Source organism: Heptranchias perlo, chromosome X, assembly GCF_035084215.1.
Source record: "Heptranchias perlo isolate sHepPer1 chromosome X, sHepPer1.hap1, whole genome shotgun sequence".
NCBI lineage: Eukaryota > Metazoa > Chordata > Chondrichthyes > Hexanchiformes > Hexanchidae > Heptranchias > Heptranchias perlo.
In genome coordinates, this window is record NC_090370.1 from 6,191,150 (window position 1) to 6,263,238 (window position 72,089).

The 72,089-nt window shown below is 40.9% G+C and overlaps 3 protein-coding genes across 4 annotated transcripts; 1 reads left to right on the forward strand and 2 right to left on the reverse strand.

Moving 5' to 3' along the window:
* Positions 1-404: 404 nt before the first annotated feature.
* On the reverse strand, positions 405-10,838 carry wnt10b (wingless-type MMTV integration site family, member 10b). Its single transcript, XM_067976324.1, has 4 exons — positions 10,769-10,838; positions 10,293-10,555; positions 5,952-6,316; positions 405-863 (listed from the first exon to the last, which is right to left on the reverse strand). The coding sequence occupies exons 1-4, from the start codon at positions 10,831-10,833 to the stop codon at positions 405-407; spliced, it is 1,152 nt and encodes a 383-aa protein (XP_067832425.1). The 5' UTR covers positions 10,834-10,838.
* Positions 10,839-20,401: 9,563 nt separating this feature from the next.
* LOC137307219 (protein Wnt-6-like) lies at positions 20,402-31,419 on the reverse strand. Its single transcript, XM_067976629.1, has 4 exons — positions 31,342-31,419; positions 30,397-30,617; positions 28,010-28,311; positions 20,402-21,534 (listed from the first exon to the last, which is right to left on the reverse strand). Exons 1-4 carry the CDS (start codon positions 31,416-31,418, stop codon positions 21,073-21,075), a joined length of 1,062 nt encoding a protein of 353 aa, XP_067832730.1. The 5' UTR covers position 31,419; the 3' UTR covers positions 20,402-21,072.
* Positions 31,420-37,815: 6,396 nt separating this feature from the next.
* On the forward strand, positions 37,816-59,324 carry wnt1 (wingless-type MMTV integration site family, member 1). Of its 2 annotated transcripts, XM_067976632.1 has the most exons (5): positions 37,816-37,834; positions 40,938-41,019; positions 41,264-41,517; positions 43,196-43,461; positions 58,836-59,324. In XM_067976632.1, the coding sequence occupies exons 1-5, from the start codon at positions 37,816-37,818 to the stop codon at positions 59,322-59,324; spliced, it is 1,110 nt and encodes a 369-aa protein (XP_067832733.1). The 2 variants fall into 2 exon arrangements, with proteins under 2 accessions (XP_067832733.1, XP_067832731.1); XM_067976630.1 differs by lacking the exon at positions 37,816-37,834 and having other exon boundaries at positions 40,928-41,019.
* The last annotated feature ends 12,765 nt before the right edge of the window (positions 59,325-72,089 follow it).

The window sequence follows — 72,089 nt, forward strand, 5'->3', positions numbered from 1 at the left end:
GTTTAGAAGTGTGACAAGACAGCTTTCAAAGGATTTAGAAACTTTGTGTTCTCTATCTCCCCCCTCCCTCCTCCCAAGCTAAGCTAATAAGGTAAAACCCCATTTGAGATGAGCTCTGAAGACCAATTCCTCCTGATAGTTTCCTATTCTCAACCGGTTGCTGCAAGGATTGGGTGATGTCGTTTGAAGTGGAAGGGACCATTCTCAAATGTGCGGTTGCTTTTTTTCTGAAACGTCAAACTGATTCGTGTGAATCAATCAGATGAGAGTCTCTGTTACAACAAACACAGCCCAATTCGTGTTACCCTTAAGTATCCTGTCCATCAAAATATGTAGTAAAAATCGACACAAAAAATCTACATTGCATAAGAATGAAACGTGTCCCATTTGCGGTTTCTCGGTGATTACTTGCACACGTTGACCCACTCACTGACCCTGCATTCGTCGCACAACACGTAGCAACACCAATGGAAACGGCAGTGGCACCGCTCGCTTCGGCTCTGCTTGAGGATGTTGTGTCCTCTCCCGCAGCACAGGCTGTCACAGTTATCCATCCCTTGGCTCGTTTTATTGCAGACCCTTCCCCGTGTCCCGGGTGAGTCCGTGCCGAGATCCTTTTCGCAGAAATCGGGAGATTTCTCGAAGTACACCATGTCCTTGTAAATCCTCCTCCTGTTTTGTTTCAGGCTGAACTGGCCTGTATTTTTATTGTGAGTTTTGATGAGAACCGCGTTCTGGAATCGTTCCTTTAATACAGCCCCGACCCGTCGGAAATCAGGGGTCACCTGCCAGCAGGTTTTAAACTGGCAACTGCCGGAAGTGCCGTGACATTTACACTTGCGTTTCATGTTGTCAATCACTGCCTGAAATTTAGAAGAAAAGCAATCAAACAGAAATACCAAAGGAAACACTGGAGCAATGAATGGATCTGCTAACCCCTCTCCAGTAGCCTCTTAACACACAACAGTCAAATCAAAATGAATCATATTTATGCTCTGATAAGTCCTGTTATCAGGTTAAAAACTATCCCTTCCAGTACTGAATGTCTCTTGGGAGCTGTCAGATCTATGATGGAAATCTCTGGTGGCTCTGCTGATGGTTAGCTGGGGGGAAATTATATATCTTTTAACTGGAAAATAAAAAGGGAAAACTGCAAAAATGCTGGAAATATGCAGCAGGTTAGTCCGCATCTGTAAAGGGAAAAGTCAGGATATGGTCTGGTTTTTGTCTTTGAGCTGAGTTTGTTGTAACAGGCTCAGAGTGGTTACAGCACCACTTCTGGAGCAACTAAGAACAACATGCATTATACTTACAGCCTTAGGCATTGATTTCAAAGGACTGGGGGCATTACTCAAGGATTTTAATATATTACTAGCAGATCTGTGATGTTGCTCACAGTGGGTCGTCTCATCTTGTGATTTTTGTCACTTTCTCATTCTGTGATTGTGAATTTGCTGTGCTTCTTCACCTTGTGTCACAATCTGTGTGTTTCACTTTCAGCTGGTGTGTGTTTTTGTTATGATATTTATATCTTGTGATAATTTCTTTGTGCCTGTGTATTTATCTGCAGTAATTTGTGTGGACTTGCAGGTTTGTGTGTATGATGTTTGTGGGGATGTTTTATATTCGTTGAATGATATTTGTTATTATTGATAATTTCAAAATTTGCAGAGGCCACAAAACTTGGAAGGGTAGTGAACAGTGAGGAGGATAGTGATAGACTTCAAGAGGATACATGGGCGGACACGTGGCAGGTGAAGTTTAATGCGGAAAAATGCGAGGTGATGCATTTCGGTCGGAAAAACGAGGAGAGGCAATATGAACTAGAGGGCACAATTCTAAAAGGGGTACAGGAACAGAGAGATCTGGGGGTATATGTGCACAAACCGTTGAAGGTGGCAGGGCAGGTTGAGAAAGTGGTTAAAAAAGCATACGGGGTCCTGGGCTTTATAAATGGATGCATAGAGTACAAAAGCAAGGAAGTCATGATGAACCTTTATAAAACACTGGCTCGGCCACAACTGGAGTATTGTGTCCAGTTCTCGGCACCGCACTTTAGGAAAGATGTGAAGGCCTTAGAGAGGGTGCAAAGGAGATTTACTAGAATGATTTCAGGGATGAGGGACTTAAATTACGTGGATAGAATGGAGAAGTGGGATTGTTCTCCTTGGAACAGAGAAGGTTGCGAGGAGATTTGATAGAGGTATTCAAAATGACGAAGGGTCTACACAGAGTAGATAGAGAGAAACTGTTCCCATTGGCAGAAGGGTCAAGAACCAGAGGGCATAGATTTAAGGTGATTGGCAAAAGAACCAAAGGTGACATGAGGAAAAGCTTTTTTACACAGCGAGTGGTTAGGATCTGGAATGCACTGCCCAAGGGAGTGGTGGAGGCAGATTCAATCATGGCCTTCAAAAGGGAACTGGATAAGTACTTGAAACGAAAAAATGTGCAGGGCTACGGGGATAGGGCGGGGGAGTGGGACTAGCTGGATTGCTCATGCATAGAGCCGGCGCGGACTCGATGGGCCGAATGGCTTCCTTCCGTGCTGTAACCTTTCTATGATTCTAAGATTGATGTTTGTCTGCATCTATGCTACTGATCTTTTTGAGTGTCTCTTGCTTTTTTTTGTTGATTTTTTTTGTCTGTATATGCACATCTGATTTATGTCATTGGTGATAATATATAAGTGTATCATAGCGAACTGATGGCTTTCTTTTCCCAAGTGAGTTTGTTTCTCTAGTGGTTGCTGATTGATCTCTATGTATTTGTTTGCAATAAATGTGTTTACGTATGATGATTTGTTTTTGTGTATTGCGTGTCTGTATCTCCTGATGTTTTTATCTGCACTGTGTTTTTGTCGTCTTCTTGGCTGAAAAAAGGTATTGGGGAAAGAGAGGGAGAAATAGAGGTGGAGGCTAAGGTGAATGGGTGGGAAAAAAACTAAGTAGGGGGGGGGATAGACTGCAAAAAAAATAGGGGGGGGGGGGAAGGAGAGGGAGAGATGAAGCAAGTGAAAAAAATTAAATAGGGCGCGAAGAGGCAAAGATCAAGTGGAAGAGAAATGGTGACATAGGATAGGCCACGAAAGGCTAAGAGAAATGCTGGCCTGGGGTAGGCTGCAAGTGGCAGAGAAGAAAGGATCACAGCTCAATCACAGTGAGTAGCTGCGAAGGGGCAGGGATTACGGTGGAGTCACGGGTAGATATGAAAGGCTGCGAAGAAGTGGGGATTGCAGATTAGAGGGGACATGCTGGCACGGGAAGAGAGATAGAAGCTGGGCAGATGGTGAAGGTGGCGAGCAATGTTGGGATAAAGCACGAACATCAGAAAAGAGTCGGTTAATGATGGAAAGGTCGGTCTGGAGCTGGAGCGGAGACAAAGACACAGGTGGGCTAAAGTTCATGGAGAGTGGGGTGCAATGGAAAAATGAAATGGTATTAATGAAGATGAAATTAATGGCAAAATATACAATGAAATAGATAAAATTAAAAATAAGACTAAAATTATAACTTACTGGGAGCAAAGAGGAGGAAAATATAAAATGTTTTAAAAGCTAGCAAAATATTAAAATTTAAATTGGTTTTTACTTCTTCAACAAAAAATTAACACAGCCACAGTAGATGGAGTTCTACAGAAGCTGTGGGAACAGATCAGCTGGCTCCAGGGCACTGAGTGTGACGTGACAGACAATTCAGAACTAACATTGAAGCTCCTATTATAGTGCCATCTACCCAGCGTCACAGGCAAACGGGTAAGTGTGGGCATCTTAACATGAGAATCTTCATAGGAAATGGTTACATAGCAGTTTTCAATGGAATGTGCAACCCATGTACTGATTTTGACATAAGATACAATGAATGAATTGAGGCCAATTATCAGGTGTGGTGAGCAAAATGGCTTCATGTGCTGTGATTTCTATGATCCTATATTATTGACTATTATGCGCTAAAATTACAGAAATGGATAAACAACTCTCAATTCATACTACTCTTTGAATGATCTATAAATGACGTGAAAAACCTTGCATAATTAAAGAGAGGCCTGTTACCAGATGAATAATAGCTATTTATTTGTGCTCCCTGAAAGATTTAACAGAAGAACTCATGAATGGAAATCTTTTCTGAAGTAAAAGAAAGCTGGATGTGATTTTCTGTTAGATGGCGGGACATTTCTTATTGAGATCGTTAAAGCATTTGCAGCATATGTGTTCACCGAGGTCCTGTTGCAAAAATGTGGAATCATGTCTCTGAGGCACCAGTTTAAGTGAGTGTGGTAAGCTTGTTGTTCCATGGATCCATTATTTCATTTTTTTCCTCATACGATGACGTTACAATCTGTTCAGTTAAGAAAATAATGGCACAACGGACAAGCAAGCTGATGTCAGAGAGTTCGAGTAGTTTCTTTGCAGTTTACTGATCAACTCCCAGTATACATTGAAAATGAGTAATTAATTGGATTGTTTCAGTAGAAAATAATTGTATGCTACATACAGACAATAAAGGAAACCTCTAAATAAGTAATGCTGCAGTATGGTTTCCAGCCAGACATTATTCCATTTGTAGTACCCACCAGTCATAGAAGGCTTCAAGTGAATCAGTGGACACTGCATGGTCATAGTCCATGGCCATCCAGGTGTGTAGTGAAGGCATGTACCCTGTGCCCTCTTTCAGAGGCCCAATGCCACCAGGACAACTACAAGGAGGGCACCACAAGTAAAAATCAGACAGCCTCTTCAAACTAAAAATGTATGGCAGTAAATGTAACCAACAATTTGGAAATTTGAGTCAATGAAGTAAATACCATGCAGTTCCCACTGGTTGTGGAAGGCTTCAAGCAAACCAATGGACACCACGGTGGGCAAACTCCATGGTCACCCGGGCATGACTAGAATCCTGTGTCAAAATGTGAATATGCCAGGTTTTCACTTTATTGGTAAGGTATGCCCATGTTTTCATTTTATTGGCATTATTTGAATGTGCTTTCACTATAAGGCTGATGTATAAATTGCTAAAGGTTAATATTGAACATTTTGCCATATTAAATCTATGCAGGTAGTCCTGGTATAGAATTTATATTCTAAAGTTCTATCCACCTCCATTATATAGATCGTAATACTTCTGGTAAATGCGTTTTTTGTGGGAATTAGAAAATGTTGTTTATTTGCTACAAAATGGTTCGGTTGGGATCATCAATGTGTATATTTCCAGAAGTAAATGTGCGTGTTAAGTGACCAGAAATCAAAGTCCCAAAACATGTTTTACCTATACTCATCCTATTCATTCGGGTTACATAAATCATTTTTTGCCGTTTACTCTTGTGAATAGGATACCTTGCTACCTGGATTACAGCCCAAGTATAATTACGGACATTAACTCAATGAAGATTCAACTACATCAGGATTGCACTGGGAAACTCACAGCTGGAACAAGTCAAGACTCACCTACACCTGGCGTTCAACGCCTAACGCCCAGCTAGAGTAACTGAATTGCTGATGCTACAACTTTCTGGTTTCTTTGTTTCTGACTTTTAAAAAAATCCTCACATCATAAATACAGCGAGAACAAGAACGATCTCCCCATTAATAGACACTTTAGCGCCGCTAACGTACAATTTAGCGCCCGTGACATACAATTTAGCGCCGCTAACGTACACTTTAGCGCCGCTAAGCCATACAGTTAGCTACAGGCGCGCAGTATAGACAGGCTCATTGCTCTGTTGAGGGCGAGTGCAATATTGGTTCCTGTAGAATTGGAGATGCTCCAAAACGCTCAGATCTTTCTACGAGAGTAAAGAAAGTACATTGCTCTTTCGCACATACCTTCCTCTCCCAAAATGTAATGTACAAAGTACTGAGAATCCATTTCATATGCACGTGTTTGTATTCTTGCGAAAATGATAAGCATCAAGCTTACAATGGCCAACACACGTGTTCACGATGGGTTGCTTACCTGCCTTCCCAACTTGTTGTTATGGAGTCTCATTCTCCCGTGGATGTCCCTCGATGTCTCTCGGGAATCCAGAAAGTCCCTGGAAAATTTCTCACCGAATTCGATGTCATGGTTGCAGTCTCCCCATTCCCAGGAGTCCTGGATTCCTGGGAAACGCTCCTCGGGCTCGGGGATTGAGACAGGAAGTCCCTGAGTCAGGGCCTGAATTCGGAGCTGGTGGAGTTTGAGCCGCAGGTTCTGGTCGTCTTCTCTCCGCTTCTGGTCGCAACCGCAGCCGTTCAGCTTTCCCAAGCTGCAGGCAGTAGCCACGGAGTGGGTGACCCCCGCGGCCAGCAGGGAGAACATGAACGCGCTTTCCCGGAACCCTGCGCGGGCACAATGAGATTGGGGTTACCAGCTGGCAATTCAAGGGTGGACTACATTCTGTCTGAAAAAAAAACATACTGCACAGAGCAGGTTCTTACAGAATGGTAAACACACAGATTGCAATAAAGGGGAATCGGACTGGATCAACCTGCTTTGGAACAGACAGTTCCATAATTGTTAGTCTCTCAGTGAGACTATTGCCTAAAAAGTATCTTAGACGCAGACACTCTGCTCCTCGTTGTTCATCCCACAAAACTAGGCCGCATCTTGCTGGAACGGGCCATCTCACTGTGTACACCGTTAGTTAGACTTTTTCATTGTTTATTCAGTGAGTTCTGAAGTGTTAACTTCAGAATCGCGTCCATTTCTTTAAACACAGTAACAAAAGACTCCAAACAAAATCAAATAACACAGAAACAGGAGTAGGCCATTCAGCCCCTCCAGCCTGTTCTGCCATTCAATTACATCGTGGCTAATCTATATCTTAACTCCATTTACCCGCCTTGATTCCATATTTGTTGATACCCGGACCTAAATCTATCAACCTTAGTACTGAAATTTTCAATTAACCCCCAGCCTCAACAACCTTTTTGGGGAGAGAGTTCCAGATTCCCACCACCCTTTGTGTGAAGAGGTGCTTCCTGACATCACCCCTGGCTCTAATTTTAAGGTTATGCCCCTTTGTTCTGGACTCTCCCACCAGAGGAAATAGTTTCTCTCTATCTACTGCATCAATTCCTTTAATCATCTTAAACACCTCAATTAGATCACCCCTTAATCTTCTCTACTCGAGGGAATACAAGCCTAGTCTATGCAACCTGTCCTCACAATTTATTCTTTTCAGCCCCGGTATCATTCTGGTGAATCTGCACTGCACCCCCTCCAAGGCCAACATATCCTTCCTGTGGTGCAGTGCCCAGAACTGAATGCAGTACACCAGATATGGCCTAACCAGAGCTTTACATGACTGTAGCATAACTTCCGCCCTTTTGTATTCCAGCACCCTTGGGATAAAGGCTAACATTCCATTAGCCTTTTAAATTATGTTTTGTACCTGTCCACTAGTTTTTAGTGATTTCTGTACATGGACCTCTAAATCCCTCTGCTCCTCCACAGTTCCTAGCTTCTCACCGTTTAGAAAATACTCTGATCGATCTTCCTTAGGTCCAAAGTGAATGACCTCACACTTCCCCACATTGAACTCCATCTGCCACAACTCACTTAATCTATCAATGTCCCTTTGCAAAATAACATTTTGAAAAAAAACCTAGAGAAATCTAATTAGAAAACATTGCCTGAACTGGCTACAATTATTCATAACATCCCTGATTGACATTATGGAGATTGTATCATGCATGGAATAATGAATATTCACTTGGTCTGAGTTAATTGCAGATGTTTCTGTGGTGCTGAACTGGTTTGGGGTCATTACGTGCAGGAGTGATTCAGCCACAGTACACATTCAAGCCCCAAACTAACCAGGAGCCCCACGCACATCTGCAATTCATCCAGAACATCTGTTATTTTGTATATTTGTATTATGCAAGGACCGTTCCCCTATCTTCGTTCCAATGTCCAGCATAGAATCAGAGCGGATTGACTGCACAGACCAGGGCACGGTCTTGGTATCTGAGGTCGGGGCGCGAAATTACAGGAACATAATCTACAGATTCTGAAGTATACCCATCATGTTTTCTGAAAATGCAGGAGAATAACGCACCGTGTATACTTCATAACCCATTTAAAGATACCGCTTAGAGGAGCTAGCTCCCATTAAACGGTTGATACCAGCTACACTATACCATAATTTGTTTAAATGCACCGCACATTGATTTGAATTGATGTTCTTAACCGGAGGCATATTACGAAATCAACTCTTCAGTGTTTACGGGAACACTAAACCATGAGATATCACGATATTTAAAAAAATCTGGGATAATTATGGAGTTATTCACACAGAAGAATGCAGTCAATACATGAAGTCTTTATATTACATAACAAAATACAACACCCGAGGTACACCTCACTGTGACACTGCAGCGTATTGTATAAAAGAAATAATTTACATTTATATAGCGACTTTCACGACCTCAGGACGACCCATTAAGCTAATTAAGTACTTTTTGAAGTGTAGTCACTGTTGTAATGTAGGAAACAGGACAGTCAATATGCGCACAGCAAGATCCCACAAACAGCAATGTGATAATGACCAGATAATCTGTTTTAGTTATATTGGTTGAGGGTTAAATATTGGCCAGGACACCGGGGAGAACTCCCCAGCTCTTCTTCAAAATAGTGCCATGGGATCTTTTACATTTACCCGAGAGGGCAGACGGGGTCTCGGTTGAACGTCCCACTCTGATTATCACATGGCGAAGCATTTATTGTATATCGTGTGTGTAAATACACAATTCTGCATATATCCAGTGTAACAAATTGTCTATCGGTTTGGTCGCTATAATTGGATGCAGCATATCTCATTAGTTCTTTACCCCCATCATTCAATGCAGCACGTTTAAATCAAAACGTGCAACACGGCTCTCACATAATACATGTGTACACCCCATCATACATTTCAGTGTATTTTTCTGCCTATATACTGCACCAACTATCCTCCATTGTAGCTCATTAACTTCTAATGTGTGCACCCTAACTATCAAACAGCACGCCGTTTATTCAGTTACTGAGATCAAGGATGTCAGAAAATCTATATACCCCAGGCCATTGAATTAAAGCGTCCGACTCCTTTAAATCCCAGAGTTAAGACGTACTTATACTATGTACGGTTTCCTAGGTAACTAGTACCGAAAGATCTTTGCATGTTTCTATCTGGCATCGAACGGAGATCAGCGCATTGTTGATGCTGAACTCGTGGAACGAGGTGTGCAGGAGCGTCAGGGAAAAAAACTCTTAAATTCAAATTAGCGCACAAATATTTTGGGTTTTTCAAAAAAAAATCTACGCACGTTATGTTTTGCATTTTGGTGCAGGAATGCTCATTCGGTCTGCCAAGAAAAACAAACACTGACTGTCGTAATTAAGCGGTAGGGAGACGACCCTGAAATACGCCAGCTGCTACTGGGACATCTGTGCGTCTTACTGCGTGTGTGTACAAGTGGCGAGTGAGTGAGTGAATTCTCGCTCACATCCCAGTGCAAAAAGATACTGGTTACTAGTAAAGTCTAATTAATACTCGGGCGGGGGGGAGAAAACACCATAATTCCGGTGACACTGCCTCATTAACAACGTGACGGTGTCAGAGTCCCATCAGCTCCAAATAGTGAGAACTTCACTTTGATCTCAGATGCTCTGTATGGGCTTTGACTCTGGAGTCGGATGGCAGCAGTCTGAGATCAAGTCACCTCTGAGCGAAAAACTCAGATCAAACAGGAATAGAAATGTCACCGTGGTTCTTTTTTTATTCAATAGCGAGTGTTGCGTCAAAACTCGCTAAAGTAGGTCAGTTAAAGCTCCTGCAGCGATGGGCTGGCTCTCAGGCTGCTTCAGTCTCTCACCTGTGATCGTCAGCATTAATCCCAGGCGGGTGGGACTCGCTGCCTGTCACAGGCGCATTAACTACACTCGGGGATACCTTCCAAGAATTTAAGCAAAGTGCCATAGCTTTTAAATGGAAAACTTAAAACTCTCGATGATCTTGTTTATCTCTCTCAGATCTTTACCTCGCTCCTATTTATATCGTGACTATCCGTTTCCCATTTCTAGCCTGAAATCCATCCACTCTCTCTCTCTCTCTGCGTCTCCCTGTTTATGTGGGGGATTTCCTGTCTTTCTATTCATTTTGTCTCCTCTATTTTTCTCTCCCTGTGCTGTATCCACCTTTCCCTTGCACCTGCACATCAACTGCCTAAACACGTTTCTGGGAAAATCCCTCGGGATCAAACACGCGCCTCCCTTTTAACCCTCCAAGGCCCCAGTGGCGTGTCCCGAATGGCAGGGAGTCTCTTAATCCTATACCTCTGCTCAGGATGACGGTGTCTTGCAGGATTTTTCCACCGTTCTCCAGGGTCGAACAGTTCCACCTCTGGTCCCAGAGCTGGTGTTGACATTCGTGAATGGCGATCTGAATCCCCTGAACAGCAGCGGCGGTGACATCAGGGCTCCTCACGCACAGACCCAGCTGTCGTCTGCTCAGACCCGGTAGGGTCAGACAGACCGTGTTGGCAGTCAGGATCGGGTCTGCTGGTATCTTCAGTCCCAAGATCTCATTCCCAGCAACACTAAACCAGAGAAAAATAATGGACAATAGAATAAGCAGTATTGTTAATAATATAAATATTAAAATGAATGTACACAAAAAATGCAAACATATCGTTTTATAAAAGAGACTTTTTTTCAATGTTTCAATAATAAAACACAATTTCAAGCAAGACTCGAGTGTGACACAACAGGCGAGATGACTGTGCGAGACTCCACTCAGAATCGTTTCTTACCGGTAGATCGTGAGTGAGATGGTGAGAAACAGAGAGACATGTCCGGAGTTTGAGGAAACTGCCATTGCAGGAAATTAAATCGGCGCAAACAGATCGGTGCAAGGGACTATTGGGAACCACACGGGAATGATCTCCCAAACCAGGTCTGGCAGCGAGTGTATCAGGATCATTACAATCTCGTCCTCAGTGTCATGTTTCATTTCCTCGCTCAGCTGCTCCTTATAGCCGCTAGATTGAGTCAGTCAGGATTTAAAAAGTCACAGAAGAAAAAAATCCCCACTCAGTTCAAAGACAGATTGAACGTAGATAGATCAGTCAGTCTTATTTTGCCAGATCACTGACGCTTTCTATCTCTTGTCACTCTCTATCTCCCTCTATCTTTGTACTGTATTTCAAGCTTTCCCTCTCTCTCACTCTTTACTATCCCCCTCTGCCTTTCCCTCTCTCCCACCCACACACTCCCTCTGTCTTTTCTCTCTCTCCACTCTCTCTCCCTCACTCACTCCATATCTGTTTCTATCGCTCTCTCTCTTCCCCCCCCCCCACCTTTCCTCGCTCTCTCTCTCTCTCTTCTAGCTCCCTTCTCCTCCCCCTTTCATTCCCTTCTCTCTCTCCTTGCGCAGGTGGATCAGACAAATGCACAATTTTAAACGGAATACTTTGATCATTATCGAACCATAAATGCTCAAGTAACCTTTGAAAATGAAAGTTAATTGAAGTGCATCTGTTGAAAGGAAGCTGGCAGGTTCGCCAAGTGATGCTAGTTGTTTGCAGTGCATGGAGTGTGCGCGCCTGTGTATTCCTGCCCCGTTTTTAATGCACCTTTCTCCGCCTGTCCCTCAATCCCTGGATACATCATGTTCTCTATCTCTTTCTCTCTCCATACACGTTAGCATATTCGCGAATTTCTGCTGCTTACTGTCTTGGAGCAGCCTTTGCTAAATGAGGACATCGACAGAAGCGGGCGGACAAGAGTGGAACCAATCAAAACGCACCGAAGACTTAAGGTTCCACTTGGAACTTATCGACCGCCGAGATCAGGCGTAGTGGCCGCCGTTAACGGGACGCCCTCCTTTCTCAACTTTTAATCATATTTACATACAAAATCCAATGCACCTATTACAATATATCTTGAAATACATCAATTGACATTCAAACCATTTAATAGTAATACAGCGTTTAACTTAAATTATGTATTAGGTAGTTAAATATATATCATTCATAAACGAATCCAAGCGTAATTCGTTTGAAGTGTGAAATCAAAGCTATACACATGAAAAGAAAATTCAAAAATATAAGCAGAGTTTGTGTCTCGTACAGCTAGAATTCAAATTACCCCCATTCCGTTCTCTTTGTACAGTTTCCATTATTTGCGTTATTTAAGAAGCGGCATGATTCAAAACACATTAAAAAAAATAATACAGGACACCCATTGTTTTATTGACAGGCACCGCAAATCAAAGCAATTCATTATACGTGAAGCTCTTGGAGACCTTTCTGAGAGACGTGACAAGGCGCCGCACAAATGCGAGTCTTTTTTATGTCAACGCAGAGAAGTTGAGAGAAAACAATCGAGAAGCTAGCCAAGGCCAGTCGACACAAGAATGGGAAGGTGGAGGTGGTTTAAATAATGATATGTAACGACAGAAGCATTTCCAGAGCAACGAAGTGCTACCAACACCTGCTGCTGGGGACGGGAACTTTAGAATGGCGTAACCGCTAAAGTAGAACAAAAGCTTCGCTCCTGTCTGACATCTCCGCTCTCCAATAAACAGTTATTGCAAACATCGCTCCAATCTTTAGCTAAATTGTCTACATACGCTCAAGGTACTGTATTTGTAAGAGTACTGCTGACTCCAGTGAGACTGATTGTATCTGTGTGTGTATTGTATAAAAGTTAGGGGTGCCAGTGTTGGGGGGAATTCAGCTTTTTTATCCAGTCAGATACAGCCATTCTATTAGTGCCTTCATGTGACCCGTTGTGAGGCAGTTTTGTGCTGTGGACTCTCATGGTCCTAATTGAAATTACTCTTGACTCATTTCACACAGAACCCGTAACCATCAGAGACCTTCGTGAATTTGAGTGTATCTTAATAGATGTGACACAGGCAGTATTCAAAGCCACTGTGCTATCTAGTCGTATCATAAGTGCATTTAACCGGGACGGCTGGTACTGCAGTCGGCTCGGAAACTGCCCTTTCGTCTCTGCGACCTGGGTGTGAAACAAGCCCAGACTGATCGGATGATAATCTCTTTTTGCTAGCTGGGAGGAGTATATGTGAAATGACGGTGGGTCACTTCGACACCAGGAAAAAATATTCACAATTTAGAGCAACTTGACATTAAATTGGTAAATGCACCTATGCAGTGGCGGTGTGAGATCCCTCTGAAGATGGAGTTGACATCTTGTTGGACTGAGTAGAAGGAGCTTTCCTCTTGTTTGTTCCTAGGACTGCTTGATCCCGAGATTGAGTGCAAAACACAGGACGCTATCAACATTCCCAGAATGCAAGAACTCGTGAAGGGTCAGAACTTTGGGAGTCGTCATTCGGATCATCAGTTGTGATCACAAATAATATTAAAATATCTATTTGGCAAACGGTTTATTCTGAAGTGGATTGAGTATTTGTTTATTTTTAATTTGACTTGATATTTATATTAATAAAACTACTCAATTGTATTTATTGATTTCTGGGCATTTTGGGGGAAACAAAGTCTTTTTTTCCCATTGTTGTCACCGAGGGTCAGCTCCAGTGTCCCGGGTTAGGCGAACACATATCACGTACTGAATAAGGTTTATTTTGCTCTGCCCAACAACGTGGCTTCGTCCCAGTTTTGAGAGAGAGGGGAGGGGTGATTATTACCACACGTGAGAGATATTTTACCCATTTCCCCAGACTTAGCTAAGGTTCAGAAATGAGGAAAAGGGCGCCCAGTCAGAGTTTACAGTCTAGGTAGGATGGATCTTAAGCTGGATGACGACTTTCTCCCGTATGGTCTTTCACCCAATATCGAATACCTTCTGTTTAAAATGGTCTGACTCTGTGAGCCTGAATGGCGTGTCAGAACAAAGCAAACTTTGCCGGTCAAGGGGACAAAAAAAGTAGGGGGTCCTCCTGCAGACGCCAAAGCAGATAGGCGGGGAATGGTGTGTGGCTTGTGATTTTATCATTGGAGAGGTAAACAGGCGCCCAGAAACGGGTCATTTTGAGATTGCGTCAATGAAGATATACAGATAGGGCCATTAAACCTCCGACACTGAATATTGTACAGTGATAACAAAGTATAGAAGGAATGGAACCCACTTTGATGTATAGTGGACTGAATAAACAATAGATTGTTGCATTATTTTGGCAATGGTAAACGAGCAAGTCCGTGGTCCCTTTAAGGTTTGTTTTAATGCTTTGTAGATCCGCGTTGGGTGCTAGATCTATCCAATAGTTCACAGATGTTTCATGCCTCATTAACATGCGAGCCGTCTCACTAATTTTATGGCAGGCCTTGGTATTTGGGAGATGTTCTCGGAATTCTCCCCTAAACATTCAAAATCAACGGGATTCAAAAAAGTATAAACGGTTCGCCCGTTTATGTTGCAATATGTAGCTTTGTGTTGTGGCGTAAATACTCAAATTCGGAAATTTTAGTCTTAAATTAGTCTTAAACTCCCAAGCATATGAATGGTAAACAGTGGTATCTAAAAGTATTATGGGGCCAATTAAATCAGAGTTGGTTCATCTTGACCAAAAATTGATTTGTAAAACCTGTCAATTCCAATCTGTGCATATGAAGAAGCCAATTAAAAAAAAACCAAGCCCTACTTACACCAACTCACTGCTCCCCTCCCCACCTCACGTTAATTTCTGGGATTTGGATTGGAGTCCATCCCAGACTGATGGGACGGACATTTCCTGTCTGTCGGTTGTAAGAATCTTGTGTAGAACGAGTAGTCTGAAGCAGGTTGGGTGTGGGCCTACAAAGTAACACTACCCACAGACAGTCTCATCCATAGAGACCATGAGCATGGCTCGTGGGGAGAATTGGGAAAGTTCACTAGTTCAAAGCGAAGGACTCTTCCGACGGCTGGGTTAAAGCGTATAGTTGGGATAGAGCAAGAGGAGTTTATTCTACATCTGGCTACGTTACACTTCACCTGAGCGGGCTTGATGCTGATACATTGGTGCCCATTCAGAAAAAAACATTCCACTCCCGGGCACTGACACCCTTTCCCTTAACACAAATCATCTGTTCCATACTCCCGATGAAAATCTATTTCAGCAATTAACATTGAGCTATTTTCGTTTCTAAAAATGGAACAATTTAAGAACACAGCCAGTGCAACATATAAACGCATGAATCATGGTCATTGGTTGTAATGGAAAGGGAAGGCTGACTTCGGTGAATACGGTCGACAAATGCCACTGCCCTTGTGTGGTGGTTATGGGGGAATTATTATATACACCCTGTTTCCTGTTACTGCCTGAGCTGTCCCCGGGTGAGGTATACACAACAGCTTGCATTTATATAGCACCTCTCAAGGATAACATGTCTCAAAGTGAGTTACAAGAGGGGGAGAAGAGTGTGAAGCAGGAGACAAATGCGTTAAGGGGGTGCTTGGGAGCGGTAGGTTTTTAGGAGGCTTTTAATGAGAGGTAGCAAGGTGAATTCAGGGCAAGTGTTCCAAAGAGGAAGGGCATAGTGACTAAGGAGGGGTTACCGACGGCAGAAGAGGACTGAATAGTCCAGAGGGTCGAAGGGTGCAGCGGGACATTACTCAGATTGGGGACGTGAGACCTCGCAGGGATTTGAAGGCAAGGTGGAGGATTTTGAGAGCCAGTGGGGTTTGGCAAGCACCTGGGTGGTGGAATCGTAGGGTTCAATAAAGAGTCGACATGAACCTCAGACCACGAAAGAGGATGTAAATGTGCACTGTTAATAGATTTAACAATGTGCTAAAGGTGTTGACGAGAGAAAAAAAGCTTCGACCATATGCCGAATGGAAATCTTGGCAAATAATGTCCAGAATCGGTGGTGATAGAGTTGAGATTTGTCATTGCTCTCAGTTATACGACACCGAAATGCTTAACCATATACAAGACAAAGGAGGGACAACTCCTGATCATTGCATTATCGAGTGTCAATGAAACAGACAGCATTTAATTCCTGGTGCTCCAGCCCCGTTATAATCCTTGTCACAGAAATAAATGGGAAATTCCGAATGACGTCACTAGATTGGTCACAACAAGTTAACATTGTTCAAATTCTGTTAACGCTTTGATAACTCTGGAATTTTTTATGCTGTGCAGAAATATACCTGTCACGTTAATATCTGAAATTACAATATGAAAACATCAGTAATAATAATTGCTGCCTTGTACACAATGAGAGGAAGTGCAGGTCACACATAACATGCTGCCGTATAGAACACACTTTGGGAAAAGTGAGCGGTTTCATCACATTGTGTCTCGCAATCTATCCAAGTGTTCTCATACATTAGGAAAGGGTTAATCTTTTGGTCGGCGCCATGAAGCATTCACTCAGATGGACTGGATACTGCGAGGACCTTCACGTTACTGACCTTTGTTCAACCCTTAAACGCTCTTAAATCCAAGTACCGAACTAAAGTGACGAAACCCAAGCTTTAGATTCCAGCACTGAGATCTACAAATCGCGGCTAATTTGTGGACCAAAAGATAAAATGTGTCGGATCGATTACAGTACAAACCCAACGGGATACCTACTATTTGCATAGGCGACATGAAGCCCGAGACAGTTAATACGAATCATAGACAAAGTGATAAATGTCTTTCTAAGAAAGTGTGTCTCTGTCATTTCGATACATGGAAAAGTATCTCTGATCACATTTATTGCTTGTCCTCCTTGCGACTATAGAACAACGAAGTTATCAAGGCCTCTGGTAGAAAGGGGCATGAAACTGATTGGAAACCGTCCAACGCCGAGGAACCAGAGTCGCACCGGACGAATGGTTAAATTCAGAACTTACTTCCCCTCCTATTCGAACTCGACCGTGGACTGGGTAGCCAGCTGGACGAGCATTTCCCACCCTCAGAACGACTCCTCAATGCAAAGCATTCGCCGCCCAGAGAGTGCCCTGGATTCACGCATTGTACAACACACGAGGGCAATTCGAACTTTTGGCGGTAGTGTAAAACGGGCGATATCGCATCAGGCGGCCCGTTATACACCTTTCCCGATATCTTTTCCATTGACTGGAAAATCGGGAGAAGTGTATAACGGGCTGCCATCTATCGCCAAAAATAAAAGGACCCTATTGTGTTTTGAACTGGGAATGTAAGTGTGTTCTTGCAGATAAACACATATATGCATGTACACACCTATGCACATGCACAGACATCCTTACACAAATCCACACACATCCCCCCCCCCCACACACCCAAATACAAGTGCAGAACTTAGCTCACACACACCCCATATGCACACACACCCATTAACATGCCATATAAATACAAGCGCACAACCCCACACAGACACCCGTACAATACACCCCCCATACACGTGTACAATTCCTACACAACCCCACACACGTACACAACCCCACACCCCTTTACAACCGCCATTCACATACAGTACACACACTCCAAACACATGCACACCTCCATACACATACGCGAGCACACCCCCCATATTCACCACATACACATGCCCCCTACACGCACACATCTCATACACTTGCACATCCCCCATACACATTCACCAATATACACACTCCACACACACATCCCCTATACACATACACCAATACACACACCCCATACACATACCAATAAACACGCTCCACACCTCCATGCACACACACACTATATATATGCATAAGCACTTCACACACACCCATGCACATAGATATACATGTAACCCACCCAATATATCACACACATGTACGTTTATGGTGAGAATTGTGTGTCTTAGAGCCGAAGAGATCAAAACTTCCACGCCTAAAATCGAAATGCTATTTCAAACCTACATTATTTTGTACATTCACTGCACGCACCGTGTTTTCCCCAGGTGCAGGTAGTGGAAATTCCCCAGCACTGACAGCCCTCAGCTGGCTGAACTCAAAGCAGAGTTCAAAAGGAGTTATTAAGGTAGCATACTTTAAAATCATTTCAATTATGTACAATGGTGTAATTGCCTAGCATTTATGGCGTTGTCGGAGACGCTTTAGAATCCCAATGTTGAGTTATATAAATAGTAACACATCTACGGTCCATTGACATATTGGTGGCGTTTAACACACACAAAAACAAACAAAGGGATAAGAATTCCTCTGTTCACTATAGAATAAAATTACTGTTAGGGTTTTAATGATACAAAGGCTTAACACGCGCAGGTTACTCTCTCCACTATTTTAATGGAGGCATATTATTTAAACAGATTAATGTCGCCATTAAAAGATTGGAGGGGAACTTGGTAGGAGCCATGAAGCATTTGTCCCATAAACAGAGCTCACAGTAATAGCTACTCATGTGTCCCCTTTTGCACAGATGATGGGATTGAGCATCAGCAAGTGATTCTCTTCTTCCCCATTACACACAAGCAAGAGGCCAGTACAAACAAGCATAGTTTGTCCAAATTAAAATTCCCATGTAAATAAACCATAACGAATTATTTATTTTCATATTTGCTTTAATGAAGCAATCAATCCCGCGCTGCACTAACTGCTCCCGGTCGCTAGGGTAGCAACATGGGAAATGCAGTCATGAAAATTTATGTTTAGTATTTCTAGCCAAATCCTAAACGGGTTGGGTTTTTCCCCGCTGGAAATGCCCAACAGAATTTGCATTTATATAGCGCCTTAAATGTCCTCAAGGCACCCCAAAGGATGTCACAGTCAATAGATTACTTTTGAAGAGCAGCCTCTGCTGTTGTGTAAGTACCCATGGCAGCGAATTTGGTCTCCACAAGGTCTCACATACTTGGTGGTGTTGGTTGGTATATGTTATCCAGGACACAGGAAGTGGTTCCCTATTTCTGCTCTTTTTCAAATTGTACCGTGGAATCCTTTACGCCCAACTCAGTGGGCAGACTGGGCCTTTGTTCAATGTCTCATTGGAAAGATGGCCTCTCCGATAATGTTGCATTCCCTCAGCACGGCACTGATGTGCCAGCCTAGATTATGTGCTCAAGTCCCACCGCCTGACTCTGAAGCGAGAGCCAACTGAGTCAAGCTGACACTCAATGTGCACCACCGAACTTAGAGTGGCGAAAAGCAGCAATCAGAGCAATTCTTACCCCAAGATAGTTAAAAATAGAAGACCAACGTGAAAATCTAATGAAGGAGCTGTGGGCAGTATAGAGAGAAAAATACAATGTTTCAAACCAATCACCACTCAGAGCCTTGTGTCCTTGATACTATTTGTTGGTTAGTTCAGTGCGCCGCCTGCAGAAGAGGCAGTGAAACCTAAAACTCCTGCTGTTTTGAATAAAGGTTCAGTTGCTCAGGGCCCTTTATCGGAGTGGTCGCAGATACCAGAAGACCTTACCATTACGCTCTTTCCCCCTTGCAAACGTTGTCTTGCACACAGTCCCACTATTTCAGCTTTGGGTCTCGGGTTGTTTTGTTCCCAGCTGACACTCATTCCGAATTAAATTCTTGACCACGTGTAAACCGGTCTAAACAGGAGACTCTAGTAACCGGGGAAATGTCTGCTCTTGCACGGGACTGGCTTCATTTTAGCCGTGACGTCTCAATGTTTTAGCCAAATGCAGCAAATAAAGTGAGAATGTGAACTTTCGGGAATGTCCTTTAAACAGGTGACAGCTCTCATCCGTTGCATTTAAAACACATATCTAGAGCCTTCTAGCCCGCTAACCGCAGAAAACACAGAGACCTGTAGATCGGTGCAGACACACAGACATATACAACCAGAGAGCTGCATCCACACGTATACTCAACAAGCAAGAACTGTACTCATTCTCACAAAGCCGAGAGAGCTGTGTACACATATATAAACTCCATCTCAGATAACCGGGCATGCACAAGCACACACATTAAACCCAGGTGGAAATGCACACCTATTTATATACATGTATGCACACAATCCTTATACAAATACTGAAACCCAGAGAGCTACAGACTTAGGGACGGTAGCGCGCACACATAGAATGTCAGAGCCCTGAAAGGCGCTCATACTTAATCCTAAAGAGCTGTACGTACTTGTTAAGTCTGAAATACCTGCTGAGGACCACCATACCAAAGTAATGAGCTATCCATCATCATTGAAAACCGATCTCTAACCTTAATACTCCCAAGTACGCCTAGGGTTCCCTGTCAGCCTTCATTCTAAACGCTGAAGACCAGCCCCAGAATCAACCGCCTTCCGATCGTAAGGTGTCACCAGGTTACCGACCCGTCACCACTTTGAACTTTTCTTTTTGTGGTTTTAACAAAGTGGGGTCTCTAGATTTTACTGTGCAATGTAAACAGGCACATACACACGTGCACACACACGCACATACATACACGTACACACACTCAAACACACACATATTCACGCGTGCACGCGTTCATTCTCGTACCGACTCAGGGCTCGGACACGCAGACACAGAAACTGCACTGACACACCCAAGGTGGGAAACACTGAAATCTTATCCATTCCATTTATTATGCAGTATTTTCTATATTTCCTGTACAAATACCCGATAAATGAAAAATGAACCAGTTGATCTAAAAAATAGTAAACATTTTTTTAAATAACCCATTTCCACACCTAATGCTATTTACTCTGCGAACATTAGAAAGCCATGCGCCATCGATCTCCTCCTGACACATTGACCTGGGCAGCGCTTTCTAATGACACGCAGAGGCGGGTTGACAAAACCTTTGGACATTTTGCAATAATACAAAAATAGTTCTATATGTCTTCAGTCAGAAATTATATATGATTTCCTTTAATCGTTTATAGTTCTTCTATGCTATAAGGAATATGCACCTCCTTCCCCCTCCCACAATGGTTTGTACTCTGCAAAATTGATGAATTATCTCGGTATTGATCTTAAGAGCGGACCCAACCGTTATAAAATTGTTCCTTTTCAGACTCTTTGTAATCCTTCAAACTCGTAGGGTCGCGCCAGAGAATTCTCTCCCACTGGTCCGAGTCCATATTCCTGCCTGGGATTTTTGCACTGGAGCGAGAAGTTCCAGCAGATACGAGTTGTAACTTCCTCCTCCTCCCATTCAAAACTTTTGCTCTTTGGATAATATTTTTTAATTAAGTTTTACGTAAGTTCCAGGGATATCTTATTGTGTTGTTGTGGTTGCATTTTGGCTACACGCAGACGCTGAGTTCCTTTCTGATAGTACATTTTTTGCACTGCACCACACAACACCAATGGAACCGACACTGGCAGTTCTCCTGGAAGCTCATCGTCTTGTCCCGGTGCCCTCGGTCACAGCAAAGCAGGTCACAGCCGCTGACGTCCATCGCTGTGCCGTTACACACCCTGCCCCGGGTCCCTGGCGAACCGGTTCGCCTGTTGGGCAGACAGAAATCGGGAGACTCTGCGGAGTAAATCAAGTCCTGTTTATCCGGCTGTTTGATGTTCTGCCCCACCGGGATCAGCGTTTTCCCATCGTTGCCACCCATCACCTTGAAGGCGCCGTTGAAACGGTCCAAGAGGCGGTCACCGACCTCGCGGAAATGGGGCATTTTCTTCCAGCAAGTTTTGACCGCACAGGAGCCGGACAACCCGTGGCATTTACATTCGGTCCTCCTGTAATTGTTAACCGTCTGAAATTAAATAGGAAAGCGAAGAAAAAAAACTTTAAAAGGTATCTCTTAATACAGGGTTACTGTCATTAAGATAACAACTGCATTTAACTAATTGACTGGAAGAAATGGAAGATTAATCCGTGCACGAAATTGATCTTATACATCAGTTACAGACTGGGACATTGTAATTGTTGTCAAGAATGACATTCCATTAAAATAAGGGACGTTTCAAAAAGTTATCTTAAGAGGAAGGTAATCGTGAAAGAGATAGGAAGAAAGAACGTGCATTTATATAGCGCCTTTCACGACCTCAGGATGCCCCAAAACGCTTTACAGCCAATGAAGTACTTTTGAAGTGTAGTCACTGTTGTAATATAGGAAACGCGGTAGACAATCTGCGCACAGCAAGGTCCCACAAAAAGCAATGTGATAAATGACCAGTTAATCTGTTTTTAGTGATGTTGGTTGAGGGATAAATATTGGCCAGGACACCAGGGAGAACTCCCCTGCTCTTCTTCAAACAGTGTAATGGGATATTTTACCTCCACCTGAGAGGGCAGACCAGGCCTCCACTTAACTTCTCATCTGAAAGAAAGCGCTGTCTGACAATGCAGCACTCCCTCAGTACTGCACTGAAGTGCCAGTCTAGATTGTGTGCTCAAGTCTCTGGAGTGGGGCTTGAACACATAACCTTCTGACGCAGAGTCAAGAATGTTACCCACTGAGCCATAGCTGACACCTTGCTGAATGTTACTTATGGAGGTGATGGGTGAATAGGACATTGTTAGAGTAGGTAGATTTCTAAGGTTGTGAGGAGAGGCTGAAAGCAATAATAGGGCAACTGTACATTTTATCAGATCTTTTGCAAAATATTACATAATCATGGGGGGACGTGCTCTGGTTGCTATGTGTTGGCATTATTGCTAGCATAGAGAAGATTTCCTCTGATCGCTATTGATAGTGAAATTATAAATGCATTCTTTTTGAAGACATATAATGGATGTACAAAATCCTGTCCCTATGCTCTGCTGTCACTAACACATAGTGACCAGATCAAATTTGCCCCTTCCCCAGTGGACCCTCTTTGCCATGAGATCCTCTGGATACTATGTGCAACAACATTGTAAATGCATGTTGGAGATTCCCTCTGGCATTTATTGCAAACTCAAATATGTGTGCTAAAAGATATGTTCCTGTACTGTCTAAAAGAACAAGTTCTAAAACACCATGCTTGACTGTTCTTAAAGAATGTGTTTATATATGCTATAATATGATTGTGTACTAAAGGAATGACATGTGCTTAAAGAATGATTACATGTTCCAAAAGTGCATTCTAAAAGAACGTGTTCTAAAATAACATGCTCATGTGCTGTAAAAGAATGTTTACAGTTCTAGAAAATGTGTTCTAAAAGATCATGTTTACATGTTCTAAAAGATTGTGTTTGCGTTTTAAGAGAATGTTTACATGTACAAAGTGAATTTGAAGGAATGTGTTCTAAAAGATTGTGTTTATGATTGTGTTTATGTGGTCTAAAAGAACATGTTTATAAGTCCTAAAAGAATATTTATATGTTCTAAACATGTGTTTGTGTTCTAAAATAATGTGTTCTAAAAATATGTTTCTGATTTCACTAAAAGTACCAAACAAAGGAAATCTTCACCACCACATTTAGAATGTTGCTACACATTTCGCCCACGGGAATTCTTACCCCCACACGAGCTGACTACCTTAACAACCACACACTCACAGTTGACAGCAAAAGATTGCTCTAGATAAACACATATTTTTAGCACAGTGCAGGCAATCGGCTCTTTTTAAAGTCCAACATTGCAAATAATCGTATCGAATTACTTTACCTGTATTTAGTAATCTAGAGAATCATAAATTTTCTATGCTGGCTCATTCTGTAGACATGGGCACTGACCTGAGACAATGAATTTTCTGTGTCCCAATCTACATGTCAGGTCCATCAGTAACTTCAATCTATCCTTCAATTGTTTCTATTCAGGTCTGTTATGCATTTTGCAATGAGATTACCTAGATTTGCTATACATGTAATTGGATTTTGTTTCATTGAAAGTTTACTTGATTAAAATATTTCAGCAGGAATTGAATATGTAAACAGCTTAACTATTAAGCATGTTACAGGTAGTCAAGGGATTATTTGTGAACATGTATGCACCAGAATTCTGAAAACTCTACAGCTCTGTAAATATTCTCAAAAATAGAAGTATAATTGCATATTGCACATTAAAAGTCCCAAACCTTAAGTCACTTACGAAGTGTGCTTTTTTACTGCAACTTTAGCATTTCACATCAGTAGCTACAGTATAAATGCGCCTCAAATCTCTGTTTATCTGTCATGAAGCTGGATTTTTACATGAATTTTAATAAACAAAATGACTACCGGTTATGTGATCATTTGTTATTCTGTCATCTCCTCTATAAAACTGAAATTAGCAGAACTCTTCCATGGTCAGTAGTTATATTACTAATGGCACCTGAGCCTAGAAATTACTTTTGCTGATATCAGCAGACCAACACTTAATACATTGGTATGATATCCTCTGCCATTTTATAGCTGTTTATTTTATTCTAAAATCACAGAGGAATGTCATATGAAGGCAGTAAGAATAATATCTCTAACACTAATTTCCAGGCTTTATTTAATTTTAGTTCATTTTTGCCTCTTTAGTTTTTAGGTTTAGAGGAATTTGACAATGTGAAGGTGTTTTCATGCAACCCTAAAATCAAGTTAGAAATAAGATGTAGAAGTTTAAGTATTATGTGTGGTCAACAGCATTGTACTGATGTGAAAATTGGATCTTGAAGGCTGAAGTAAGAATGTGGAAGTATTTAAGTTATGGTGCCACAGACCTATGTTGAAAAATAGATTGACTAATGAGAAGGTCCCTATGCTAGTAAAAGAGAGAAGTGATGAGGATTAACTGTGGGGTAGTGTTTCATGTTTATTGCCTGGGCGTTAAGCATTGCCTGGGCAGAGCATAGAAAGGGAAATCTGGTGGGGAGGATCGCACACTGGTAACAGACCACTTGATTTTCCTTCCATTGAAATTAATTGAGGAGAGAAGCGTAAAAATCTACAATTAGCAGTTTACCAATTGAAAGGCTAACAAACAAATATCATTTGAAAACCGTCATATCACAACCTCTGACCTGAAACGAATAATAAACACATTTATTCACTCACATATTTCAATTATAGAACAGTGTGAATGGGGCTGAACTGATATATCTTTTTGCACCGTGCGTAAGCACAGTGTCCTTTCACCTCTGTGACTTGGATTGGAATCCAGCTCAGACAGATGTGGGTTATCTGGTTTCTGAGAAGGGTCTGAGTAGTACAGATGCTGGGATCATTGTCCTTTCACCTCTGGGACGTGGATTCAAATCTAGCCCAGACAGAGGTGCTAGAGGTATTGTGCCCGTCTCTCTCTCTCTGGGTCTGGACTGTGTAATTAGAACACCATTCTTGACCTCTGGATTTGAAGCCAACCCAGACAGTTGAGATGAAAGTTTCCTGTTTCTAATATCTGTAAGTGTCCAAAACGAAATTAGTTCCTGGCAGTTTCAGATCAGTTCCCTATAAATCAGATTGCCCCGAACGTCATCACATTATAGAATGATTTATTATTTTAACTTTTTGTTGGGTTCTACCACAAATACACAGTATACAATGATGATTTCGCAAAGTGGTGTTTCTAGAGTGGTAAGGTAAACGACCTTGCATGAGAAACAGTTTGAATTAACACTGATCTTTCACATCATTTCTAGAACAATGTTTAAATGAGCATTTAATAAAAGTGCAAGATTGAGTTTAAAGCAATATTACATTGCAGCCCGACTGAAAATGAATGGATACACCAGTTACTGAAAACTGACCATAAGCAGGTATTAAAATGAGTGTACGGTCATTGTCCCTGCTAAACGTTGAAAGATTGTATGTTTGTTATTTACTCGGGTATTAGTGTTGGGAAATGTACTGACTAAATAACCAGATATTGTCCAATGAACTGGCCTGATCGTCTCGATGATGGAGGAAGAATGAACAATATGCGTAATCAACATCTAATAAACGTTTCTATATATTTTATCCAGCGATAACTCTTCGTTCATTACCAATACACCCCTGTATTGAAAAGAAGTCCTGCAATTTTCTGGAGATGGAACACAGACGACAATCAGCAAAGGGGTATGTAGTTCGGGAGATGATCATTGGACCATGCACGCGTTGAGAGTGGATACTGAGTTTCCCCATTATTGGCTGCCATGCCCTGTGTGTTATAACTAAGCAGACATGGCAAGTCTCTAGTTTTTGTCCATCTTTTGTTGGACAAATGTAATATTACTCGTCTCCATGTTAAAATTATTATATCTACACATATTCAAAGGGTTACCATTTGGTTTTCTGGTTTTAAAAACTCTTCCTCTTTAGAACATGCTGAGATTGCTAAGTATTCGTACATCACAATTTACTCTACATTTATTTAACTTTTTCATTTCCTATCGGGCTTCACATCATACTTTGAACAGAATTATCTTCATACCTTACGTTTGGGCTCAACACAGAAAAGCATGTGGATCTATACAAGCAATATTTTTGAAGAAAAAAGATTCATGTTTTAAAAGAAATCAAAATTAGCCAGGAAACTTGGAGCGACACAATTACAACACTGCGTTTCCACCAGTGGGACCCCTTGTTCCAGTGCAAAGCAGGTGATGGGATTAAACGCCTCCTCTGTGTGGTAGCTACTTTGAGTTCTAAGTGGAATTGGTCAATAACTGGCATTAAGTTAACAACCTCGACCAGAAAGGATATAACGATGGCTTCTGTAAGAAATGGCAATGTTGCCCATGCGCAGTCCCGACCTAGTCCTGAGTGGGGGGGGGGTGGTGATATTGATGAATGGTGCAAAAAGGAGGTGGGAGAGAAGAGATGCGTAATCCGCAACAATGATATCCTTCAGTTTGACAAGTACATTTATCAAAGGATATTCTTTTCATATAGGAAACTAACAACTGTTATCTGGTTATCTCTCATCTAAATTGGTTTTGTACCATAACAATCCACTGGAACTGGACTCTCCCAATGCTTTATCTCTGGGCTATTACTTAATGCATCACAACAAATTACTTCAATGCCATTAATTCACTCTTACTGTCCTGTTTAGTATAATTATCCCGCACCATGCGAGTTCCAATTTGTGTTTTAGACCGATAGTACTAATTAATTCTTGCAGAGTTCAAATTGTGCACTCGATATTTATCATGCAATCACCAAACGCAGCTTATATGAATTTCCAACGCTGCCTAGTAATATAAAATTATATATAAATGCAGCTCACAGTATTTTTAATAAGATACTTATTTTTAAAGTAAATATGTTTCTCACAAGCCTTTGGGATTAAACAAGTCACTTTGTCAGATGAGAAATTATTTTGTGAAGAGAGACGAGATATTGGGACTGTTTCCGCTGGAGCAGAGGGGTTTTAATAGAAGTTTTTAAAATGAGGCGGGTTTTTGATAGAGTGAATAAAGAAAGACAATTTCGTCTGGTTGGGGAGTCAGTGACTAATTAATTTAGGGTCATTAACTAAGGGAGTGAGGAGAAAGGTTAGGAGATATTTCTTTGCACGGAGTGAGAGCATTAAATGCTTTGCCATAGAGACTAGTCGAGGCACAGATCATTACACCTTTTAGGGGAAAATTAGATCAATATTTGAAGCAAAGAAAGGTACGGAGCTATGGGAGAGCTCAGGGCGGTGAGATTTGTTTTGGATTGTTCTAGCAAAGAGCCGGTATAGATACGATGGGCAGAACGGTCTCCTTGTGTGCTGTAAAGTTCTACGGTTCTATGAGAAACAAACAACAAGATACAGTGCAGTCCTAAAAATAATGCCCTTCTCATTTCCCCTTGCGGCAAAGGGAGCTATCGAGAACCTAAAGGTTTGGGAGGAGATCTGACATTTATTAGTCAGATAAAGGATACAGATAAAGTATCACCGTCACTACAACAAACATCAGTATGTAACCACCGAGTAAATGTCACAAACTAAACCTGGATATGAAAATGGTGCAAATGTCCCCAAATGTTTAACTAAATTAATAAAAATCTAAAATTCTTACGGCAATAAGAATTCTACACTGGAGGTGCTACCGTTGGATAATGACACCAGCCGACAAAGTTCATTGACCCCGGACAATAACTTATGAACCGCACTGACTGGGTGTGATGAGACTGTACCGAACGATGGGAGATGATTTCCTTTGGGCGCTCGGTACTTCGCCAGACCAAGGGAATCTTCCTCCAATTTAACAATTTTTCATCTACTAAGCGAGATTTCTCCTTCGGGTTTGCGATTTCGTTACATATTGCACATGGAGGAAATCTTCCCCCGCGTGTTTTCGTTAAATAACTTCCACACGCATATGCATAGGATTCTGTGGTATGAATATTACCCCTGAACCTACCAGCCGCCCTGCCTCGTTATTGTGCAGGTCGATCAGGGATTTGATATCACTTTGTCCCTTCTTCCTTTCGGCGTCCATGAACTGTTTGGACTTGTCGTAGCCGAATTCCACGTCGTCTCCACATCCTCCCCATTCCCAGGCGGTTGCATCCGTCCCAGAGCCGGGAGATGGAGGGACCGCCGCCCTGCTCAGGGTGTTCTCACAGCCGCACTGCAGCAGCTTGCCCATGCTGCAGGCCTGGGTCACAGCGTACGCCACTCCTGCGGAGGTGATGGCGTAAACGAAGGCAGTCTCCCTAATATCTACAAACAAGAAAGGAGATAACATATGACACAGTGTTTGGCAATCGGACACTTCAATAACAAATGCGAAACATTGTATGTGAATGCATGCTAACACATTATATAATGTATGGATTATATCGGAATGTGTGTGTGGGTATGCATAGAATTTACAGCATAGAAACAGGCCAATCGGCCCAACAGCTCTATGCCAGCGTTTGTGCTCCACGCGAGCCTCCCCCACCCCTCTTCATCTAACCCTATCAGCACGTCCTTATACCTTTCTCCCTCATGTATTTATCAAGCTTCCCCATAAATGCATTTATGTTATTCGCCTCAACTACTCCTTGTGGTAGCGAGTTCCACATTCTCATCACTCTCTGGGTAAAGAAGTTTCTCCTGAATGCCCTATGCAGGTATAAATGTGTTTATGTAAATGCATATAGGTCTATGTATATACATCGACTGTCTATCTGCATGCAGCTTATATGTATAGACCAAGGCTAGGGCTCCAGATTTTGCCGACTTCCGCTGTGTTTTTGCTGTGCTCGCAATCCCACCAAAATACTTCCACTTTTCTATTGATAGGTTGACTCAAACCATTCGCTGTTCAGATTCACTTTTCTGCAAAGTATCTGTTCCCTTGTAGTGTAGGAATGGATGTGTGTCGTTAAAAAAAAATCAGGTCTGGAATTGGTAAATGTTTTCTGAGCAATTTATTAAGCGTAAAGAAAGTGTAAATAGCGGAGCACGGCCATTAAGAAAAGTGAAATGCCGAGAGCTTCTTACCATTACTAAATGCGCATGAGTTCACACAGAAAGTATCTCGACCTAAAAAAACAGTGAAACGGGATGGTGTGATGGGGACTGGGGATACACGGGGATAGAATATTGGAGGCATGTGGAATACTGGAGTCGAAAATCACAGTACAAGTAACTGAATAGCCCACGAAGCTATTTATGGGCGCACAGCAGACTGGGGGAAAGATGCGACAAAAATCTAACAATATTTAACAGTATTGTGTAATTGTTGATTCGCGAAAAAATAGTCGTGTCACATTTCTTATAACAGCTGCAACATTACATATCCCTTCTATTGAGGTTCTACACTCTAGGAAATGATATTTTATTCAGTCTCCTAAACGGTCGGTGCTTATCGAAAGCTAAGAATATGATACATTGAGAATAAATATAAAAAAAGAATCCAATGTGTTATCTTCACTTCCCCTGTGTGTATCTTCTGTCCACATCCCCATCTCTTTCAGCTTTTGTCTCTTCCTCTCGCTCATGCAGTTGTTTCTCACCTCTGTCTGTCTGTCTACCTGCCTGTCTGCCGATCGGTCTGGGTTGTTTTCTGTTTATTTCTGTCTGTCTGTGTTGCTTTCTGTTTATTTCGGTTGTCTGTCTGTCTGGGTTATATTCTGTTTATTTCTGTCTGTCTGTGTTGCTTTCTGTTTATTTCGGTTGTCTGTCTGTCTGGGTTGTTTTCTGTTTATTTCTGTCTGTCTGTGTTGCTTTCTATTTATTTCGGTTGTCTGTCTGTCTGGGTTGTTTTCTGTTTATTTCTGTCTGTCTGTGTTGCTTTCTGTTTATTTCTGTGTCTGTCTGTCTGGGTTGTTTTCTGTTTATTTCTGTCTGTCTGTGTTGCTTTCTGTTTATTTCTGTGTCTGTCTGTCTGGGTTGCTTTCTGTTTATTTCTGTCTGTCTGGGTTGCTTTCTGTTTATTTCGGTTGTCTGTCTGTCTGTCTGGGTTGTTTTCTGTTTATTTCTCTCTCTCTCTGGCCCCGACGGTTTGGCTCTCTGTCGATTTGCCTCGGATTTTCTCTCTGTGATTTTGTCTGTCTGCCCGTTTGTCTCTAGTAACACTCACATACAAGGTGACCTGCAACAGAATTCAACTCCTTCCTTCAGGTCAGAAATTCCGATCGCTTTTCTCCTGCGGCCCAGAGACAAACTGCCAGAATTCCCCCCCTGGCTACGCACATCTAAGTTTTAAATACTCCAAAATCGTCTTCAAATACCTGGTTTGAATAACACTAGACTAAGAGAGTGAAACCCCCCACCCCATGAGGATCAGAGCAGACAGGCCATATCCAGAGTCTCTACCTTGTTGGAGGATTTTGCCAAAGTATTTATTGTGGATGGTGCAGTTCCATCTGCGGAATCGGAACTGGTACTGACACTCCCGGATCCCGAGCCGGGCTCCCTTCGCCACCTCGCTCACGATCTCCGGTTCGGTTTGACACAGCTCGGCCTGTTTCCCAGCCAGACGCTTTGTTTTCCTACAGATACTATTGGGATCCATTACCAGCGGGCTCCCCACAGCCCTACAGCACGAAATAAAACACAGCAATAAAATGTTACTTCAGAACATGGTGTTTCTTCGATACACGAAATCACCCCCTCCAACAGCAAAAAAACAACACGCCAGGTTCTCTCGGCTTTATGAGACGTCTCCCAGTGTCCTCCTCGCAGACCAGCAGCTCAACATAACCAGAAACACACACATTTAAACAGATTTCCACCTTGGGCTCGTGTTACCGCTGCACAGCCGCGGTTCACAAGAACTGCATCGGGAAACTGAAAGGCGATTGGATCCAGAACTATTAGGCAAATTGTACTGAAATGATATTAAAGTCTTATTTGAAACGCGGGGTTCGCACAGACGCGACGCAGCGGCGAATGAATAAACGGGCAAGAGGTTATAAATCCGATTAAAGAAGGAATTGCGATGTTAGCGGATCATTTGTGCGCAGTGGGTTTGAGTAAGCCTCGCCTGAGTCAGTTAAAGGTAGCACTTTCTCTCTCTCTCTCTCTGGGATATCTCAGCTACAGGTGCTGAGATCAAGGAAAGGTTGTCAGTACAATGATCTCTCTCTCTTTCTCAGGCACTGTCTCATTCTCTCTCTCTCTGATGTTTCTCCAACTCAGACGTCTCACTCTCTCTCAAAAAACTCCTCCCGCGTTCTCTTTTACAAATCCCCGTGGTCAGATCGCTTTTTCTAACGTGGAGACAACACAAATATCACAGGGAGCTAGTCCGGGACTTACCACCACAGGCTGATGATGTTTGCCGGACATAAAAGAAAGAAGAAAAGTCCGAGCTGAGCTCCGGCGAAAAGCACCATCTCCACGCTCTCCCAGCTCACAGTGCAGTGGGAATCCAGAAATCAGACCCACTCCAACTCACTCCCTCCCTCTCTCTCTCTCTCTATTTCCCAACTCACGGCCTCTTTCTCTCTCACAGCCCTCTCCCGTTCCGCTCAGTTCACCCGTGGACTCCCATCTCCGGCAAAGCTTGGGGAGGTGGGTTTTATTCTCTCTCTCGTTCTGTGTCCAGGAGAAATGGGGGGTCACACAGCCTCTCCGAGAACGTTCAGCCTCAGCCTCTCTCGGCTCTTAAACAGAAATGGACGGGTTTAATTGGGGAAGCATCTCCAGTTGGTCACTTGAACTGAGTGAAGTGAGAATGAAATAGAGACAATGAAGATTAGAGGCAATAAAATCAAGGCTCGGATCCCATCTCCGTAGAGCTGGAAGTGGGGCATTTACTGGCAAATACTGGCTCTGCGGGGAGTCTGGCCTGGAACAAGGGGCTCGGTGCCAGGGAACGGCAATCAGGAGTGGGAAAGGGCATTCGGAGCTGGGAATAAGTGGAGGAGGGTCAGAGTTATGAAATGGGCATTGGAAATAAAATAACGAGATCAGATTTAGTGAGGTGTGGGGGGTGGGTTGGGTGGGAGGAGGGTCGGAGCCGGATCGCAGAATAACTCCAGGTAGGAAAAGGCAAACAGATAATCCAGGACTGGACTGAGGTTTGAGCCGAGTCTGATCTACATCTCCCCAGATCAGCATTCGGAGTTAAGCAGAAACGTTTAGATTGAGATTAAGTGAATTCGCACATGATGTGAAGGTAACCGGGGTTGAAAATAGGGATCAGCGGCAAATCTCCCCCCCCCCCACCATGTTATATTAATGGCATCTAAAATCATGACAGAGGAAGACAGACGTTTAGACAAATAGACCAGACAAAGATAGATTGATATATATAGACACAGACCGACGGACCAGACCGACAAACAGACATAGATACAAGGCACAGACTAACAGATACATATATAAATACATGTGCAGACATAAAAGCACTTAAATATATATATTTGATATACATACATAACTTGTATATACTAATGTATATATTTAATATACATATACTTGTATATGCTGATGCGTATATTTGATATACATACACTTGTATATACGAATGTATATATTTGATATACATACATAACTTGTATATACTAACGTATATATTTGATATGCACACAATTTGTATATACCAATATATATATTTGATACATATACACTTGTATATGCTAATGTGTATATTTGATATACATACACTTGTATATACTCAAGTATATATTTGATATACATACATAACTCGTATATACTAACGTATATATTTTTATACATACATAACTTGTATATACTCATGTATATATTTGATATGTGCACACAGCAGATACAATTGTCAATCTACATCCAATATATTTTCTCTATTCTTTCAATTATAGTTTTCCGAATGAACGACGATAACTGGAAGATTATTAATATCGAAGTCGGGCGCTTCTTTCTCTACCTTCGTTTCTACACTGAAATCCTCACAATATAAGAGTAGCAAAAAACAAAAATAATATTTGAAATTCCACCCTAATTTTATGAGTTCTAAATTTTCACATCTGAATTGCATTTAATTCCACTCATATTTAAGACTGTTTTGAAACTAATTTGAGCCCGGATCTTTAAAAGCTGACGCATTACAAAGGGGTCCCTAAATGGATTGAATAGTAATCCGTTTATTTGCATGATTGAGCCGAGGGAAACGGCCGAGTCCTTTCAGATTGCACTTGATAAAAAAAAACCTGAGAAAGAGCTTCAGAAACAAACCGAAAGCAATAAGCGTTTCCAAAATCCGGCTTGGCGGTGGCCTCTTTCCCTGCAACAATCTGAAATTCCTCATTTCAATTTAATTCCACCCTTGCAACCACGAACACAACACAATGGCACAATCTTTTAACAGGGATGAAGAAAAGGTCGCGCTTGTCGGCTGTTAGATGCAACATTATCTCCCCAAACACCCTCGTATTTTACCGTAAACAAAACTATCCATCACCAATTGCTCCCCGGGCAGATGGTATTGCTGGGAGGAGAGTATCTGTGTGAAATTGTACGGACAGTGACAGTAACAGCCACGGCTCAGTAGTGGAGGCTACTGCAGCCCCTTAAACAGCAAATTAAACTCGGAATTGTCACCAACACGCCCAGCAAACAAGATCTTCCTGAGGCTAGACTAGAGAACTTTTATTAGTTTGTGAGGTCGTTTACAAGAAGGCATCAATAAATTATACACCACAGGTCTCATCCCGCACTATAGCCAGAATAACAGACTTGGTAAATGGAGATTGAAGGCACACGGAGTTAGTCATTCCAATTGTTATCAGCCAATAATTGCCTTTCAAGTAACATTCCAGATAGACCCACAGATGAGACTCATTTCTACTCGCTGAGATTTAAAACCTATTACTTACCTGCACACAACATCGCTGCCCTACTAAATACATTGCCAATACACGTTACCAACATCTCACCAGGCACCCAAATACCGTGTAGTTCCTGATACATCTTTATTACAGCAGGGAAATAAATATCCGATCATCGTAAAATGGGCAGTATCATAATGTGCCAGCTAAACACTCAATAATTCTTCATACTCATCACCATCAGGGAAAGTCTTAGCTTTCCATATTGGCACCGTTGTGCTTCCATTTGTCAGTTAATTTACTTAAAGTATCACACTGAAGGGTTTAAACTGTATAAAACCGTGTAGACAGCCAGGAAAGTATTGACTATAAAGTCAGGAAAATGCTCCATCAGTTGTATACACAGCATTTCTCTTCCATTCTGAATCAAGCAATGAATGGAAATATTGAATTATATTAATAAAGTGCCACTGAATCAACCAATATATTGAACCAGAAAATTATCTCTATATTTACTACTACAGAAATCGTGTCACAGAGCGGGTATGGTCTAACGGAGGGACCAAAGTACGTTATACCAGAGGTCTGGTATCATTGCCCTGGCGAAAAGTGTGTTATTGAGAAGGTAGTTCACGTGATTCGTTGTTACCGAGAAAGCCATAAACCACTAATATAACTTCAAAGCTGTTACTTATTGAGGTGCGAGTCTATGAATTAACACTCCCGAATTAGCTGTCAGATAAAATACTGTCCTGATAATTCTACCCTGAACCTACTGGATCATATCACGATTATATTTTGTCTAACAGGAAGAAAGTATTGCATAATTACAAATTCATGCTCACATTATAAACATTGCCTGACACACTTTTGAGGCCATTTTCCAAAGAGGTGACCCACCCAGACAGTGATAAGGTGAAACTTCTAAAAATAATAGTGAGAAACAATTAAGTGTAATATCTCTTGACAGCATGCTTCTGTCAAGCTCACTTTCCAGCAAGACAAATAATACCCCACATTTAGTTACAGACAGCAAGAAGAAATTGTAGAACTGTATACAAGTGGTAGCACTGGGTGTCATCTACAAACAGCACCTTATACAGGAGGTAGACTGGGTGTCATCTATAAACAGCACCTTATACAGGAGGTGGACTGGGTGTCATCTATAAATAGCACCGTATACAGGAGGTAGCACTGGGTGTCATCTACAAACAGCACCGTATACAGGAGGTAGAATGGGTGTCATCTATAAACAGCACCTTATACAGGAGGTGGACTGGGTGTCATCTACAAACAGCACCGTATACAGGAGGTAGACTGGGTGTCATCTATAAACAGCACCTTATACAGGAGGTGGACTGGGTGTCATCTACAAACAGCACCGTATACAGGAGGTAGACTGGGTGTCATCTATAAACAGCACCTTATACAGGAGGTGGACTGGGTGTCATCTACAAACAGCACCGTATACAGGAGGTAGACTGGGTGTCATCTACAAACAGCACCGTATACAGGAGGTAGACAGGGTGTCATCTATAAACAGCACCTTATACAGGAGGTAACACTGGGTGTCATCTATAAACAGCACCGTATACAGGATGTAGACAGGGTGTCATCTATAAACAGCACCTTATACAGGAGGTAGCACTGGGTGTCATCTATAAACAGCACCTTATACAGGAGGTAGCACTGGGTGTCATCTATAAAGAGCATCGTATACAGGAGGTAATACTGGGTGTCATCTATAAACAGCACCGTCTACAGGAGGTAGACTGGGTGCCATTTATAAACCACACTAGATACAAGAGGAAGCATTGGGTGTCATAGAGTCATAGAATGATACAGCACAGAAGGAGGCCATTTGGCCCATTGTGCCTGTGCTGGCTCTTTGAAACTGCTGTCCAATTAGTCCCACTTCACTGCTCATTGCTCTGCAAATTGTCCCCTTCAAGTATTTATCCAATTCCCTTTTGAAATTTATTATTGAATCTGCTTCCACCACCTTTTCAGGCAGCGCATTGCAGATCATTACAACTCGCTGCGTAAAAAAAATTCTCCTCATGTCACCTCTGGCTCTTTTGCCAGTTACCTTAAATCTGTGTCTTTTGGTTACTGACCCTTCTGCCACTGGAAACCGTTTCTCCTTATTTACTCTATCAAAATCCTTCATAATTTTGAACATTTCTATCAAATCTCCCCTTAACTTTCTCTGCTCCAAGAAGAAAACCCCCAGATTCTCCAGTCTCTCCATGTAACTGAAGTCTTTCATCTCTGGTATCATTCTAGTAAAACTCCTCTGCATCCTCTCCAAGGCCTTGACATCCTTCGTAAAGTGTGGTGACCAGAACTGGACACAATACTCCAGCTGGGGCCTAACCAGTGTTTTATAAATGTTTAGCGTAACTTCCTTGCTTTTGTACTCCATGCCTCTATTAATGAAGCCATGGATCCCATGGGCCTTTTTAACAGACTTCTCAACTTGTCCTGCCACCCTCAAAGATTTGTGTACCTATACCCCCAGATCTCTCTGTTGCTGCACCCCCTTTAAAATTGCACCATTTACTCTATACTGCCTTTCCTCATTCTTCCTACCAAAATGCATCCCTGCACACTTCTCTGCATTAAATTGCATCTGCCATGTATCTGCCCATTTCACCAGTATGCCTATGTCCTCCTGAAGTCTGTTACTATCTCCCTCACTGTTGACTACCTTTCCGAGTTTCGTGTCATCCGCAAGCTTTGAAATTAAACCCTGTATACCCAAGTCCAGGTCACTAATATATAGCAAAAAGAGCAGTGGTCCAAACATCGACTCCTGGGGGACACCACTGCATACTTCCCTCCAGTCTGAAAAACAACCACTCACCACTACTCATCGAGAAACAGCACCCCATACAGGAGGTAACACTGGGTGTCATCTATAAACAGCACCCTATACAGGAGGTAGCACTGGGTGTCATCTATAAACAGCACCGTATACAGGAGGTAACACTGGGTGTCATCTATAAACAGCACCGTATACAGGAGGTAACACTGGGTGTCATCTATAAACAGCACCATATACAGGAGGTAACACTGGGTGTCATCTATAAACAGCACCTTATACAGGAGGTAGCACTGGGTGTCATCTATAAACAGCAACTTATACCGGAGGTAGCACTGGGTGTCATCTATAAACAGCACCGTATACAGGAGGTAACACTGGGTGTCATCTATAAACAGCACCGTATACAGGAGGTAATACTGGGTGTCATCTATAAACAGCAACTTATACAGGAGGTAACACTGGGTGTCATCTATAAACAGCACGGTATACAGGAGGTAATACTGGGTGTCATCTATAAACAGCACCCTATACAGGAGGTAGCACTGGGTGTCATCGATAAAGGGCATCGTATACAGGAGATAGCACTGGGTGTCATCTATAAACAGCACCTTATACAGGAGATAGCACTGGGTTTCATCTATAAACAGCACCTTATACAGGAGGTGGACTGGGTGTCATCTATAAACAGCATTGTATACAGGAGGTAACACTGGGTGTCATCTATAAACAGCACCGTCTACAGGAGGTAACACTGGGTGTCATCTATAAAGAGCACCGTATACAGGAGGTAATACTGGGTGTCATCTATAAACAGCACCGTCTACAGGAGGTAGCACTGGGTGTCATCTATAAAGAGGATCGTATACAGGAGGTAGCACTGGGTGTCATCTATAAACAGCACCTTATACAGGAGGTAGCACTGGGTGTCATCTATAAACAGCAACTTATACAGGAGGTAGCACTGGGTGTCATCTATAAACAGCAACTTATACAGGAGGTAGCACTGGGTGTCATCTATAAACAGCACCGTATACAGGAGGTAGCATTGGGTGTCATCTATAAAGAGCATCGTATACAGGAGGTAACACTGGGTGTCATCTATAAACAGCACCTTATACAGGAGGTAGCATTGGTGTCATCTATAAACAGAACCGTATGAAGTCGATGGCATTGAGTGATTGCGAATCGTCATTGTGTTTTCACCAGTGTGGAAGCTCATAACTCAGGAGCAGCAAAGGCACAAATGTGTTATGGAGGTCTTTCTGTTATATGAAAGAGAAATGGAAAGGGTTTATCACGCCATGCCATATTTTTCTGTTTATTCCTTGGAAATTACTAGACTGAGAGTTTAATGGTGTATAACGTAAGCTTTTTGGCATTTTCATTCTTTGTGTATTATATTTTAATGTCCTCCACTGTAAAGTGAAATATCACCTTCGTGGTTGTATACAATGGTCAAAGAATCAGTAAAGTTAAGATTAGAATCCAATTCGTTCATCTATCACATGGCGGCATACACGCCGTGTTTACTCAGATCGTTATGCGTGTCTGTGCAGGAGAGGGCAACTAATTTTGTAACTAAAACAGTTACAAAAGTAAGCGAAGTACATAATTCTTTAAACGTATAAATGGATCAAGACAGATCTAAAAAACACAAGTGTCTTCTGGGACTAATTTAGGGTCTGTATTGTACACACATAGTGTGGGTAGATAACAGCAACTAGTTAATGTAGCGCGCATTTTAAACGCTGCATTTCTCTCTACATAAGCATAGGGCCCGTGGCTACATCACTTCACAGTGCTGAAGGAATCTATCTATAAAACATGCAAACGCGACAATAGATAACATGCTGTCACACCATTATCTATTAGGTACACAGCGGGTGGATTCTGAACAGATAAACTATTAGGAGGTAAATCTTTAAGATTATGACACCGAAATTCTGAATGTACACAAACACTTATAAAACATTGTAATCCGGAAACATGTTGTACACACCGCTACCTGGGAACACTGTACCCTGTACACCTCTATAACCTTGTGCCATTCGACAAACAATTGAAGCTGAGAAACACAATGTCTGTCTCTAATTTTGCAAGACACGGATCAATCTGTTTAATAGCATGTGGATTTCAAATATTATTATTAATGCTAAATGTTCCAATATAGTATTCATTGTTAAAAACTGACCCCGGCTCGCTTCTTATTTCTAGAATTAAACACACAAGCGCCACATGTATACTGGAGATGCACTTAACACGGATTCTGAGTAAATTGTTTGCATTTTCTTGTTTAATATATTTATGTCACTTGATAGTATCTGCATCGATCTGTTTTTGGAACAACAAAAGCTGGACAATCTTTACGTACAATCAAATAATGTTGGATTGTCTCTGTTTTAGTTTTTATTTTTATATACTAGAGAATTTTGAGTGTTTCGTATATTTTCTTTATGGGGAAAGTTATCTCGAATTGATGTAGTGACACTTTATTGAACGGCCCCTCGACCCTCTGCGTTGCTCTGACAGCCCGAGAGCGCCATCCCGAGGACAGTTATAATCAGGACCAGGACACACGGAGACAAACTAATACTTCATATTGTTCACTTTTTTCAAACCCCTTAGTAACAATATATTGACATTTTAAATAATCGGGTATCGCTAATCTGCTAAAGCTGAGCTTTGGCAAACTGTGATGATGTAATACGGTTTAAACAAAACTATAAGTCGCAGCTTCCACTTGTTAATGAACTGCTCACCAATCTGTCAAAAGGGAGCATATTATATATAGTTATAAATAATATAACCACTACTGTAGGTATTTATAATGCGCATTGTTTCAAAGTGTTTACTAATCTTTAACTCATAATGAAATGATATTGTGGGGCCCACCAGGAACTGTCATCACAATCTGACAGACAATTAAACATTCAGGTAACCGCCCATTTGCTGTCATTTCAGAAATTGCTCTCTGGCTGGTGGGAGGGAGGGAGAGTTAAGACGGAACAATAACGGTTAAAGATGACGGAACTTCCTTTTAAAGGAGACCAGGCTCTGCACTTTCGGTGAACCTCCACAGCAATGATATCAGTCTGCAACTTCAGGACAAATCCCAATAATCAACCCAAACAAGCTGCAAAAAAAAACAATAATGAGGGAGACTGGTTGTTACATGTTGACCATTTTATCAAATTTATTTGAAATTAATTATATTTTGTGGAAATGCGGATGAGAAGTATAAATCGTTCCACTTTAGCACAGATACAGTCACAATAGATTGGACCATTACATATATATATATATATATCACAGACTGTTCAACAGCCACACTAAAGACGCTTTCTGGTCGGTGATATTATGGGATTAAATGAGGGGGGCGGGAATGGCTACTTTATTCTTTATTTGTTTGTTTGTCCTTTTTTAAAATTAAACACATTACTCAAAGGAAAGTTGCGTCTGAAAGAAAACAGAGCGAACTGGCTCTGCCTGTGACAGCTCCGAACAAACTGACGATGACCTTCAGCAAACTTCACTTTTCAGCCAAAAAAAAACTCGAAGCCGCGACAGAGGCGTCAGGAGTCATTTAAACCCTGGGATCTGGCGGCGACTCCCAGCTAATGTGAAACACAGTTTGAAAATGCTCCTGGTAAATAGTATAGGAAGCAACACGAGAAAAGATTCCTCAGGACGCGAATCTTCTGAGAATCCTCTCATTGTGTCCTGGTTATTTGAAAATGAGATTTAAAAAAATATTATTTGAAGAAACATTTGTCTCAATGTTGTAATAAATGAGCCTGATTGCTGTAGGATTGGTTCAGTTACACAGAGTTACATAGAAGTGGCGTGTTGCCGTCCCCGAAAGTTATTGAACAATAGGATTGAAGTGGTTTTACATGGACATTAACCGTTTTAATCTGCTGTCTTTCAGCCGGCGGATGATGGACAGATTGATGGAAAGCTCTTGGGTCCGATCTCGCAGGCAATAAGGGAAGAATGTGTCGCGTTTCTGCCATTGTTCCTCTAAACTCGGAGGCTTGTCCGACACTTTTTTTTAGCTCTTCATACAAACTTATAAGAGGCAGGAAGCCCCAGTTATGAAGCTTCTGTGATCAGTTTGGAGGGTGCCGGCGATCCCATTGATTGGCAAAGGCTACCTGTTCCACTGAAATTTGCCTTCTCAAAAACTTCATTCTTTTTTGGCGGAGGCAACAAATCCCGTGTATATATATATATATATATATATAGACCATTCCTGATTAACAGCACCATGACATTAGTTCTGGGACTGAAGACTCTGTGGTTTCTGGCGTTCACCTCACTCTCCAACACCCTGGCAGTAAATAACAGTGGGAGATGGTGGTAAGTTTTTAATGAACAAAAATCATAATAAAGTTTGTTTAAAAATAAAACAGCGAGTCGCATCTTTAACAGAAAACTCCAAACAGGTGCGAATGTATTGTTATTCTTTAACTAATGTTGAGAAATGGACAAATTCTGAGATTGTTAATCTGTATCATTGCATATTGTGGGTCACCATAACCACTTCATTGTTTTAGCATTAATCATTTATGTTTTGATTATTTCTTTTATTTCTATGTTTCAGGGGAATTGTAAACATTGCTTCTTCCTCTAATTTGCTGACCGACTCGAAATACGTTCAGCTGGTTTTGGATCCGAGTTTGCAGCTACTGAGCAGAAAGCAGAGGAAATTGATCCGCCAGAACCCGGGGATATTACACAGCATTACCGGGGGCCTGCAGAACGCCATCAGAGAGTGCAAATGGCAATTCCGTAACCGACGCTGGAACTGTCCAACATCCCAAACCCCCAACATCTTCGGCAAGATCGTCAACCGAGGTAGGCTCGCCTAGTCTAGCCCCATTTAGAGTGAGCGGGAGCAGTGTATCCATCCCAGTCGGGGAACCTCCAGCTGTAAAGCCCGGCCCAGACCAGGTCCATGTAGAAACCCCAGTCAGGATAATGGCGCTACTCTTCCCAGTCCAGTCCGAGTCCATATGGGAACCCTGATCAGGATAATGGGCCATTCTGCCCTGTCCAGTCCAGTCCGGGTCCATATGGGGATCCTGATCAGGATAATAGGGCCACTCTGTCCAGCTCAGTCCGGGTCCATGTGGGAACCCTGATCCGGATAATAGGGCCACTCTGCCCAGTCCAGGTCCATATGGGAACCCTGATCCGGATAATGGGGCCACTCTGTCCAGCCCAGTCCAGTCCAGTCCGGGCCAATATGGGGACCCTGATCAGGATAATGGGGTCACCCCAACCCACATCAGACTGGGTCCATAAAGAAACCTTTGTCAGGAAAACCGGATGGCTGTGCCCGGCTAAATCCCGATCCATAATGGACGTCCTATTTGAGATCAGTCTGCCTAAGCCGGATTGGATTGGAAGTCCAATGAACACCGAGCCAGCGCACTAGGCTCATTTCAGACTAGCCTGGTGTACAAACATTTATAAGGAGGTCTGACATAATAACCCCGACCAGACGAACCTTGCAGAAGTATTTGGCCAAAATATTTTTTAATGCAGATCTCTAACTGTAACAGGGTCTGGTCTGAGTTTGAAATTAAGCCGGTCAATGACACACGTGGTGGTGGGGGTGTCGTGAAATATAATTCTGCACGACAGGTACAGACTCTTAAATGTTAGGACCCGCCCTATAAAGAATTAAAAAAGGTCCATTAGCTAATCCGTTATTAATGTTCTCGCACCACCACCACCAACAACAACCAGGGAAGCTACTAACCCGGTTCTGGAATAGGAAACCGGTCTAACATTGGAAGCCGATCAGATATGACGGGTTGTGTGACGAGGAGCTGAACTTTCGTACTTTAGAGTTACCAAATCGCGTTCTTGTGGGATAGGCCAACTGGACCTGGTTAGATATTGGCAGCCCGGTCTGAAAGGGTGACTTGAGCCGGTCTGGGATCCGACACTAATCTCTCAGGTCTCTCCCTTCAGAGAGTGGAAACCAACTGGTTGACTTGAAGCACATGTGTCCGGTGAATGTTGGTGTGTACCTCTCGCACTTTCATTCTCCATATCGCTGTGTGTGTGTCTCTCTCTCTCTCGCCCCGTTTCTCCGTATCATTGTGTTTCTCTGCTTATCTACATGTGTGTATCTCGCGGCTCTGTACCTCCATGTCTCTCTATGCCCCTCGCTCTGCTCCTCCATATCGGCGTTTCACTACATCTATGCGTCTCTCGCTCTTGATTTCCTACATCTCCGGCTCTGTCCCGCTCACTTTCACCTTATCTATATCTCTCTCTTTCACTCTGTTCTCCATATCTGTCTCTCTTTCTGGTTCTCCATTTTTGTGTTTGTGTGTCTCTCTGCTTCTCCATCTCGGAAATTCTCTGGCTCCCCATTTCTGTCTGTCTCCATTCCATGTATTTCTTGCTCCCTGTCTCTCTCTATTTGTAAATGTATTTCTCGGTGTTTGCCCCATTTTCTCTCTTTCCGATTCTTGCTCTGTGTTTCTTTCTCTAACATTTCGATCCTTGTCCCCTGTAGGTTGCCGAGAGACGGCCTTCATCTTCGCCCTAACCAGCGCGGCGGTGACTCATTCGGTGTCCCGCTCCTGTTCTGAGGGCTCCATCGAATCGTGTACCTGCGATTACCGGCGGCGGGGACCTGGCGGGCCGGATTGGCACTGGGGTGGGTGCAGCGACAACATCGAATTCGGCCGCGTCTTCGGCCGCGAGTTCGTGGATTCAAGCGAAAGGGGCAGAGACCTGCGATATCTGACCAACCTGCACAACAACGAGGCTGGCAGACTGGTAATAATTACATGATTTCAGTACATGAGATATGACAAAAGAATAATAGAATCTTCTAACAACGAGATGAATAACTGAAACGTATTTAAGAGTCTGACCGAAGGACTAGCAATAAACAAAGATTGATTCACATAACTTTAGAAGTCATTTGCTTCATCTAGGAGCCCATGCATGGACCCTGGTTACATTTAAATAATATGAAGATTTACTCCAGAATTTACTTACTGGATAAGTGGCAGGTCAGGAGATTGATAATTGCAATGTGTTGAATTCAAAATACAGCTACTACAATTTCTTGCAAAACTGACATGATTTAGGTCTTCAGTTATAAAATCCCTTACATAAAAAGAACGAAACATATTAAAGAAGCACTGTGCCCATGAAACAGTAGCAAATGTTTGTCGTTTGTTCGCCAAACGGTAGAGCGTGACGATGCAATGTATCACAACACATCACTGCACCACAGACGTGACATTATTGGTTGCTACCAGTAGGATGAACGTTACCTGCAGCCGCTCTGAGCGTTCGCCCTCCCGTCACAACAGCGCCTCATTCAAATTAGCGTTATATTCACTTAGAATTACTTGGCACTTTTAACAGTTCCCCGTTCCTCTTGCGGCAGTAAACAGTACTTATCAGCACTCCTTTATTATAATCGTTGAAATTCTTAGTGTTATTACTTTATTGCTATTCTCACTGATTAGTATCATTATTTTATTATTTGGTGATATTTATTACTTGGGTGAAGTATCTATCTGCAAAACCTGACACGGGTGCGAGTCAGGCAGAATCATTTTTCGACCTGTTTCCATATGCCCTCTCGGCCAGTTGTCCCACACGTTGTACATTGATGCAAAAGGGTTTTAGTTTCAAGTCGGCACAAATTGTGTAGTGAAAGCCCGTGTATGAAGTTGCCCTATTTGAACTTATCCCTGCAAAGAAAGAACTTGCATTTATATAGCACCTTTCGCTTCCCCAAGCGCTTCCCAGCCAATAAAGTGCCTTTGAAGTGGAGTCACTGTTCTAATGTAGGGAAAGGCGGCAGCCAATTTGAACACAGCAAGGTGCCACCAGCAGTAATGAGATAAATGGCCTGATCATATGTTTTAGTGGCGTTAGTTGAGGGATAAATGTTGGCTAATACATCAGGAGAATCTTTGAATAGTGTCATGGGATCTTTTATATCGCCCTGAACAGGCAGGTGATGCTTTTGTTTAAGGTCTCATCTGAAAGGGCGCACCTCCAACAGTACAGCACCCCCTCAGTGCAAGACCACCGTGAGCAGATACTTTCACACTATTCTGGCTTCACACTTGGTGCAGTATAAGCAAACATGAAAAAGTTCCCAGGTGATCCATTACCTGGGAAGTTTAAAAATATATTTTTAATGTTGGCAGAGTGCTGACGGGATCCTCAGCTCTTAGCTAATATTAAGATTTCAGGCGAATTCAGGTGGCAGGAGCCATTATGTTCAGAGTGCTGCTGCCCCTGAGACAGCGATACAGTAAGCAGTCAGAAGTATAACTGGGGTCTTCTGGCTCCCCATCTTTGTATAAACAGGTACGGATCTCAAGCAAGTACCTGGAATAACAGACTCATAGAGAAATTGCAGATAGGTGTAGCTTTGATGGGGGACAACTGGTAGCTATTTTCTATTTTCATTAACAAGGCGTTATTTTAATACACAAGGGTCAAGGGTGTTCAACCCTTTGTCTGTGGGCTACATTGGTGCATACCATGGAGCCTCAAAGGCCACCTCTAAATTTCAATCCACATTCCCATTAATTTGCATCTATCTCAAGTTGCGGATACTAACAGCGCTGAAAACAACCCTTTCCAAACCACCAGGCCCGCAAAATTCAAACAGGACAAAGCAGCGACAAGAAATATAAGCGCAAATGGGATTGACTTATCTGGGATTTGAGAGCAAGATTCCCAGGGCTCAGGGACCGCATGCGGCCATAGGGCCGTAAGTTGGACACCACTGCCCAATGTAGCATCGCTCTTGTATCTCCTTATGCAAATAGACTTGTAATTGCTACAGCATTTTAATTACTAAATAAAATTAGCCTTCTGGGGAATTAGATTAGTGGTACTACGACTCTACAACCTGAGCTTGAATGTGGCCCAGGCTGCTGAAACAAAAGCCTTCTCTCTCTTTACCAGCTGTAAATATTCCTTGTTATGGCGGTCTCAACTTCATTCATAATGGGCACCAATTTGCACTCACATCTGAAATCTCGGCCAAAGGCCATCAGGTGACTGGTGTAGGAATTGGAAAAACAATGTCACACTGGTGTAGTAGAGGGTGTTATTCTGAAGTTGGACTGAGGCACATTGCAGGGATAAAGGAAATTCTACTCTGTAATTGTGCTATGACTTTTTGATGTTGACACCAAATGGAAAAAAAAACTGTTCAATTCCCATCACTGGCAGCTTTCACCTTGACAGGCACAATATTTATCATCTTAAAAAAGCCGATCTCCCATGGCATTGCTCGTGGTAAGTCAGATGATCTGCTTGCAGGATTGTTATACCATGTAATGCGCAATATATTAGACTGCTGCTGCTAATGTGTAGTGTTGTTTAACCAAGCCGGCCCCTTTAAGGCCACACAAATCCAATCTCTGTCCACAAGGGACATACTGGGGTCAGTTAGAGGTTAATTGCCATTGGTACGGAAAGTTCATAAATTGGCAGGTGCTCGAAAATTTCCAGCTCTAGGTCAGAAGAAACCAGCATTAAATGACTGCCTCTTTTTAAAATACACTTTATATTTCATATCTGAAATATGAAAGGCCCGTGTTAGACGAAGCTGTGTCCCTTTAAGGCCACAAAGTTTAATTGCTATTAGGTAACATTCAGAATTCAGTTGCTGTTCAACCTGTATGTCACAACCTTAACTTTGTTCGTCTTTTTTTTAAACGCGTGATTGCCAAGCTGCAGACATTGTGATTTTGGTATTTTCTGCTACTGAGAAGTTTAACTGTACATTGCAAATGGCTGCCTTTGATTCTTTATACTTTTTTTCTAAACTGTGGCACAGATATCAGATTGTGACAGAATTGTGGCAGACAGGAGTAGTTGGGGAAGAGCAGTGAAGGGAGGAGGACTGAGGAGTGGAGGAAGTAATGGCGTAGTGACTATTTGGGAAAAATGGAGCAATGAGGAGCTGGTGTGCAGATTAGGATACTAAGAATCTGGGTTGTTAATAGGAGAGAAAAAGACAATGGTGAACGGGAGTCAAATAAAAAGCAGAGAAAATGAAATTGAAGAAAAAAAGAGTTGAGCAATAGGCCGTTAAAAAGTGTGGGGAATCTGGGGAATAGCTTGAAAAAACACGGCACAAAACAACAGCGCACAATGGAGCTTAAAAAAGAGCTGCAGAAGGGAAAAAAGCGCATAATGCAGCTTGAAAAAACAGATGGAGGAAAAACAACGCGGCTTGAAAAAAAAGCGGCAAAAGAATAAAAACAGCGAGCATGCTTGCAAAAAAAAGCGGCAAAATGGGGAAAACCTCGCACTATGAGGCTTGAAACAAGCAATACCTGGAAAGGCATAAAAGCGCACAATAGAGCTTGACAATAGAGCTGGACATTGAAAAAAGGCGCACAATGGAGAATTAAAAAAAACGCAGGGAAAGGAAGAGAACTGTTCACAATAGAGCTTAAAAAGGAGAGAGTAAACAGCTCACAATAGGGTTTAAAAAAGGAGAAAGTAAACAGCTCACAATAGAGCTTAAACAAGGAGAATGTAAACAGCTCACAAAATAAAGCTTAAAAAGGAGAAAGTAAACAGCTCACAATAGAGCTTATAAAGGAGAAAGTAAATAGCTCACAATAGAGCTTCAAAAAGGAGAAAGTAAACAGCTCACAATAGGGTTTAAAAAGGAGAAAGTAAACAGCTCACAATAGAGCTTATAAAGGAGAAAGTAAACAGCTCACAATAGAGCTTATAAAGGAGAAAGTAAACAGCTCACAATAGAGCTTAAAAAGGAGAAAGTAAACAGCTCACAATAGAGCTTATAAAGGAGAAAGTAAATAGCTCACAATAGAGCTTCAAAAAGGAGAAAGTAAACAGCTCACAATAGGGTTTAAAAAGGAGAAAGTAAACAGCTCACAATAGAGCTTATAAAGGAGAAAGTAAACAGCTCACAATAGAGCTTATAAAGGAGAAAGTAAACAGCTCACAATAGAGCTTAAAAAGGAGAAAGTAAACAGCTCACAATAGAGCTTAAAAAGGAGAAAGTAAACAGCTCACAATAGGGTTTAAAAAAGGAGAAAGTAAACAGCTCACAATAGAGCTTATAAAGGAGAAAGTAAACAGCTCACAATAGAGTTTAAAAAAGGAGAAAGTAAACAGCTCACAATAGGGTTTAAAAAGGAGAAAGTAAACAGCTCACAATAGAGCTTATAAAGGAGAAAGTAAACAGCTCACGATAGAGCTTAAAAAGGAGAGAGTAAACAGCTCACAATAGGGTTTGAAAAGGAGAAAGTAAACAGCTCACAATAGAGCATAAAAAGGAGAGAGTAAACAGCTCACAATAGAGCTTAAAAAGGAGAGAGTAAACAGCTCACAATAGAGCTTAAAAAGGAGAGAGTAAACAGCTCACAATAGAGCGTAAAAAGGAGAGAGTAAACAGCTCACAATAGAGCGTAAAAAGGAGAGAGTAAACAGCTCACAATAGAGCTTAAAAAAGGAGAAAGTAAACAGCTCACAATAGGGTTTAAAAAGGAGAAAGTAAACAGCTCACAATAGAGCTTATAAAGGAGAGAGTAAACAGCTCACAATAGAGCATAAAAAGGAGAAAATAAACAGCTCACAATAGAGCTTAAAAAGGAGAGAGTAAACAGCTCACAATAGAGCGTAAAAAGGAGAGAGTAAACAGCTCACAATAGAGCGTAAAAAGGAGAGAGTAAACAGCTCACAATAGAGCTTAAAAAAGGAGAAAGTAAACAGCTCACAATAGGGTTTAAAAAGGAGAAAGTAAACAGCTCACAATAGAGCTTAAAAAGGAGAAAGTAAACAGCTCACAATAGAGCTTATAAAGGAGAAAGTAAACAGCTCACAATAGAGCTTAAAAAGGAGAAAGTAAACAACTCACAATAGAGCTTAAAAAAGACAAAATAAACAGCTCACAATAGAGCTTATAAAGGAGAGAGTAAACAGCTCACTATAGAGTTTAAAACGGAGAAAGTAAACAGCTCACAATAGAGCTTATAAAGGAGAAGGTAAACAGCTCACAATAGAGCTTGTAAAGGAGAGAGTAAACAGCTCACAATAGAGCTTAAAAAGGAGAAAGTAAACAGCTCACAATAGAGCTTATAAAGGAGAAAGTAAACAGCTCACAATAGAGCTTATAAAGGAGAGAGTAAACAGCTCACAATAGAGCATAAAAAGGAGAAAATAAACAGCTCACAATAGAGCTTAAAAAGGAGAGAGTAAACAGCTCACAATAGAGCGTAAAAAGGAGAGAGTAAACAGCTCAGAATAGAGCGTAAAAAGGAGAGAGTAAACAGCTCACAATAGGGTTTAAAAAGGAGAAAGTAAACAGCTTACAATAGAGTTTAAAAAGGAGAAAGTAAACAGCTCACAATAGAGCTTAAAAAGGAGAAAGTAAACAGCTCACAATAGAGCTTAAAAAGGAGAAAGTAAACAGCTCACAATAGAGCTTATAAAGGAGAAAGTAAACAGCTCACAATAGAGTTTAAAAAGGAGAGAGTGAACAGCTCACAATAGAGCTTAAAAAGGAGAAAGTAAACAGCTCACAATAGAGCTTAAAAAGGAGAAAGTAAACAGCTCACAATAGAGCTTATAAAGGAGAACGCAAACAGCTCACAATAGAGCTTAAAAAGGAGAAAGTAAACAACTCACAATAGAGCTTAAAAAAGACAAAGTAAACAGCTCACAATAGAGCTTATAAAGGAGAGAGTAAACAGCTCACAATAGAGTTTAAAACGGAGAAAGTAAACAGCTCACAATAGAGCTTATAAAGGAGAAAGTAAACAGCTCACAATAGAGCTTGTAAAGGAGAGAGTAAACAGCTCACAATAGAGCTTAAAAAGGAGAATGTAAACAGCTCACAATAGAGCTTATAAAGGAGAAAGTAAACAGCTCACAATAGAGCTTAAAAAGGAGAAAGTAAACAGCTCACAATAGAGCTTGTAAAGGAGAGAGTAAACAGCTCACAATAGAGTTTAAAACGGAGAAAGTAAACAGCTCACAATAGAGTTTAAAAAGGAGAAAGTAAACAGCTCACAATCGAGTTTAAAAAGGAGAAAGTAAACAGCTCACAATAGGGTTTAAAAAGGAGAAAGTAAACAGCTCACAATAGAGTTTAAAAAAGGAGAAAGTAAACAGCTCACAATAGAGCTTATAAAGGAGAAAGTAAACAGCTCACAATAGAGTTTAAAAAAGGAGAAAGTAAACAGCTCACAATAGAGTTTAAAAAGGAGAGAGTGAACAGCTCACAATAGAGCTTAAAAAGGAGAAAGTAAACAGCTCACAATAGAGCTTAAAAAGGAGAAAGTAAACAGCTCACAATAGAGCTTATAAAGGAGAACGCAAACAGCTCACAATAGAGCTTAAAAAGGAGAAAGTAAACAACTCACAATAGAGCTTAAAAAAGACAAAGTAAACAGCTCACAATAGAGTTTAAAAAGGAGAAAGTAAACAGCTCACAATAGAGTTTAAAAAGGAGAAAGTAAACAGCTCACAATAGAGTTTAAAAAGGAGAAAGTAAACAGCTCACAATGGAGCTTAAAACGGAGAAAGTAAACAGCTCACAATGGTGCTTAAAAATGCGCAGAAAAACCAAATATTTCCATCTCCTGCACAACGAATGAATTGAATCCCTGAGATTTTATGATTAAATGTGTATCTTCTAGAGGTATTTACTTGGCCAGCAGGACGGGCACCTCTACTGAATGAAGTGTTTATTTCACACGCACAGTTCGGGGGACCGTGTAGCCATGACATAAATGAAACCTGCAAGAGCTGCTGACTCGGTTGATACCTGAAGCACAACCACTTTTATTCATTTCCATAGATGCTGCCTGACTGCTGAGTGTCTTCCAGCATTTTCTGTATTTTTTTCAGATTTCCAGCATCCGCAGTATTTTGTTTTTATTTATTTAATGTTCAGCTGGCGGGAGAGGCGGGTGAACTCAATTAGTTCATAATTTGTTGGCCTCACGTGGTCACACACGGAGTAAGAGGGAAAAGATGAAGCCAGCAGATAAATTAAGCGCAAAACTGAATGAATTCATTTATACCTAAAACAGAACCATTTATCTATTTAATTCTCAGTAAGTGAGTCAGGCCTAATTATTTTACGTTGGCTTAAATATTGAGAATATATTCGTGCTGAAGGAGACCAAAAGATCGAAATAGTATTGGGGAAGATTCAAAAAATATCTTGTTCGTTTGTAAATTCTTCCTCACCACAAGCAAGTGTTCTGTTTACTGGGGGGAACCAGACCTCCCAGGCGAGAGAACCAGCCGGGGAACAAATTCTCATGGGAGAGATAATCTAATCACAGCTAAGTATAATGAATGATAGAGTGCCACCTAAATTGGAGACAAAGGTCGGAGGACTCAACATATCAAGTGTAGTCACTGTTGTAATGTAGGAAACATGGCAGCCAACTTGCGCACAGCAAGATCCCACATACAGCAATGAGATAAATAACCAGATAATCTGTTTTTAATGATGTTGGTTGAGGAATGGCCAGGACACCAGGGAGAACTCCCCTGCTCTTCAAAATAGTGCCACTCGAGAGGGCAGACAGGGCCTCAGTTTAACATCTTATCTGAAAGACAGCACCTCCGGCAGTGCAGCACTCCCTCAGTACTGCACTGAAGAGTCCATCTAGATTTTGTTCTCAAGTCTCTGGAGTGGAACTTGAACCCACAGTCTTCTGACTCAGAGGCGAGAGTGCGACCAACTGAGCCACAGCTGACATCTAGAGACAAAGAAGTAAGTGTTTGATTGATTCTTGGAGAATAAAAATTTCCTTACCAACTGCAAGTAACTAAATAAATTTGTTCCTCACATACCACAATTATATAGATAAGTAAATAAATCTCTGCATGGCTCATGAGGGGAAGTATTCCTTTTACTAGGATATCAAATAAGCACTCTGTTGCATCTGTTTAGGGTGAGGGTTTTTACAGTGAGGGCGAAGAAATATAAAACATAAGATTAAACTAATTAACACCTTTCCTTTTTAACCAAATATTTCTATAACAGTAATTTATTTAAGGAGAACCTATTAGTAACAAATATGTTTAAATATATGCTTTTTTATTCAGAACTTTGTTGTAAACTTGAATAATGGTCCAGTACTTCAAAACTTGCTGCTTATATTGTTTTCTTTGGTTGCTTTGTGTCTTTCTCAAATTCATCAATAAAATAACTGTAGCTGCTATAACCATTTACATTGCATTACAAAATATCAATCAAAATTAAACAATGGCAACATTTCAAAATGCAAAGTTCCACTATAGTCATTTATATTTTATTTCAACAAAGTTACAAAAGAACTTCTGGTTACTTTTATTGCTGCTAAAAATGACTTCCCTCAGGATTTTCATCCTCAGTAAGATGAACAGGGGTGAAGGAGAGGACAAGGCTTATAAGCAGCAAATCCTAGTGCTTTCTGTGAATGGGCAGACTTGCTGTAAAGCACAGTAATAACTCTGGGAGTTGTAGGCCCAGCCTCCCACTGGAGCTTGTAGCCTGCTATCCTGTGGAGTCTCTCCAGCTGACAGTGATAGTTCTGGGAAGCCAAATGGACTCAAGTCTCAGACGTCTCTGACTGACACATGGCTCCAAGGAAAAACATTGTTCGAGGCATTTCAAAAACACAAAATGTTATTGTATAGATAATCATTTTCTTATAAATGTTGACATTTTTATGTCTTTATTATGTTACAAGATTTATTTCCAGTAGAAAGTCCTCAGCTTAGTGAAGAAAGCAAGATGGCAACTGAAAGGTCAAAAATACTTGGAAGCTATTTCATTGGTTCCCCTTCTTTTGTTTATTAGTAACTTTTATGGACTCTCAGTGTTGATTTGTTGTTTACATACATCCTCAATAGTTTCTCACTGGAGATTTATGTATCCACTTTATCTGCTTTTCATTAGTATGTTCCCCATTGGTTCACTTGTGATTTGTTCCAGTGTTATGAATATGAACTACGAGATAATGAGGTGCAGGTGTGACACGATTTGCATATATAAAAGTGTGATGCCTGAAGTGCAATGGACAAAACGTGTGCCAGAAGAATATATACTATTCTGGTATCACACATTACTATATCTATCTTTAGGAATCTGATTACTCATTACTTAATTAATTTTCTGTAAATTAATAGAAACTATTTGAACAAATATTACATTTAATTTTGTTGTAATATATTTTAAACACTATTAATAACAAGAAACATTAGATGATTACTGATAAATGTCTAAATTTACTCAGTAAATATGGAATGAATGCAATTGGTAAGCTTCTGAACTTTAATAGACATGCTTGGCCTTCCAAAAACTAAATTTATATGAATTGCATTGAAAACTACTCAGCTTTAGCAATTAGCTCATCTCTAGCATGAGACAGTTTGTTGGTACCAATTTTTTATGAATCAATTTAAGAATGTGTGTGTGGGATCAAGGATTATTATACTGTTGAGAAACATTGGAGGATTAGTTGGTCTTTGCAGATTTATAAATGAAATGCACCTCATTAAATGACAGTAATTCTGCTAAGCCACACATAGTAACCTTTATACCATATTTCCACGTGGAGCACCAGTCGAGATAAGACTATGACTCTGTAGCCCCAGTTCTTCAACCTGCATTCCCTGCAAGTGTGGCTTCCTGCTAGGAGTGAGGGACTGCAGAATTGCCCCTTTAAGTGGGGTCTTTTTACCAGGGTATAAACTTGAATGAACCTCCCCCCCCCACCAGAATAATTTAATTTATTGTGATGTTATAGACATATACTCAGTAACAAGGTAATATGGCAGTAGTTCTGTACAAATCTAATTGTCTGATTTGGTAGTTTAGCCGTACATTTCCAATCAGGCTGAAATATCCAGTTGTCTGATTGTGTTTTAATGAGAAGTGGAGTTTCTTTATTAGCAAGTTAAACTGTTAGAGTACATGGAAAATAGACAACACAATGCCACCTTGAAGAGTATACACTTTAATCTATTTCTCTATTTTATGTATATACGTTTTGCATCTAGCATGCCTTTTGTCTATCGCATTATACTTGCCTATTTATGCAAATTTCATATTCATAAAATAGCAATGAATCACAATGGAAGAGGTGGGGAGCGTACAAATAAAATACATGGACTGCAAGTAGAAAAACTACGAATGAGGAACTATTAAGGACGTATGAAAACAACAAAGCAAGCATGAGAGTCAGCAAAATCTACCCACAAAAGAAAGCATGCAATCAAGTTGCTCCGAATAATTTCTTGAAGATTATCTCTGTCGCCATCATGGTTTCTCCACTAAGCTGAAGACTTACTACTAGAAATAAGGGCCCTGAATCTCTGGAGGGTTGTCCCGATCTTCTGCTGCAACCTCAGCAGGAGACCAGAGGAACCCCGGGAGAAAAAGCACAACAGACCATTTACACTGTTTCTCTGGGAGTTCCGCTGATCTCCTGAAGTTACAGTGGGACATTAAGACAACCCCTATGGGAAATTCAGGGCCAAGGTTCGTAACACAATAAAGATATAAAAATACAAAAAAGTGATTCAACCCTACACCTAAAATATTCCGTGTTCAAAATGTCTCTAACAACACCAGAGGACTGCCCTTGTCTGATGAATCTAAATGTTAAGGTTATGGGGTTGACAGAGTTAACAGTCACAACTGAAGAGACTCAACAAGGTAGTGGGCCGTTGCGTGCAGCTCGTAAAATTTTTTTTTTCTTGGTATAAATGGTCACAAAGTAAAGCATGTACACTTCCAACTTCTTCCGAGGTAAATTGGAAAACAAGAATGATGTACGCTATATATTAGCCGATCGTTCACAACTACCGTTAGCAAGCACAGAAGCAACAGCTGAAGTGGAGAGGGTTGAAATGACTCCGAGCAGGTCCTTATATTTTAAAAAAATCATTCAGAATGGTTACACCACTGCAATTTTTTTGATGTTTATCTTAAAACTCAAAAAAAAAACTAAGGAAAACAAATTGATTCCTATAGAGATAGTGTCAAGTACACGAAGGATTGTGCCATTATTCAAGTTTGGAGAGAGTTCTGAATAAAAGTCCTGATTTAAACATGTTTATTTAAGCAGAGCTTTTGGTAACATTAAGTACTGTTGCACAGAAGGAAAAATGCTGATTAATTATTATATATTCCTCAACCGTCACTATAAAAACCCACGTTCTAAACAAATGGACAGCAAAGGTGCTGCTCCCTCATATTAGAAACAGAGATTTAATTATGCAAGTGTGGGATGTGAGGGAATTAAATGTATTTATTGTAATGCAGTGGGTAAGCAAACAGTCTTTTACTTATTTTCCAGGAACCAAAAGCACTGACTTTACTGTCTCTAGGGAAATGTCTTTTCCAATTCTGGGGAGATCTTACAAACTTCTTTCCAAATTCTTTCAGTGATTATGTGCTCCCCAACCCACTCTAGCAACCCATTGCAACCGCACAGCATCTGATTCTCCAGAAGGAACACCATAGGCCATCTATTAAATATATAATAAAAAAGCCTTGCACACTTCGACGTCCCACTTCAAAGTGTCACACTGTCACGTCAAAATGCTAAACTTGAAAAGTCTCACAATTGGAAGTCTACATCATATTTGCACCTGATTAGCTCAAGTATCATTTCATAAAACATTAACAAAGCGCAACTGAACAGGTAAGAAACATACTAAACAGGAATGAAAATCACCAATCAAGAATCAGCAGTCGAACCCTACCAATAAAAGATAAGAAAAGATTACTAATGCTCTACTCCTGCTTCTATTTCTTATCCTACTCCTGCTTCTATTTCTTATGTTCTTATTAGTGCAGGAAAATGGCGTTGAGGTAGAAGATCAGCCATGATCTTATTGAATGGCGGAGCAGGCTTAAGGGGCCAGATGGCCTACTCCTGCTCCTATTTCTTATGTTCTAATGAGATCAGTCAGAATATTTCTTGAAAATTATTTTGGCTACCATCTTGTTTGGTCAGTGACCTGAGGAACATGGTATTGAATAAGGTTGCAAATAAAAATACAATTCACAACAAAAGCATTAAACTTACCCATACAGTTGCCTTTCCTATGTATGAAATCACTCCAATAATGTTTCCCTCCAGAGGCTTGCCCTTCTTTCAAGCACCTAGAACTTGAGGCCATAGGGCTTCCCACAGCTAGCAAAGTCAGCTGAATGAAGACACTCAACCTGGTAGTAGACTAGAATACCCAGAATGCACTCATGTCACTCTGTGCAAGCACTGTGGACAAAACTCCAGAATTGCACCTAAGGCTGCCTCCCTTCTGAGACTACATTGGCTGCATAACACACCAAGATTATTTTTTTATGATTGACAGTAAGACTGACCATTTATAGATTGTGGCAGGACTTACTGTTTGTAAGTCAGGCCCATTCCTCCCTTTCCATCAGTTGACAGAACTAGGTCACAGGGAAGCTATTATTACGACCTTTGAAGGTAGCGTGATTTTTATTTTGTATTAGAATGTCAAGACAAAGTAAAGCATGAACTTTTGAAGTCTATCTGAGGTAACTTTGACAGGTAAAACTATGAAATGATTTACAAAGGCATGTTTATTTACATAGCTAAACACATTACAGGCAAAGATTTATTCATTAATTATTTTACTTATTTACCTACAATAGGTGAGAAAAGCACTATGTACTCAATTTAATGTTTATTTTCTATGAGTAATGCCATGGGAGATCCAGTATTTCTAGCTATATAGTTAAAGTATTGTGTCTAGTGCATCTCTAGTATCACATATTTTAAAGGTGTCACATCTGAAAATGTGGCTGCAGAATTGTCATACCTGAAAGGTCCACAAAAAATATCATGACTGAAATAACCATTTATCTGTTACAATTTCACCAATTAATTAAAATAGGAGCAGGTCAAATATACCAAAAAATACCAATGAGAAATGAGTAACAAACAGAAAATTAAGCAAATATCCAATTGACTAAATGTGAACTAATCAAAAATAGCCAGAAGTACCAATGTGAAACGCATAACCAGCAGGTAACCAAATAATCTAATCCTTCAATTTCTTTTTGCTCTCCAAAGCTTTCATTCACAAACCAGAAAATGCCACAAAACCAACAAATTAAAAAATCACTCAAAATAATCTCTTGATACTGTTTTTAAGCCACCATTTTCTCTCTCCGCTCAGGTGAGTGTATACAGCTAGAAAAAAAAAACATTTATAACATCACAAGCACATAAAACTGTTACAGAACAAAGTATCCACTAAATTGGTTGTTTAATTTTAGAAATGCCTCAGAGAAGTTTCCCCTAGATTCTGTCTGGGATCTGGGACTTGACTTCTGTTGGATTCCTCAAGGTCCATTCTTTACTGGGTCTAAATGAAGAGGCTCAGCCATGTAATAGACTCCCAGAATGCACCAGTGTCACTCTGTGCAAGTCACACTTGTGTCTTACACTAGTGTATTGAAACTCCTCGATTGCACCTGTGGCATTGTGCATATTATTCTGACACCACAACTTCCAGAACACACGTAAACCTGTCACTTTCTCCTCGGTTCAATGCGGGACAGGAAGGGCGGGGCCCTTGAACAGGAAGTTGTTGCACATTCTGCCGATAGACAGTCTTGCAGTCAGCCATAAAAAATATAGCTGTTCTAAGGATAAATCTCAATTTTCTGATTGAACAAACAAAAAATTGTCCCATATACAGCCTTCTGATTGCAAATCAGATCCAGAGGGACAAAAATTCTCAGACCACCTGCCATAACCTAAGTACAATTGAATACTTTAATATAAATGCAATCGAAGTTCTCTTAGACGGTCTTAAAGGGCTCAAAAAAAACAAGTCGTCAGGGATAAATTGAATTTATACCAGAGTATCAAGAGCGATAAAAGAGATTTGTGAGGCATTGAAGGTCGATGAACATTGGGGAAGTGTTAGCAGACTGGAAATATGTTAACATAGTGTCCATTTACAAAACGGGTCACTATGCAACTACAGACTCTTTAGTCTTACTTCAGTACTGTGTAAAATAATGGAATCAATTATCATGAATAAATGTGACGGTTATTAGTACAATAATAATTTCAACATTGATTCAGAAGGGGATGACCCTGCCTCACCAACTGCCTTGATTTTTTGAGAAACTGTCATCACAAGTGGACTGTGGTCAGTCCTATAGTATGGTGTAGCTTGACTTCCAAAAAGCATTCGACAAAGTTCCACATGACAGGCTCGTAGTTAAGCCCAAAACTGTGGGAACTCAGTGTATGATATAATCAATATTACTCCATCTCAAAATAAAGTTACATCCTTAATACTCTCCCTACTTACTCCAGATACATTAGATAATGTTACTCTGGAATTAATTGTGATTAGTTTTTTTTTGATCCTATTTAGACTCTGTAATAGTACACAGTTCTTCGGTATTAATAATGAGTTCCTATCAGTGCCAAAATGACCCTAGACGTACAGAGTTATAATATGATAGTCTAACAGACGTGGATGAAATGTAAAGACTGCTACCACGGTTTCAGCCATGACTCTGTGGTAGTACTCTGCCTCTGAGTCAGAAGGTCATGGGTTCAAGTCCTACTCCAGAGACATAATCTAGGCTGACACTTCTGTGCAGTAGTGAAGGAGTGCTATACTGTCAGAGGTGCTGTCTTGAGATGTTAAACCGAGGCCCTGTCTGCCCTCTCAGGTGCACGTAAAAGAGCCCATGGCACTATTTCAAAGAGAAGGGGAGTTCTCCTTGTGCAAATTGGCTACTGTATTTCCTACATTACAACAGTGACTACACTTCAAAAAGTACTTCATTGGCTGTAAAGCGCTATGAGGCGTCCTGAGGTTGTGAAAGACGCTATATAAATGCAAGTTCTTTCTTTTTACTATTAGAGTATCGTTCTATTCAGACAGTATACTAAAATAATATTGAAGCACTTCACCCATAATGTTTATTAGTATTTGTGAGATGTATGCATTGGTACAGACTGCAGTATCCCCTCCGTCTCACTAGATCGAGATATGTTGCATCTTCAATAGTTGAGCCAAGAGTGCAATGTTCTGCAATGTTCTGACAGGGGATCATTACTTTCTAATAAGCAGCACTGTTTATATATACTGATCAATATTTATCAATTTCACAGACTGTCCATGCCGAGATGAGACAGGAGTGTAAGTGCCACGGAATGTCTGGCTCTTGTACAGTTAAAACCTGTTGGATGCGGCTCCCCACCTTTCGGACAGTGGGTAATTTGTTGAAGGACCGCTTTGACGGAGCCTCCCGAGTGATCTACGGCAACAAGGGCAGTAACCGTGCTTCCCGAGCAGATATGCGCCACCTGGAGCCCGAGAACCCAGCTCACAAACCGCACTCTCCCCAGGACTTAGTCTACTTCGAGAAGTCACCCAACTTCTGTACAGTGAATAGTAAAATGGGCACCACAGGTACCATAGGTCGAGCCTGCAATAACACTTCCCTGGGCCTGGACGGCTGTGATTTGCTGTGCTGTGGGAGAGGATTTCGTACTCTGACTGAGAGGGTCACTGAGAGATGTCACTGCACTTTTCATTGGTGCTGCCATGTCAGCTGCTTAAACTGTACGACCACACAAACTCTGCACGAGTGTCTCTGAGAGTCAGAGAGCCTTGTCCTGGGGTCATAGCTTGGGGTGGCTAAGTGGGCACGGGAGAACTTTGTCATAGGGGTATCTGGGGGGACATGGGAACTGTTGCATGGGTATCCAAGGGGCATCCCATAATGGGACTGTCTAAATTTGACGTCTCTAAGCATCAAAGAAACTCTTTGCAAGGGCACAACAAAGTTGTACAAGTGGCAGAGAGATCCCAAATGGGGTCCCTAGGTGTGTAAAGAGTCTCTAACATAAAAGAGTGTGTAAGGTGAACAAGAACTTTGCACTGGGCTATGTGAAGGGCATTAACATTCTTTACAGAATCTGGGGGACAAGAGATTTTTTTCAATAAGCTCTCTAAAGGACGAAAAACCTCTCAGGGACCTGGGGATGTCAGAAACACCCAAATCCTTCCTTAAAAGGAAAACATTGTGCAAAGATGTCTATGTTAAACTTATAATTTATTTGGAAATTTGTTCTATATTTTCTAAAGAGTGAAGTAACTCTTTAGTTTCCAAGAAACTAACACATTTTCAATTAGACTGAGGCCCTGAAATTAAGCTACCACAATGTTAGTCTGAAATTTCTTTCTCTGCTATTTTAGTGGAGGTGTTAACCTGTTTAAAATAAGTGGGCACAAATAGCAGAGAGGGGGACATCAGACAAATGAGTTAAAGTACCCGCCCACTAGTATCTCACGGTGTGACTTCAAGAATGAAGAATACTATACAATAATGAGAACAGCGTATAGACACAACATCCGCCATAATTGAAAGGCAGAGCAGGCTCAAGGGGCTGAATGGCCTACTCCTGTTCCTATGTTCATATGTACTGTAGAAGAAGAAGAAAATGCAGGCTCAGGCTGCCACTTGCTGGTTTTGGACTGGAGAGTCCAGTTTCTGAGTGGGCTGCCTAGAAATTTCCAAAATAAAAAAATGGACACCAAAAGTCTGATTTTTAAAATAGAAAATCATGTTTTCTACTTACTTCTGTGCCCTGTGATGTGATGCATTCTTTATTAAAGTTTTCAATTAATTTTCATTATGAGCAAAGCAAATGTCAGAACTGAAGGCCCACCCCTGCCCCACCTCTATTGTAACCCCCTAACTGGTTTTGGACTTTGATAAAAGTTGGTAACTTTAGTACAGACACAAGTACTGTATAACAAGGGGAACAGCGTACAGGTAGAAGATATAATGTATCACAATCAGAAGAAAACTGTACAATAATGAGAACAGCATACAGGCACAACATATATTATATAAGACAGGTCTACAAACACAAAAGTACTGTATAAAGAGGAGCACGACATACAGATGCAACAGCTAGATTAACAGTAATGAGTGCAGAGTAAATATATTTAAATTTGGAATAAACTCTGAAGTAAATGAAAACATTGAATTCTTTAAAAATATCACAACTGAACACAACCTTCTCACCCATTAGATTTTTTTATATATGTGGCATTAAGGCAGAGCAGGTTATTAATGCTGAAAAAAAAATCTTGTTATTATGTTTTGAAAGCAATTTGCTTTACTTGTGGAGTTTGGTTCCATAATTTTGCAATATATCAAGAGTTATGTGCAGATTTGATTTTTCTACATTTGAAATGTAACCTAATGGCAACTGAACTTGACTCAGTTATTAAAGTCAGTTGATTCAAATACATTCAGGTAATGTAATGGATGACATAGGCGGCTTTACAGAGTATTCGTCCTGAGTAACATGTACTTATGATTTCTTGCAGGGAAATTAAATTCTCTAGATCTTGACCAAAATAAATTGGCACAACTACAAAGTGATCTTAACCATAGGCAGAGGCACAATTTCTTCTGTGTTTTTTGGTGGGGGAGTAGGTAATGTGGGTCTGTTCCTTCTTAAGGTAATTGTAAAGTAGTGATAAGTGGATCCAAGAATATTTGTGGACTTTCTCCCCACACCCCAGAGATCTTTGGACTCTGCTGACCACAGGGATATGAATCGTCTGAGATTAAAGGAATACAATGGAAAAGGAAAGGGAGAATGACATCACTTCTTGCTTTAGTTCCCTTTTAAGAGAGCAGAAGAGATCCTCTCTTTCTCAGTCTAACTCTTGTTCGTTAACTGAAAAAGCTGTTGGTCCGAGTTTTCCCTAATTTACTTCAAATGGGGATTCAAGTAATTTACTGATCATTGAGTAAAATCCTGGTCATTTCTATAAACTATATGGAAATAAACTGTAGTTATCCAAGTGGGGAAGAGGAAAGATTTTCAGATCTAATTCTTTGAAAAGTGCTATTTTTTTCCTTAAATAGCTGACATTCAAGAGTTTATAAAATAAAAAGTATTTAATACAACAATCACAAAGCAAACTAGTTACCAAATGTACAAAGAATGTCTAGCGAAAATCAAAGATTTTTGTAGTGATTTTTATCTTCTGAATCATACCCTCTCTGTGTAAATATTGTGCACTGAAATATTTCTGGAACTTTTGGTGTAAATAAAATATTTATTAATGAATTTAATAGGATCAGTTATTTAGCACAAGTTGAAAAATCTTATGTTCAAACTTGTTTCTTCAATTGCTTCATTGATTTGTTTGTTTAAAAACCTTTTTATAGTGACTTAAATTGTAATAAACATTTATTTTCTCATGGTAACTGCTTATAATTATTTAATCAGTGAGCTTTACTTACTACAAGAGTTACAACTCTCTATGTGTGGCTGTTTTACTGTGTGTGTTCCTGTGTGTCTATGTACCTCCATGCGTGCCTATATCTATGTATGTGGCTGTGTATCAGTGTGTGCACCTGTACCTCTGTTTTCCCATGTGTCTGTGTGTGTGTAGCTGTGTATGTGTGTTGTGTGTGTGTGCTTGTACTTCTGTGTACACCTGTGTTTGTGGTTACACCTCTATGTGCAGGTGTCTGTGTGTTCAAACAACAAAAAGGAATATGGGCAAGTTCAAATTTCAAAGGCAGCTCCCAGAAAAAAAATCAGATAAAGCTTTAAAAACAGTTGTTTCATCCCTTCAATTGCATTCAGTCCATAATGACCAAATCAGATAACTCAAATTTTCATATCATCAGCTGAACAAGGAATGCCCTATTGTGACAGCATCAGCTTTGCACCATGGAACTACCTCAGGGTTTCCATCAGTCCCATTCTGTGTTGGACAGTCTCTTGAGTCTTAATCATGGATTAGGGCCAGACCTATTAACCTGAGTGTTAATAGCAGTTTCTATAACTTTAGAAAGTACTGATGTAAGGGAAATTGGGTGGTAATTAAAAGGTTAAAAGGGATTACCTTTCCTAGGGTTAGGGTGAACATAGGAAAATTTTGAAGAAGAATTAAAGGTGGACTGGGAGTGAGAGACATTAAAAAGATAGCATTGGACAGTGGTTAAATTCAGAAGAACACATTTTAAAGACAACACAAAAAATGCCATCAACAGAGATCTCATGGGATACCCAAGAGTGAAGGATCAGACAGACCTGACTGGTAATAAAACTTGATGAACAGGCTCGAGGGGCTGAATGGCCTACTCCTGTTCCTATGTTAACATGGCAGCCAATTTGCAAACAGCAAGGTCCCACAAACAGCAATAAGATAACTGACTCATTAATCTGTTTTTGGTAGTTTTGGTTGAGGGATAAATGTTGGCCAGGACAACAGGAGGACTCCCCTGCTCTTCTTCAAATAGTGCCAGGGGATTTTTATGGTTTAATGTCTCATCTGAAAGGTGAAACCTCTGACAGTGCAGCACTCCCTCAGTACTGCACTGGAGTGTCAGCCTAGATTTTGTGCTCAAGTCTGACTTAAACCCACAACCTTCCGACTCAGTGGCGAGAGTGCTACCCCACTGAGCCACGGCTGACACATGATGGGTGGAAAGAAGGAATCACAGAAACTCTAAGAGACAGCTTTGGCAAGCAACCAGGAATAGTGACCACTGGAGAACATGAAGGCAGCAAATGCCAGGTCTCTTGAATAAAATTACATTTAACAGCTCCAGTAGTGGATTTACAGGAATTAGGAGCAGAGATAAAATTGGCCTGGAATACTTCAGGATGATAAAGGCACCAGGCGCAATCAGCAGAATGCAGCTGTGAATTATTTTCTGGTTTCCATTTCCTGAAAAACAAAGCAGCTCAATTTTTCAAAGATGGAGCAGGCTCATTCCTCCATTTCTATCTTCAGTCCTTCACTGTTTCCTTGCTTTCCTGCTTTATCTAATAGTTTGTGGTCTGCTGGAGCTCTTGAATAACCCACTGACGAGCTCTGTATAACTAGCTCTTCCTCTATACAAAAGGGGCAGTCAGAACAGAGGTGGGAACCAGAAAGGATGACAATGGGGATGGAACTGAGGATGAGCAGAGAATAATTAATATACTCAACGATTACTTCCTTGAAGTATTCACTTGCGAAGACCATAGTTACATGCCCTCTATTCATGCAGGTAATTCAAGGAAATTTATGGACCTTGAAATCAACAAGATAAGGGTTCTAGATAGGTTTAAAGGGCTTAAGACAATCCCCAGGGACAGATAGTATCTATCCCAGGGCACCATGAGAGACTAGGGATGAAATTTGTGAAGTGCAAGAGTCATTGAATGCTAGGGAGGTCCTATGAGACTGTAAACAATCTAACATAGTATCCACATTCAAAAAAGGAAATAAATTATAACCTAAGAATCCAGATCCAACAGTCTTATGTCAATAATTGATAAAGTAATGGGATTCACCATCAGGTGAAAACTCAAGGATTACCTATATGAGAATAATATGGTTAATAACAGGTAACATGGTTCAGAAGACAATGATCCTGAGTAATAAATTTGCTTGACATTTTTAAGGAAGAGATATCCTAAGTGAACAGCCATATGGTATATATTTAGGTTTCCAGACAAATTGGATTTACTTTGCACCTGTAATGTCGAAAAATGTCCTAAAGAACTTCACAGAGACGTAAGGAAAACCAGATGCCGAGCCAAAAAGGCATGCCGCCCGCCATATTGGACGCTTTGGTGCCCATTTTATGCATGACCATTCTTTCAATACTTCTATTAACTAGTTCTTTTCATGTCTTGAACGTGAAGCATTTTTCTTTGCAAATGGAAACACTTACTTGAGTGTTTGTTGGAAAAAAGTCTATTCATTTGTAAAAGGAGGCAGACAAGGTGAAGGAAGCATTGTTTCAAAGTCAAATACTTCTAACACGTTATTTATTAGATGTCCAAAAAGTGAGAATTTACTGAGCGCACAAAAGCACGAGCCATAGAAATTGAATACAAAATAAATTGGAGTCATCACAATTCCCCTAGGAGGCATCATTTACAATATGAAAATAAAAGTGCATCCACAAAACAGATTAACATCTGACTGGAACTTCTGATCAAGCCAAGTTAAGCAAGAGGGAGAAGATGCTTGAAGACAGACAATATTTTAGCCTAGTTCAAGCTTGGTGGAGGCTACAGAAGTCAGTGAAGAAGTCACATATTTCATTGGAGCAGGAAAAGGTCATAATAATCTGAGGCAGTTCTACAGCACTGAATTATCATACGTTTGTGCACCTGATGTCACAAAGCCCTTAAAATATATGATTCTCATGAATAGCTTAGGCAAAAAGTGCACAAACGTATCTATGGAAACAGGTGTAATCAAGATTATCTACCTCATTCTTATAAGTCAGAAAAGGTCAAATTGGGGAACATTATTTGATTTTGACTGCCTTTGTGTCAATAGCCTGATATCCTCCACAATAGTAGTGAAACATACAGCCTTGTGTGACGCATACTCCAGTTAAATGTTATATATTATAATGCATCCATACAATCTGTATGATACCATCAAATATCCATGTATCAGATGTTAATATGGTTGTCCAAAAGCATTTGTGCAATATGCGTAATATTAGATCATTTAAAAAGTTCTAAGGCACAGGGTGGATTATTTATTAATATGCTGCCACACTCTTGATATCATGACAAATAGATTGGCATGAAAGAAATTTGGACCAGGTTGACACAATGTTGATTGATCCAATCTCCCATAGGGGGTGCTGTTGTCAGTTTCATCAACATCAAGCATGAAAATCTTTCATAAATGTCGTCAAATTACTCTAGCAACACTCATAGGGTTGCCATCCATGCAGTTTCGGACTGGACTGTCCGATTTTTTTTTTGAGTGGGTTGCCCTGAAATTTCTAAACGTAAAGCAGACATCAGTCTATTGTTGTCCTTACTTTTATGTCTTATGATAAAGACTTGCATTTATATAGCGCCTTTCACGATGTCAGGATGTCCCAAAGCGCTTTACAGCCAATGAGGTACTTTTGATGTGTAGTCACTGTTGTAATGTAGGAAACACAACAGCCAATTTGAACACCATTAGCATGGTCCCACAAACAGCAATGAGATAATGACCAGATAATCTGTTTTTAGGTATTGATTGAGGGATAAATATTAGCCAGGACACCAGGGAGAACGCCCTTACTCTTCTTTGAAACAGTGCTGGGGGAAGAGAGCAGACGGGGTCTCAGTTTAACGTCTCATCCAAAAGACAGCACCTCCGACAGTGCAGTACCCCTTCAGTACTGCACTGGAGCGCCAACCTGGATTTTGTGCTCAAGTCCCTGGAATGGGACTCGAACCCACAACCTTCTAACTCAAAGCAAGAAGTGCTACCCACTGAGCCATGGCTGACATGAAAGTATCAACTATTAACATTTTCAAACACAGCATGTAAAACACCAGAATTCAAACCACTATCCTACCTCTGTGAAGTTTACGTATCAACACATCAGCAGAACCCTCGTCCAAACAGTCGACCTCAAAGAATGAATGAATATCCACATTTTTACAATTACTTTTATACCAATCAACAGAAGAGAAATTGGATAATCCTGACATATCAAAGCAATCAATATGTTGATTGTAAATATTGATACCCTGTAAACAGCTTGAGTAGGACATGGAACTCCATATGATATATACCCAGGTGTAAGATACCTTAGCATCATGTATAGCAACGTGACATACTCCAGAACAGATTGTGTGCCATATATTTTAAGCTCCATATTTCTCATATCAACACTCTAACTAGATTTCTATGGAAATAATTATCATGAAGTTGAATGTCAAATAAATTGTTTAAGCTCATCACTTCGGAGTTGGTGGCTGGACCTACTAGTTTTAATCAGTACCAGACCCATGTTCCATGCCTTATGCATGAGCTATATTACTGTTCATTTACTTGAGCTTCTGGTATTGATTAATGTTGTAGAAAAACAATACATTGACCCAATGCACAGAAATCCTTCCATTTGACAAGTCGGAGAGATTGTTGGAATTCTATAAAGGGGCAATTTTTATATTGTGCATAATTAATTACAGAAGAAAACATTGTCTTATGTGAAAGACATGATTTAAATTGAAAACATTTGCTTGTTAAGCCTCAAGTCCAAAATACCAACTTGGTGAAATGGTTCAATTAAATGGCCTGATGAAATGCATCACACGTGCTGGTATATCAGAGTGACATAAACCTCACCCAAACTCAACCCCCCATCTATAGTGGGAAGAAATGAGCAGCTTGGTTGCTATGTGATTGGGCCGTTAGGATTTCACGTATATCTGCACAAGAAAAGGTGCCAGGAGATGGGGGGAGGAGGGAACTCTGGGTTGGCAGTATCAATACCTGCTAATTATTTTGCTAGAGTTGCTGGGCCTCTGCTCACTTGCCATTTTCTGCTGAGTATCACACTGGCAGCAATAGCTTCCCACTAGAATGGAAAAATGCTAATTGGGATGGGCCGTCAGTAACTACCACCCACTCCTAGATTTTCCAGTTTAAACCTCAGGCACTAATGAGTTCCAAAAGAGCCTTTAAAGCAGCACCACACAGGGGATTTAAAAAGAAAAGAACGTTCTCCTACTAGAAGTGGGTGGAATCTAGTCCTCAGCTCCAGCATGTGAATCTATAGCAGCCAGAAGAAATTGTATTCTTTTTTTCATTCTATTCCAATTGCAATTCACAGCTGGAGACCACAGGACTCATTTCAGGCACTTAAAAAAAATATGCCCACAGGATCTGGGCGATTCCGGCAAAGCCGCATTTATTGCCCATCCCTAGTTGTCCTGAAGGCATTCAGAGTCAACCACGTAGTGTGGGACTGGAATGGCATGTAGGCCCAGACCAGCTAGGGTTTGCAGGTTACCTTTCCTGAAGGACATTGGTAAACCAGTTGGAGTTTTACGACAATCCAACAGCTTTCATGGTCATTTTTTCTAGTGCTCGCCCACAAATGACTAGATTTATGGAATTCAATTCACAACTTGCCACGGTGGGATTTGAACTCACAACTTCTGTATTTCAATGTATTCCTGTGGGAAGTCTAAATATTCAAATCATTCTTCACTAGCAGGATGAAGATCTTACTGACTGGACCCTTAACAGGCAGTGGGGTAGATTTTAATCCCACTCAGCAGGAATGGTGCAGGTGGGGGGTTAAGGTGGTGGGGAAGAGGTTACAGAGAAAGGGAGAGGCAAGGCCATGAAAGGATTTAAACACAAAGATGAGAATTTTAAATTGGAGGCTTTGGGGAACCAGGAGCCAATGTAGGTCAGCAAGGACAGGGGTGATGGGAGGGTGGGACTTGGTGTGGAATAGGATTCGGGCAGCAGAGTTTTGGATGAACACCACAAAATCAATCAAATTCCTCAAATAATTTCTTCAGACAGTTTTGGTCCACCATTTTTTCACACAGGTGAGTGTACACACCTAGATACAAGGACATAAAAAATTACATAAGCCTGAAAAAAAAATCACTAAACTTAGCAAGAAAGTTGGCTCATTAATGTTAGAAATGCCTGTATAAAGTCTCTTTCAGATAGGCCTGCCCTTCTGTCTGGAGCCTGGGGCTTGAATTAGAAATTTAATTTGGGCCTGGTGGCAGCGTTTCCAGCCATTGACCAATTGTGTGTGTGTGTGAGGGAGATGAATGATAGAAATTGTTTTCACCCTGCTCCTATGGAACTATAATAGCCAGACAACCAATGTCATATTTTAACTAAGTAGGAAAGGAGATGTAAGTTTGAGCTCTTTTGAAGAAATGAGAGAGATGCAAAATTGCAGTTTTCACCTTGCTCCCATGAAACTACAATACCCATAATAATAATAATAATGTGATCCAGACTTTCCAAATTTACAAATAACATACGTGATGTGTGAGTGGTGGAAAAAAATAAACCAATTTCACTTTTTCAGTTTCTTATACAGTTTAAGCCACTAAATAAAAATTCTGAGCCAGCAGTGTTATTTGGAATGAGGTTTATTTGTGTCTGATGGGGGATTGATGTTTGCCCCAGGCCAAAAGGAGGATTTTTATGAGGCACTTTGTCCAGAGTCAGTCAGTCAACTAGGCCCAGACCCTGATAAATGACCAACTGTTCAGGTGCTGGTCACTGGGGAAAAAAGAGTGCTATAATGTATTTTATTCCCTTGCAGTACTGAATTTTTAACTTGCTTTGAAGTTCTAGGTTTGGTAATCAGGATCAATTCCATATAACAACTGCTCCCTAGGAAAAAAATTCCTTCTACTTTCAAATGTTGCTTAAGACTCGTTAATTTTGTCCTCTAGCTCTACGCTCAGTTGTATTAACTGGTTATTTTTACGTTATCCATTCCACTCAGCATTTTAAAGACCTTAGCCTAGAAATTATTTTTGGCGATATTAGTGGACAAATGTTCATATGACATTCCTCCACTATTTTAACAGAGGTGGTAATAGTAATTTGTAGGCTCACACGTCTCCTCTTAGCTTTCTTTTTTCTAATAATAGTAACTGCGTTCAAAAGTCAAAGATCCTGCAGTAGCTTGTATTGTGGTAATGGAGGCGATTTCATTCATCTTTGGTCACATATTCAAATTGTGTCTATACCTCCAATCTATTTTTAAACGTATGATAAGATCAGTCATTTGTTAGTAGGATACTTGGTGAGGCTGTCTATCACTATATTAAAAAATCACCACTTTACCCATCCTGACCTTTTGATACATGGCTCCAGCAAGCAAGTCTAGGGAGCAACACTGGTTGCAAGAGATGTGAGAACGAGTGGTCATAGGAGTGGGAAGACTAGGCATAAAATATTGCAGGAGATCAAGTATCCAGTAGTCTGGCACCAATTGTTCTTTTACCCATCTCTATAAATCATGCAGCACTGTGCTATTTCCCTCAATTAGCTCTGCCTGCAGCCCTGCATGGTCGACAACAGGGTGAATTTGATTGGCAGGTGCAAATTCAGCACACAGATCCCTTGTTTGTACCAGTAAATCACAAATAGTAAGGTATGTGTAAGCTTCCACTTTCTTGCTGGTGCTTGGTTTCATCATTTTACTGGGATAGATTAATGGTCAGTAAGCTGGTGTATTTTCCAAGATAATGAATCCAATATGCACAGATTGATCTCCATCTGTGTCTTGATGAGATACAAGATCAAAAGTCTCCCATCACAAGTATTAGAGGTGATGTGTCATCTTGTGCATATTGTTAATAGATCTTGCGACATGCAAAGTCCCTTTGGCTCCAAATTGGTATAGCGTACTACCAAAGGTGCAGCAAATTAATTGTGACTGTCTTATTGTACCACCTTTGTATTAATTAGACCATACCGGTAACACTCATTTCTTGGATAACATATAGTCATTCTGAGGAACTAACCTTTCCCTATGTTTGCCACTAAGTCGTACCAGATGTGTGTTATGATTACGATGGAAAATGCGGGCACTACCATAATGATAGGCTTAGCATCCTATAATATGCAACCATGACTCAACAATCTAACCACATCTGCTACAGGGCAATTCAGCTGAATAAAAGATGTAATTGAAAAAAATAATAATGTTTCCATAGAAAACAGCAAAACTGTTGTACTATAGTAGCACACAATGACAGCTACTGAATTACTTAGTCTACAATGGAGTATGATAATTATTATTTTATAAATTGAGACCCGGCAAGATCTCTTCTTCATTCTTGGGTGCTTTCTATGTCCCTCTTGATTTGCTTCATTTCATAATGCTTACTACAAATTCCCCAAAGCAGTTATCATCTCTACAGTTACCAGAAACCGCACTCAGGAATCTAATGATGTGTCACATGTGGCATATGTTTCCCATCTACACATAAATTACATTATTGCAAGATGGGTGCCTGAGACAATTTCAGTCCTGTGGCTAAGTGAACGGTTGTCTCTATGGAGGAAAGGGTTGTACCACAATGACTTTTTATGGATAATAAACTTGTTGTTATTATACTTTCATAACCATCTAGAGTCAGTAGCTATCAACATCATATTGTCCATCAAAAACCCCCAAGAGCGGGTTGAAAGGCAATGATAAGCGGTGATGTCACATCACTAACCAGGCAAATCTCGATTGCGGTTTAGCTAAGCTACAGAATGTTGGAGCCTATAGCAGAGATGAATAGAGAAGAACTAGGGTGGGCCCAATCCCTACCTACGAAAGCTATTACACTCTTACCTAGAATACTAAATATGAGGCATATTAAATATTGAAAACAATCTTAACTCATGATTTCTTTCCATTCCTAAAATACTGACTCTGTCCCTGAGGCTGAGCAGAAATCCAAGCTAATCCTAGTTTGGTTGCTTTGGTCAGTGAAGGTTCAAATTTCTTGTCAAATGGCAGCATCTCCCATGGCAAGAAATCCAAACCAAAGCCCAACTGACAAAGTAGTTGGACAGAAGCCAAGCTTTCACTTGTACTATTGATTGTCACAGCAATTTGGGTGGTTTGGATCTGGCTCTGGGTTCTATGGGTTTGGGCTGGTTTGGATCAACCTTAACCCAATATCTAAACCAAGGCTGCTAGCTTTCACCTCTATTAGAGCAAGGATGTCTGCTACAAGTTTAAGGGAAACCAGTCCTTAACTCCCAATTAATTTTAGGATCTTGTTTCTTTGTAATCCTATTATCATGTACACATGAAAATGTTTAAACAAAATAAACATTCTTTCAATGTTTATTTCTGCTTCTATTTACAGTAAAGATTTCTTAACTAAAACCGCTGTAACTTAATTTCTGTGCTGTTTCTTGTTTGCAATGACCTCATAGTGCTCCAGGGCTGTGCTATAAATCAAATGTGGTGCTTCATTTGGACATGCTGTTGAAATATTTTAAATAAACAAGTTTATTTGTAAAATTGAAATGTCTAAATAAAATAATGATTTTCTAACTTTTTGAGCAATAAGACATAATTACATTTACATAGGTTTGGTCAATTTACATAGTACTTCATCTATTGATATCTTGCAGGTGCACATTGGACAGGCTGTATGTAATTGGATGGCACTGTTTGACAAAAGGTTGGAGTGAGTAATTAGGTGTGGTTCTGTGGGGAGGACAGACAGGAGTGAACAGGCTGGCTGCAGAATCAGGCAAGAAGTGGGAAGGATTGGACTGGGCACTGGGGGAGGGGGGTGGGGTTGGGGTTGGGAAATAATCCCTGCAACCGCATGACTGATTAATGCACTATAGGTCAGACGGTCATTCAGATGCACACCAAAGGACAGACACATTTTTGTTAATAATATATAGATACAGATAGAGTTTATTTCTCTATGTCAGTGGGTGCCCTGAAGGACAGAAACAATAAAACATCCCTTCAAAGAACATTCAAGATATTTTTTTCACCTTGTGATTTGAGTGGAGTGAAGTGACAAACAGCCACCCACTCATTACATTTGTGACGAGTTCCCTCAGTTGAC

Bases quoted from the DNA above. Each gene is read 5' to 3' on its own strand.
- wnt10b (XM_067976324.1), bottom strand. From the start codon at position 10,833: ATGGCAGTTTCCTCAAACTCCGGACATGTCTCTCTGTTTCTCACCATC. The intron at 10,556-10,768 runs GTAAGAAACGAT...TCTCTGGTTTAG, and splicing joins ATCTCACTCACGATCTACCG to TGTTGCTGGGAATGAGATCT. The intron at 864-5,951 runs GTAAGCAACCCA...TCTAAATTTCAG, and splicing joins ACAACAAGTTGGGAAGGCAG to GCAGTGATTGACAACATGAA.
- wnt1 (XM_067976632.1), top strand. The intron at 41,518-43,195 runs GTAGGCTCGCCT...TGTCCCCTGTAG, and splicing joins CGGCAAGATCGTCAACCGAG to GTTGCCGAGAGACGGCCTTC. The intron at 43,462-58,835 runs GTAATAATTACA...TCAATTTCACAG, and splicing joins ACAACGAGGCTGGCAGACTG to ACTGTCCATGCCGAGATGAG.
- LOC137307219 (XM_067976629.1), bottom strand. From the start codon at position 31,418: ATGGTGCTTTTCGCCGGAGCTCAGCTCGGACTTTTCTTCTTTCTTTTA. The intron at 28,312-30,396 runs GTAGAGACTCTG...TCTTGTTTGTAG, and splicing joins TGGCAAAATCCTCCAACAAG to ATATTAGGGAGACTGCCTTC. The intron at 21,535-28,009 runs GTAGGTTCAGGG...ATTTAATTTCAG, and splicing joins ATAACGAGGCAGGGCGGCTG to ACGGTTAACAATTACAGGAG.